Genomic DNA, 72,089 nt, shown 5'->3' with positions numbered 1-72,089 from the left:
TAAGTGAATGCATTATGTAAGTTGTAACATGCTATGCAAATACATGAGAAATAGTTAATCCAGTTCTGAACATAAAATAACACACTGTGTAAGAAGGAGAAGCTTGTTATTTATGATTTCATAGAGTTAGGGGCACGAGCAGAAGTGAAAATGAAGCAGATTTGGCTTAATAGATGAAAGAACATAATAATGACTGATAATGTATCAACAGCATCATCGGTTGCCTCAAAAAAGTAGTAAGCTTCCTCTCTTAGGAAGAATTCAGGGAGAAACTGGATAAAACCTGGATGGGGAGGTTGTGAAATAATTTACTGAATGGCCTATAAAAACGTTTCCTGGTGAAAGAGTCTACCAGTCTGGTGAGGTTTTGTTACAGCCCCAATATGCATTTCCAGATCACTCAGTTAAGGACAACTGTACATTTGATGCTACCTGTAATGCCAATTGGAGGCACTAGCACTTACTAAGCACCAAACATATTCCAGTGAGCCTAGACCATTTATATACATACTTTTCATGTTAACCATGTATTGCAAAGTGAGAAACCGAAGTTCTTTTTAAGACCTCTCTCTCCTACCCACGATATAATATAGCTGGTAACAGAACAAGAAGTAGAAATTTGTTATCCAAAATACTGCTTCTCATTTCTTGTGCCTACACAACACTTTCTAATCTTGCCCCCAAGGCAGTGCTAACAAATGCAAGATTATGTGGACCAATACTGTAAAGAGGAAAGTGAGTCAACATAAGCAACAGCAAGCAGAGTAGTTATAAAAAAAAAAAAAAATTCTATGCCACCCAGCAAATTATTACCCTGTGAAATTCGCAGTTTTAATAAACTTGCCTGGCTCTTTAAATAGAAAAAGAGCTCAATTCCGTTTCTGACAAACTGTATCAGTGACTCTACTTGGAGAAATAAGAGTAATCAAATCTCACGCTTCAGAAAATAAGCTCAACACTGTAGGGATCGCGAAGATATATGCTTTCCCTTCGTAACGCTATGGCGCTTGACAATTGGCTCAGAGAAAAGAAGACGGCAACTGGGGCTTCTTTGCTTGTTTCAATGCCTCAGCATCATTTAGGCTAATGGCCTTGAAGGGTGAGGGCCCAAAAGGGGAAGGACAAATGCCAGCTTCCTTAATATGAAATCCAGCAGAGGGTTTATTCTCCTTGTTGGTTGGGGCTCTCATGTTTCTGGAATGTGTGAGAACAGATGCATTCTCTGCATTCTCTAGATAACAAATGGATTACCACTGGGGGCAAAGAATGTGATTTCTTTTTATGCACACAAACACATAATACTTGTTTATTTTACTAATCCAGTTTTCTCTTTCTGTCAACTCATTTCTAGTTTGCTAGAATCCCCCTAGTGAGTAGGCACAAGTAAATAGGACTGTTAGAGGTGAGAAAGAGAATTTTTAAATGTGCTGACATAGATCGACAAGGTTGTTTATGCTGGTGTATTTTTTTCTTTTTTTGCGGTACGCGGGCCTCTCACTGTTGTGGCCTCTCCCGTTGCGGAGCACAGGCTCCGGACGCGCAGGCTCCGCGGCATGTGGGATCTTCCCGGACTGGGGCACGAACCCGTGTCCCCTGCATCGGCAGGCGGACTCCCAACCACTGCGCCACCAGGGAAGCCCTATGCTGGTGCAGTTTTGAAAGAAAGCAAGACTTGATACGTAGACATCCATCCATAAATACATAAGCAAGATTAAGGAGACCGGAAAGGAATGACTGAAAGGCTTAAAAAGGTCTTTCTAATAGTTGCCACATGGCTACATATCCCTAGAACCAGCAAGACTCACATGGGCACAGTTGGGACTGTTTCTGAAAACTACAAGATGTACTATATTTAGCAAACTTCCTGTTTAAGGCTATTTCCTATTCCAAATGTTATAGATGGAGGCTGACCTCTTCACTAGTAAAAAGCATTTATAAAACATCTCGGGCTTCCCTGGTGGCGCGGTGGTTGGGAGTCCTCCTGCCGATGCAGGGGACACGGGTTCGTGCCCCGGTCCGGGAAGAGCCCACATGCCGCGGAGCGGCTGGGCCCATGAGCCGTGGCCGCTGAGCCTGCGTGTCCGGAGCCTGTGCTCCACAGCGGGAGAGGCCGCAGCGGTGAGAGGCCCGCGTACCGCAAAAAAAAAAAAAAAAAAAAAATCTCTATCCTATGATTTATTGAAGACGATGAAAAATTCTTACACCAAGTGGAGGAAATACTCCAGGAAGGTGGGTAAGGATAAAGAGTTTCTAAGGAGGGAAGGAAGAGTTAAAAAAAAAGTCATTAAGAAGTTGACAAGAGCTCCCCTGGTGGCGCAGTGGTTGAGAGTCCGCCTGCCGATGCAGGGGACACGGGTTCGTGCCCCGGTCCGGGAAGATCCCACGTGCCGCGGAGCAGCTGGGCCCGTGAGCCATGGCCGCTGAGCCTGCGCGTCCGGAGCCTGTGCTCCGCAACGGGAGAGGCCGCAACAGTGAGAGGCCCGCGTACCACAAAAAAAAAAAAAAAAAAAGAAGTTGACAGATCAAAGAGGATAATGGAAGAGTGGATAAATCAAAAAGAATAGGCAGCATTTCCAAGGTATATAATACATATGAAGATTTTCTCCTAGCCAGTCAGGGCATTCTACAAAATAGCAATAAGCAATAATAAAATCCATGAGCAATAACAGACATATGCACACTGCTACAATTCCAGGAAGAAATGATGGTGTATCTGTGTCTGGTGACTTTCTGTGAGGCATATGGTGACAGCCATATGCAGAGATGACATGGCTAATTGGCTCTTATGCTGTCTTTCTGGAGTGTGAATCCCAGACATGACAGAAAGCCTGCCCAGAGTCATCAACCTCACTCCCCTCCACTTCTAAGGGTCCACGTGAGGATAAAGGATAGAGTCACAAAAAGGTACATTTATGCTTTCAACACATATTAATTGAGTGGCACTATGCTAGTGAAGACAACAGCAAGCACAGCATGGTTTTATTCTCCTGGGGTCCTCAAGCCTGTGTAAGACAAGCATTTATCAAATAGCCACCAAGTGTTATTACTGCTGTGCGAGAGAAGTAAAGGGCGCTGTAAGGTGAGTCTTCCGTGATGAAAGAAGAGCAGGTGCCAAGCCCTGAAGGCAAGGGTGGAATAAAAATGGTCAACTGAAAGTGGTGCAGCTCTAATAATTTTGACAATCTGGATTTCAAAATCACTCCAAAATTTCAAGGAAAATAAGAAACAAAAGCACGAACTCTATCTTCAATAAAATGAGGAAACCTTTGTAAATCCAAATCACGATATTTGATAAAAACAGATTAAATTATTGTGATAGACTCATCAGAAAAAAAGGGAAGTCAAACTTCAGTTTTCCTAGAGGAAGAATCAAATGTGCTGTCAGATGATTTACCCTGTAGAACCTTCCCAAATATACAGTAAATCTATGAATGTGAGGTGAACTACAGTGATTGAAAATAGGACTCATAAAGGAATACCTGTGTAAGAATCATTTAAACCCTCAGGTTACCTCCCAGACACTAAGTAGACAAGTGACTTCTCTCCCAGTGTATATCTCAAAGGAGACATAAACCAGAGATTCTCAACTCCCAAGACATATACTAAAGGCAAGAGAAAGAAAAAAAAATAGAAGATTATTTATTCAGGATAACAAACATTTTACTAATAGGAATTTCAAAATGAGAGAGCAAAAGAGACTGAGGTGATGACAGTATTACTGAGAAAGGAAATTTTCCCTAGCCTGAAGGAAAGAAGTTTCCTGATTGAATAGACTCACTGAAAGCTCTGTACAATGAACAAAAAATAACCCACAGCGAGTCACTCTTACTGAAATCTTGATATACCTGGGATATATCTTGATATACCTGGGATATACAAAAGCTTCCAGAATGAAATGCAGGACATAGTTCTGGATATTGTCAAACGTTTACCTCAAATTAGATTTCAAAGTGTAGAAATAATCCTGTAACAAGTGTCTCTAAAAAGGAAACATCGCTCAACATGGTAGAAAGCTCTAAAATTTTTATTATGTAATTCATCGTGAGGAGAGAAGGAAAATAAAATTTAGAAAAGCAATGTGAATGAACAATCATGTTACAGATGAGTTTGAGTTATAAAAGGAAATAAGCCATACAAAAAGAGAAATACCATAATTAGAAAAAAATAAATGCAAGGAATATTATAAGATATTAAGAATATCAGAAAATGGCCACATATTAAATAAGATGTTAAAAAGTGCTAAGAAAAATTAAGAGTGTAGAGTAATCCATGATTTACTGGAATAAGCAGAAAGTATATTCACATACTATGCTGATTTTGGAAACACTTTGCTATCTTCAAATGGATAAGGTAAGACAAATCAGAGAAGCCTAGTTTTAAAAGGAGAAATCAATTCCACACGTCAGTTAATTTCCTCATTTGTAAAATGAGGATATTTCATGTGGTTGTTGTGAGAATTAAATGAATTAATACATGTAAAATATTTCAAAAAAATCTGACATGTAGTAAGCATTCAGTGAGTTTAGTAATCATTTGATTTTAATTTTTATTATTATCTCATATATTTTCTCTGTGAATTCCAAAATCTACTCACACCAAACATGGATTCACCACAAGATACTCAGTGGTTCAGTAGTGACCTAGCAGGAAAGGGGAAAATGAGTAAGATGGGGGTTAGGGGAAAGTTAGTTTTCAGAGAATGGAAGATTGGATGACAGTATTTCAATTTACTATATCCAGTGGAATCTGGCAAATTCAGGTTCAACTTATACCATGACTATATGTAGGGGAATATTGGTAGTGATGATGCATAGGGCCAAGCAAGGATGACTGACATGTTCTTTTTTTATTTGGAGTTGGATATTGGGCATATAGTTGCTGGGAAGCAGGATGGACCCACAGCATGGATTAGGTTGCAGCAGCCGGGTAAGATTTGCCCATCCAGCAGAAACAGGGAAAGAGGACACAAGGCAGAAGTCCAGGCACTTGGACTGGATTCACTGTGAAGTCTTTACGTTAATTTTCAAACCCACCCACCTGTGAAGTTAGGGTTATAGCATGCTGCTAAGGTTCAGAATATACTCAGGAACTGGTAGAGATGAGCTGTGGGAGACTTCCCCAGGTTGAGGAAGACAGAAGAAAGAAAGTGGTGCTCAAAACTCAGAATTGATCCTACCGAGTTATCTCATGAGCCAACTTTCCCAAAATATGTATTCACCTCTCATTCAGTCAAAGTAATGCACTTAACATTATGTGGACTTCAAAAAGAAATTTAAACAATCAATGAAAATATTGCAAATGTGGAAATATAGTTTTTTTGAAAAGTAAAAGAGAAAATTCAAGAGCCTGTTAAAATTATTAGAATTATTTAAAAGGTAGGTTTAAAAAAACTACCAATAATAACACACTAAAAATAGATAATAAAATATTTAATTCCTTATAACCATGAAAGTTATGAGATGCTCAAGAATAAATTTAACAAGAAAATTATAGAGTGCAAAGGAAGAAAACTTAATGAAGGATGTAAAATGACATCTCTACAAATGGAAAAATATTTTATTTTCTTAAATTAAAAGAAATAATATAAAAATGTTTTTATCCTCCAAATTAATATGCAAATTTGTTATAATTTCAAATAAAATCCCAACTGGATTTTTAAAATTGTAAAATTATTTTAAGCTTAGGAAAGCATAATAATTATCTGATAATAAACAAGGCAACTATTTTGGGAAAGGGGCATTGACTTACCCTAACACTTACTATTATAGAATAACTAGAACAACTAAAAAATTTCTGGAAGTATCATAGGAACAGACAAATATATAAGCAAATATAGAGTCCAGAAATAAAGCCCAGGATATCTGGGAGTTTAACATATGAAAATTTTATGACTTCAATTCAAAAGCAATTCAAAAAAAATGCTGGCACAAGTTGATAACCATGAAGCAGGATATATCTTTGGACATTTTCTTCACACCATAAACAAAAAGAAATTTTAGCCTTACAAAAGTTTTTCATATAAAAGTGTAAAATAATAAAGTCTTGAAGAAGAGTAAGGAGAATAAATGTATAATCCAGTGGTTGGTCAGCACTTCTTAATCAAGGTTGGAAACTCAGAAACTAAAGTAAATAAATAAAATAAAAGCAACTTGATTCCCTTAATTGTAAATAATTGAAGCATAAGGTAAAGTATACCAAAAACCTAGTCAAAGATAAATTATAATTTGATGAAAATATTTACCAGACATTTGAAAAATTTAACATATTCAATAAAGGTAATCAATCCAATAAAAAATAGCCAAATATTCAAATACGAAATTCACAGATTAAGTCCAAATAGCCAATAAATATATGAAAAGGTTTTTATCTCACTAGTACTTAGGGGGAAGTAAATTTTAAATTCATAATGAGATTATTGAAAATTTGATTGTATAGTATTAAAAGAATGAAACAACTATGGCTGGTGGTTACCTAGAGACAATATTCTGCTCACACTTGCTGGTGGAAATAAATTGTTGCAAATATAAGAGAAGCAATTTGTCAATAGCTATTTAAATGAACAGTATGCATACTATTCGATACAGCAACTTTGCTCCTGAGAGTCAGTCTCATGGAAATCAAAGGACTAGTATGCAAGGATATGAAAATCTTTGTTGGACCATTTATTATTATGTGTATGAAAACATAACAAAATGGAAGTCTGTCTTTAACAGTGTGTTTAAATAAACAACGTTATAATCATAACATAGAACCTTAAGCAGCCTTTTTCATATATTAACATAGTAACACAGGGATTACCATGATATGATTTTCACTGAAGGACATGTAATATGATCACATTTGGGTAAAATCAACAGTCATTTGAAAATTCTATATGACTATTCTTGTTGCTATTCTGTGCTATTAGCATAAGACCTAGGGTCTCAGTAATGGCATCCTCATTCTTATCTTTGGCTTTTGAGTACCTTGTCTTTCCTACATTTTTACAACTTATGATGGATGCTCTACTGACAGCTACATAACTCAGCTTTGATTTTGATATCTGCCCATTAAAAAATTATCTCAAATGAGAATACAAGAAAAATCATTAAGAATATGATAATATCCTAAAAGAGTATCATGACCATAAGGGCGTGTAGCTGATTAAAATAATTGTCTAAGCTCAAGAAAATGATATGTAAGGAAATTCTTGAAAGGTATATGCAATAGCGGATCATGGTAGATAATATTTGAGAACTGGGGGTGAAAGAATTTTTGGAGATTAGAAAATATCCTCATTTTTAAAAACAAACATACACAACTACATAAAGAATTATGTCTAGAAAATATAAACAAGTAAACGTATCCATCCCTAGGAAGTTTTAAATGGATTGTTTTTAAATGACTGAAAATGTTTACTGTATTGAATTATTAGAAGATAGCAATGGACCATTGAGAATAAATGATATAAAACTAAACTCATTTCCTAACATTAGTAAGTCAAAGGAATCCTGAAGATGGAGTGTGTTCATTTTCTCCAAGAGTTTTACAAAGCCTATCATGATATTCTTGTGGTCAAGGTGGAAAAATGTTGCAGAACGGTAATCCTGTTACATAGATATCAAATCTTTGAAATAATCATTTCAAAAGGGTTAATTAATGGATCCATGAAAACTTAAGTGATGTTTCTGTGTTTTCTCACAGGACACAGTTCTTGTTCCTACCTGTCCCTAACATTAATTATCATTGTATATAAAAACATGGAATATATGTTTATCAGTATTATAAATAACATAAAACCTGGAATGATACATAGTACATTAGTTGGGTATGAATGGAAAAGATTTCTATTGCCAAATTATGGAGGTCATAATGGGTACATATAAAGCTCCAGGTATGGTTTGATAGAATTAACTTCATATGTCTAAGAGAGAAGAAACCTAACCTAAACACAGTTACTAAGAGAAAAAATAAACTAAGTACTAAACAGTTACTAAGAGAAAAACTAATGAGACCATTAATTGATAATTTGAATAAATTAACCTTCAAAGTCTGAGGCTAAACGGCATGTAAAACATACCATGGTTAAATGTGACTTTATTGGCATGTCATCCAATAAAAACAGTGCTGGCTATAAAGGAAATTTCAAGTTGTACAACTTGTCCAAGACTTCCATTCTTGAACAACTCGTTTGCTCATAATATCCATACCCAAATCTGTTTTTTTTTTATCACGTTTAGTGGCTCTGCATTTCTGGTTTAATAATACTGCATGCCCTTGTTTCCCATGTCTACCCAGATCCTGAATATCTGTGACCAGACACCAAGCCTGGAAAACTCTATGTAGGATGCTTGAAAACACAAATGGAAGCAAAATATTTACTCACTGGAGTCAGTGAAGGCAGCAGTAATCTCACTGATATTATACTTGTAATATTATTTTTCTGTTCTGAGAACCATACTATAGTAAATAGGAAATAGAAATAAGTAAACAGAAGGATAAAATATCTGGAAACCGTATCATTTAAGGAATGATAGAACCAGAGTGAAATTTTATGAGAAAACCACCTTAAAAAGTAGTGAATGTCCTATGATCAAAGAATTCAAATGACATTTGGGTAACCATCGCACAAAATACAGGATAAAATGTTACTGTTCTGTGTGGAAGGTTAGACTTCGTTCCAGTCTAATATTTTTTTCTATTTTCTCTTTGTTACAACAATAGAGGACATAAATTAACTTTTACCTATTATTTTCATAGTGTTCTTAACAGTGTATTGAATGGGGTAATGACAATCTATCAAAAATGTCTTTCTGAGCCTAAGCCAGGTTGCTGTATGTCTGGCTGAGTTCTCCTATTACAGAGACTTGTGTTGTAAAATAAATGTTGTCAGCAATCCATTGTGCTTCCTAAAAATGTATTAGTATATCACCCACCATACTGCCTAACACATCACAAGTAACAGAAACCCAATTCAAACTTGCTTAAGAGGGAAAGAAAGAGTGAGGGAGAATTATGCTCATTTTACCATTTTTCATTAAAAGTGGTATAATAGTGACATTTAATTTTGTTATTCTTTCTATATTAGCTGCAATTTTTACATACAGAAAGAATCGTTATCAACTTATGGTTATCCTGAGGTATATTTATACTGAAAAGGTGGGATAAATGCTTGATCCTTGCTCTTTATTTACAAATTTTGTACTTTTTTTCATAGATCTTGTACATATTTTGTTAGATTTATATCTAAGTATTTCATGTTTTGGGGTGCTAATGTAAACGATACTGTGTTTTTAATTTCAAATTCCACTTGTTTATTACTAGCATAGAGGTAAGTGATTGACTTTTACATATTAACCTTGCATCCTGCAACTTTGCTATAATTGCTTATTAGGTCCAGGAAGGTTGTGTGTGTGTCTTTCAGATTTTCTCATAGATGATCTTGTCTTCTGCCAACAAACACAATTTTACTTCTTCCTTCACATTCTGTATATCCTTTTTTTTCCCTTTTGGTGTCTTATTGCATTAGCTAGGACTTCCAGTATGATAATGAAAAGCAGTGGTGAGAGGGGACATCTTTGCCTTGTTCCCCATCTTAACAGAAGAACTGCCAGTTTCAATTCTTTAAGTACGATGTTAATTGTAGATTTTTTTGTCAATGTTCATTATCAAATTGAGGAAGTTCCCCTCTATTCCTAGTTTACTGAGAGTTTCTGTCATGGATGGTATTCTATTTTGTCAAGTGTATTTTCTGTATCTATTAATATTATCGTGTGATTTTTCTTCTGTAGTCTATTGACATGATACATTAATTGATTTTCAAATGTTGAGCCAGCCTTGCATATCTGGGATAAATCCCACTTCTCTGTAGAATATAATTATTTTTATACATTGTTGGATTCTATCTGCTAATATTTTCTTGAGGATTCCTGTGTATATGTTCAAGATACATATGAATCTGTAGTTTTCATTTCTTATAACATTTTTGTGTGGTTTGGGATTAGGATAATGATAGACAGCCTCGGAGAATGAGTTAGGAAGTAATCCTTCTACTTCTGTTTTCTGAAAGAGATTGTAGAGAATCGATATACTTTCTTTCTTAAATGTTTGGTAAAATTCACCAGTGAACCTTGTTTTATTCTTTGTTTGTTTAAAGAAAGTTTTTACTATTGATTTAATGTCTTTAATAGATATATGCCTATCTGGGTTGTCTATTTATTCTCATTTGAGTTTTGGCAGATTATGTCTTTCAAGGAACTGGTCCAGTTCATCTAGGTTATCAAATCTGTATAGAGTATTCCCTTTTTATCCTTTTAAAGTCCATGGGATGTAAAGTGGAAGTTAAACTCACAAAAGTGTAGAGACATCCCCAAAGACTGGGACTTCCCTGGAGATGTTATCTCTCAGGCTTGACTACACTGAGACTCCAGCAATTCATTGATTGTAGTTCAGGTTTTCCCAGCCCAGTAGTGGTTCCCACAGAGATGGGTTTCTGCTCCAATAAGGTGTGATTATCTGTATCTGCCTGTCTGTCTGTCCACCTTTGGCATCAGAGGTTTGCCCTATGACCTCACTTCTCTGATGGATCTAAAAATCTTGTGGATTTTTTAGTTTGTTCAACTTGTTGTTAGGATGGAGTGACAACTTCTATGTTTCTTGAATGACCAGAAATCATAAGTGCCAATTATCTTTTAAAATCTTATTTATAAAATAATGAGTTGTTTTAATCCTACTTATATACTTTATATATTTGTATAACATTTCTTTGCATAGATTCAAATTTCCATCTGTTGTCATTTTTATTTTTCCTGAAAGATTTCCTTTTACATTTCTTGTAGTGCTGGTCTGGTGTGATTAATTCTTTTATCTTTTATATGTCTTTAAATATCTTTATTTTGCTTTCATTTTTGAAAGGTATTTTCACTGTGTTTAGAATTCTAGGTTGACAGGTTGTTTTAAAGATGTTCCTCCACTGTCTTTTACCTTGCATTAAAAATCCAACAAATGATCACAATCCATCAAACAGTGGTATAAATTCGGATTGATTACATCCTCAGAAGATAATGATTTGTTCATTTCTTAGGCTTCCACCCTGGAGGAAGGGTACTGATATTTAAAACAGAAACCACATGTGCAAAGTGGACCGTACTATGTCTAATAAGAGAGATATGTTTAAGAAACCCAACCATGAAGTATGTCACAGAATAGCTAAACTCAAATAGTTGTAGTATTAACTCATTCAGCCATAGCTCCAAGACTAAGATCATAGATAAACTGATCTCATGGTAACTTCACATAATCTGAATGTACCAGCAACCTGCTTAGTTTACAATTTATCAACAATTCCTTAGGCCCCCAAGCCCTTTATGTATCCTTCCATAAATTCTCCCATTCTAAGATATCTCATACCTCTGGAGTGCATTTCTTTTCATGTAGCAAGCTCAATAAACCTAGCTTTATTTATTCATTTAAATATATGTAATACTAAAATTCTTAGTCCCTAGTTGTGGTAGACTCAATAATGGGCCCCAACAAGATCTACTCCCTGTGAGCACATTACCGTGCATAGCGAAAGGGACTTTGCAGATGTGACTAAATTAAGGATTTTGAGATGGAAAAATTATCCAGGCAAGCCCATAATAATCACAAGGATCCTTATAAGAAAGAGGCAAGAGAGTCTTCCACGGAGAGGAGGCAAGTGATACTGGAAGCGGAGGAACAGAAAGGTACTTTGGGAATTGCTGTGCTGTTTGTTGGCTTTGAACATGGAGCATGTGGCCATGAGCCCAAGAATGTAGGTGGCCTCTAGAACTAGAAAAGGCAAGGAAAGACATTCTTCCCTAGAACCTCCAGAAGGAAGCAGCCTTGTGAACTTACTTTAGAATTCTGACCTCCAGAACTATAATAAATTTGTGTGGTTTTTAAGCCTCTAAATTTGTGGTGATTTGATGCAACAGCAATAAGAAACTAATACGCTAAAGACATTAAGATGATTTCTTACCTGTGTGTGTATTTGCACATGTGCACATACTTTCAGAATCAACGTGCCAATGTTATAATATTAATAACAACATGATTACACAATCAGTTTAAGGATTATTTTGCAGTTTGTTTGATCTTAGGATATAAATCTCATGGTGGATATACAATTCCTTATTTTAAAATTTTATTTAAAGTTTCTCTGTATATTTAAGCCACTAATGTTCTACAGAGTTAGATTTACTTGCTTCATTTTGTTACAATTTTTTTTTTTTTTTTTTTTTTGCGGTATGCATGCCTCTCACTGTTGTGGCCTCTCCCGTTGCGGAGCACAGGCTCCAGACGCGCAGGCTCAGCGGCCATGGCTCACGGGCCCAGCCGCTCCGCGGCATATGGGATCTTCCTGGACCAGGGCACGAACCCGTGTCCCCTACATCGGCAAGCGGATCCTCAACCACTGCGCCACCAGGGAAGCCCTGTTACAATTTTTTAGGTGTTGCTCTCTTTGTCTAATTTTGCTTTGATATTCTTTCCTAATTATGTAAAATATTTCCAGATTTTCAAAGTCAAATTTAAAAAATAAGATACCTTTAGGGAAGTCTATATTCAATTCCTGTCCTTTCCACTTTGGAATATTCCTTCCCCAACAAGGATTCTCACTTATGTTACTGGCCTTGACAAGAGGACATTTCTTTTCTGCTTTCCTATCTCACAGCATGATCTTTCTTCGCAATTAAAAAAAAAAAAAAATCATTTCCTCTTTTTCAAGGGAATTGCTCCAGGAGTAGTATTCTTTATTCTCCCTCTTATCTTCCCTCATAAAATAAATATTTTACTATTAGCATGTCCATTAACGTCTCCTTTTATCCCTATCCGTCTTTTTTAGTCATCCACAGAGCATTTACGCCTATTGGTATAGTAAATGTAAATGCATGAAAACTGATTACACGGTTTGACATGTCATTCAGCCTAACAGATAATCTGTAGAATGGGAGATATGCTGGCCTCAACGGAGTTCAGAGTGAAGAAATAGGATCTCATCTATTTCACAAAGAAGGCTATTTCTTGTTTTTACTTTATAAGATTAATTATTTTTACCCCTCCCAGTGTCAACAAACTCTCGATTTTTTAATACCTCCCATCCTGCCCAGGCCCCTACTTTTTAACAGTAAAAGAGGGAGTGGAGTGTCCTTTGCAATGATTATTTGGATTCTACTCTAATTTCTCTCTTTTAAAAAATTTATTTTCTTTTCTCTTTCTTATACATAGGTGTTTGTTCACAATTAAGCAAAATAAATAATTTATTATCTATATGAAAGTCTGAACACAAATACATTTTCTTTTCTCATTTTGTATATTCTACAATATAATTTACCATGCTACCCAGGCTTAGAACTGTGAATCAACGGCAGCTTCACCTACCATATAAATGTGTACTATGGGCTATTATTTATTTTACACATACATGTATTTAATCTCTACATAATAGATATTTTTTCCAGTTTTACAGATGATACAACTGAGAATCAGAGAAATTAGAAAATTAAACAGTTTGAACAAATTTGCTGAGATATCAAGTAGTAGAGTCAGAATTCAGACAAATGTCTCTTAGGCTCTTAAGGCAATAATTGTGCTACTTCACTAGGCTTTTTCAGTTCAAATTTGTAATCATAAAATTCAGTTTATTTTTCTGTAACAATACCTTCATTAAAAAAGAATAAACCTTTCAATTCATTTTATGTTTAGAGACAGTTCAATGGTTAACAGTACATGCTCTGGAAGCAAACTGTTGGGTTCAAATTTCAGCTCTGCTAAACGTGTTCAACTTTGACCAAATTATTTATAATTCACGCAGGATATCCTTGCATATATTATGATTTTAAGGTTGAATGTTTTTATTCAAGCAATTATCTCTTTATCTTACATTCTTACTGTTTTTCCCATGAATTATGTCAAAACTCTATTGCTATCCCTGCCTCTGGTCTCAACCTGACACCCTCGGACAAAATAATCTTCTACAAGACACAAATACAATATCAGTGTTTGAATTTTTATTTGAATGATTTCTGACCCCTATTAATAGAGACTCTGGGGATTATATCTGATCTTTAATTCTTCACCCAGGGCCAGGACAGAGGGATGAGTAACAGTCAAAGTTTAGTGAAAAAAAGTTGATAACAACTCATCTCCTGCACTTCTGCACTCAACTTCTGCAAGGCAGCCCACCACCCCTTCCCAACAGAAGACTTATCATCTTGGGAACATTCCTATATATTTTTTGTTTTCTTACAGAAAATAAAGGAAAAAACTCTCTTCACAGCATGTGGCTTTTAATTATCACTTTTATTTATTCTTTAAACTATAGCTATACTATATTAGTATAGCTATACTAAGTATACAGTATATACTAAACTATAGCTATACTTTTTTTTTTTTTTTTTTGCGGTACGCGGGCCTCTCACTGCTGTGGCCTCTCCCGTTGCGGAGTACAGGCTCCGGACGCACAGGCTCAGCGGCCATGGCTCACGGGCCCAGCCGCTCCGCGGCACGTGGGATTCTCCCGGACCGGGGCACGAACCCGAGTCCCCTGCATCGGCAGGCGGACTCCCAACCACTGCGCCACCAGGGAAGCCCCTATACTAATATTTTTAACACTTCTGGTATTTAAAGTAAACTGCTCCCAGAAGCAGGAAACTTATTGTAAGTAGATAATTTTCCTGGCTATCTAACTTCTGAAAAAAATTTTAATGAAAAAATATTGTATCTTTTCACAGAACTACTAAGGAAGATTTATTTCTTCAAGAAAAAATTAAAATCCCTTTAACCTCTCTTCCAAGACCCTCTGTAATCTTTCCCCATATGAATGGTCAATACAATCTTCCAGTGCTCTCTCTTCTCAACTCTTTATTGCAACCTAAGCACTTCCACTCACTTTACCTTACAAGATCTTTGCTTTATTGCTACATTTGTGCCTAAACCTGTGATTCAACTATTCTCATATATTACCTTGTACTTCTTACATGTCTATATTTTATTACCCTAAATGTTTTGTAAACTCCTTTAGGAGACTTCCTGAGAGAAATGTGTGGAGACTGCTTCATATATGCATACTGCTTTGAATATAGTATATACTCAATTAATAGTTGTTAATGATTGATTGAATTCATAAATACACCAATGAATATGTTGAACATATTGTATCTTCTCATTATCTACTGATCATTTATATGTAAAATATAAGACTTTTGAATCCTCTCAACTTTTATGTGTTCTTTTGAACTCTCTCAAATTTTATGTATCCAACTGTCATGGAAGGATGATTGCACGTCAGAAATACAAAGGCCCCTCTATTCATACAGCACTGATACAAAGCCCAGTGTGCAGCAAACTACTAAATTTTCTGAAACATTTCTAGTCTATTGCTTTTCCATTTGTTCTAAACTGATAGAAGAATCTCTTCATAATATGTCGCTGAAATTCTCTTTTCAGCTTATTTCTTGTGACTACATGGTGCCTACTTTTCTCCTCCTTCCTCCTAATTTTTTCCAAACCTCTAACCAAAAACAGACATACTCCCCATTTACAGGACTACAAGAAGCCTGTGCCCTACATACAAAAAAAATCACTCGCACTCTGCATTATAGCCAACATCCCATTGCCTATATCCTCAAAATGCTCATGGCTGTTCCAATGCGTAAGGACAGGAGGAGAAGTGTGAGAGCTGGAGACTCAGCATCATAACAAATTTCCATTACACACAGTCTTCAGTATATATTACAAAAATGGTAGCCCATATGATCAAAACCCAGAGTCCTGAAAGGGACTCGCGCAAGTGAGGGACCCAAAGCTTCAACTCCATTTGCTTTAATATAATTTGCCTCTGGTCCTAGAGGTCAAGTGAGAGGTCCTGAGTGGAGATACAGATGTGGCGGTTCTGACATACAAAGCATACACATTACCATGAGTTGAGACAAGATGCTAAAGGTGTGGGTGTGAATCTCGGTAGAGGATTGAAGAGGAGCAAGTACTAAGCCCAGGGGGTGGGGAGAAGTCTCCAAAATTAAGATGTAAGAGAGATGAGGAAAAATGGGCCAAGAGGAGTCAGGAGAAAGTAATGAGAATGTGTGAAAAACAACCTGACAGTCAAGTAGAGAAGGTTCTTTAAGGAGAAGGAACATGTGTGTCAAAGGCTGGTCACAAATCAAGCAAGAGGGGAACTGATTCTTGTCCATTGGATTTAGCAAAGCAGAAGTCGCTAGTGTTGAGTGCAGTTTCAGTGAAGTGGTTGGGGACTACAGCTCGCTTGGAGCTTGTTGAAGACACAATGTGGGGAGACGAATCAGAGAGAGCGAGAGGAAAGGTAGGCATGGAGTGGCTTCAAGAAAAGGTTTCGTTTCTAAAAGGAGGAGTGGAGAAATAGCAGCATGTTTTTATGCTTCCAAGAATGACCTAGTAAACGGGGAAATGGTGATGTAGAAGAAGAGAGAGGACAGCTACTAGAATAATGTCTTCTTTGATTTGAGAAGGGATATGATCTAGTGCCCACAGAGAGGACAGACTTTGCATATGACCATGGATAGTTCATTTACGAAAGTAGACAGTATGTCAAAGCACGTGGATGTACATTCTGGTAGATGACTTGATATGGTGACAGTGGCCTTGGCATTATCTTTGTTTCAGAGTCCACAAACGAGCAAGCTGATCCGCTGACAGAGAAGGTGAGTTAGCAGGTGTTGGAAATTTGAGGAGAGAAGGTGGTGACAGCTGTCTAGGAGACTGGGAATATCAGTAGACTAGGGAAACAGGGATTCTTGTGTCTGTGCTCCATAGAAGTTTGCACTAACCCTTATTTTAGCAATTTTTATAGTGCTTTGCAAGTGTGTTGTTTGTCTTCCTCATCAGAGTGTGAATTTCTCCAGGGCAAGAATAATCATTGTTAGTTTTCTGTCTGCTACAGCATTTCTCAGCCTTTTTGGCCCAGAAAAAAAAAAAAAAAGGATGCACTTACTCATGTGCTTTGTTAAATACTTCATAATCCATCAATGTGTGTTGAGCCTCATAAAAGCCATAAATCTACACTTGAGGGGGTACCCCCATTTATTATTACCCCCATTTATACTCCGTATGTGCACAAAAGTGTTGGTTAATCATCGAATACAAATCAGAGAGGTGATATTGGCTCGTAAGTTGACAGAGATAGTTAGTGACAGATGGAAGCTCTTAATTAGGCTTTATTAGTAGACAAAAATTGCTCTTTCAACTAACCTGAACTACATATAAAGACATTTATTATACCAGAACTCCATTATAAGAAATATAGCAATTATTTTGTAATAACTTTAAATGGAGTATAATGTATAAAAAAGTTGACTCACAAGTTGTACACCTGAAACTAATATAATATTATAAATCAACTACACTTCAAAAAACAAACAAACAAAAACAACAAAAGAGCTCCATTGTAATACTAGCTTCTGTGGACTCCAATATAAGGAGTATCTACCTTGAATTCTAACAGAAAAGTATAGAATGTCTTTCTTCTAACCACTGTTTTATCTATAAGAGAGACTGTTAAATGCTTAAAATTGAAATGTAATGTTAGATAGAAAGCAGTAAAACATGCTGCTATCTTATAAAATCACCCCTGGAAGTTGGTTGCACTTACTAATTTCCTTCTCTTTTAAACACTGATGGCAAAATATATTGATATATAACATTTCTGCTAAAACCCAACAATAGTACTCAATTTTTACATTTTTATAAAGATAAGGCAGAAAAAGTCACAATTTCAACTCTCGAATCTATAAGGCAGTATAAAATTAGAAAGAAAAAGCCTTTTGATTACATTTTTGTAATAGGAAAATTTTCAGTACCACTAGTGATTGTATGAGAAGAAGATAGGGAGTGGCTGGGAGCACAAAATCAGGAGGTGGACTTCTGAGTTTGAATCCTGGCTCTGCCACTAAGCAGCAGTCTAAGTCCTCAGGGTAAAAGAATAATAATATCTATGTCAGAGGATTAGTAAATTAATTAATTAATTAATTTAAGTGAATAAATATATGTCAAATGTTTGAAATAGTGCCAGGCACAATATAGGTGTTAAATAATGCAAACTATCATATAATTATCAAAGACTTAAAGATTATACCAATAATTCAAAGTAAAAATTCTCATTTCTTCAAATCATCAAAATGCACATACTCTGGGGAAAACACCCTTTTGAAAACATCTGCAAATAACCATCCTCTCAGTTAGCTACACAGTTATTCTACTTGGAACTCCCTTCACTATCATCCTGTCTTGTGTTGAAATCTCCCTTATGCCGAATTCCCTGTTTTGTGCATACCACATCTTCCTCATGCCTGGTTCACACCTTAATAAGGATGGAACATTTCTCACCAGCTTTCTAAGAAAGCACACATAGGAAGTAAATGTTTTAAATTCTTGCACTCTTTCAAACACCTTTATTCTCTGTTTACTCTTGAGTGGAAATTTGGCTAGGTGTAGGACTGGGTTGGAAATTATTTTCAGAATTCTGTTAGCATTGCTCCGTAATCTTTTAGCTTCCAGCTTTCCTGTAATTATGGAAACATGACCCTGGCATGTAACTTGATTTTTTATAGACCATCCGTTATCTACCTCTGGAAAATCTGAGAGCCTCCAATGTTCCAACGTCTCCAATGATCTGAGATTTCAAAATGGGTTTTATTCATTGGCACTGAGTTGTCCGTTTTAACCTAAGAATCCATGCGATTGGTTTCTGGGCATTTTCTTTTAACATTTCTTTGATATTTTCCTCCTCTCTCTTTTTTCCATTTATTCTAGAACTCTTACTAGTAGCATGTAAGCCTGCCAGATCCTCTAATTGTCTTATATTTTTTTAACTTATTGTCCATTTCTTTGCCTTTTATTCCAATTCTTCAATTCAAAAATGTACTGAATTTTTAATTTCTATGTTGTTTTTAATTCTAAGGGCTTTAAAAATTTTTCCAATTATTCATTTTGACATATAATTCTTATATACATGTAAAATCAATTTTTGTCTTGTTTCTCTGAAAATATTGATTATAGATTTATTGATATTTTATTCTCTCTGTGTTCCCTGAGGTATATTTTTCTGGTTTTATTTTTTCTTCTTATGAGGGAGGTTAAATCCTATATTTCATATTAGAGGATTTCCTCAAATATCTGCTTGTCCTTGCTGTCCATTCATATTAAAGACTAAAGCTCTGTTAAAATTAAATATAAAATGGAGAATAGACTTGAAAATTCTCTGAGCAGATAAAACCATTTAAGCTACATAAGCTTGTTTTATAAACATCAGCAAAACTTAACTTTTTTCTTGTGAATGCTTCTGATAATCATAAAGGAAACTTGAACCATTTTCATAAAACTGGTATAAGATATTCACTTTTAACCAATCCCCGGCCATCTGGGAACCCTCATTGTAATAGTCAATCATTGTAAAGGTTAAACAACTTCCTCATTTTCATGTTATAAGCCATCCTGTAACATCATGCCCCTGAGCTTCATGTCAGTTTGGAGTTTGAAAACTCTTACTAAATACTATTTTATTAGTCTAGTGGTTTTAATTTTGTTATTTCTGGATTTTTGACTAAAAATGACTGGACATTCTATAAGTAGTGATGGGAATCATTAGATGCTGGGCTTCACCATGGGAAATTAGGTGAGCACCAAATTATCGCATTCACGTACCCAGTAAATATCGGTATCTGGAAGCTAAAATGTTTCTCCAGGGAGAAATCTTCCACCTTTTCTATTGGGATATAGAAATCTGGCTATAAGCATTCCGGAAGACACCCAGAGGAGGGATCTGGAGGTCTCCAATCACTGAGTAGGTTTACTATGCCTGTAATTAGTCTAATATTTCATTCTCTTTAGCTTGGTACCAGAGAAAATGAATCTCATTTCTTGGTAAAGTGGAGGAGGAAAGAGCCTGGTTAAGTTAGGATGGGTAGCAGAGCAGGCTCACATTTTCTCACTTAATTCCTATCAATTAATCACGATCCACCAGAGCCACTTCTTCAGGGAAGACTTTGATTTACTTCCTCAGCTCCACAGTGTAGGTTAAGTCTCTCTCTTACGGGCTCTCAGAATACTGGGGATCTTTACAGTAAAGCACACTTCACTGTTAACTATAGATTTAAGTGTGATATATGAACATATAGACACAGATTAGATGGTTTTCAATCCAGAATTCCTTTAGTTCAAACTTGAAACAAGGTCAGTGGATCGGTACCGACATAAACAAGAATATTTTCACTTTCAGTTTTTCCCCACAGAATCTCTAAGTGTATTGCAAGTCTATTTTCTCAAGACGGGGGCAGGTTTCATAATACTGTTGGTGATAACTGCTCTAAGACCAACGGTGGTGTGAGGAAGCAGTGGGAGTACAGCTGTCCCCACCCCTGAAAACGCTGCGCCAGTGGAGAAGCACTACGGTCAGGATTTGCATCATATGTCATCCCTGCCCTGGAATTCAATGAAGCAGGTGACAGCAAGTAAGAACAAGAGCTCCATAATTTTAGAGGTGAACACAGGCAGTCCTGCCCTTACCTCCTAGTGATTTAAAAATAAATAAATGAATACACTTTATTTTTATAACAATTTCACTTTTACAGCAAAATGGAGCAGATGGTACAGAGGTTCCCCGGCACCTCTGCCCCTACATACTCACTGCCTCCCTCACCAGCTTCCTACACCAGAGTCTCACATTTGTTACAATGACACATCGTAATTACCCAAAGTCGAAGGTTTATGTAGGGTTCACTCTTGGTGTTCTACACCTTATGGTTTTGAAAAATGTGTAATAGCATGTACCCACCATTATAGTGCCATGCAGTACAGTTACACTGCCTTTAAAATCCTTTGTGCTCTACCTGTGCATCCCACCTAACCCCCTACCCCTTGGTACCCACTCATCTTTTTACTGTCACTTTAGTTTGGCCTTTTCCAGAATGTCATATGGTTGGAATCATACAGTATGTAGCCTTGTAATATTGGCTTCTTTCACTTAGTACTCTGTATTTAAAGTTTCTCCATGTCTTTTCATGGCTTGATGGTTCATTTACTTTCAATACTGAATAATATTCCATTGTCTGGATGTACCACAATTTATTCATCCATCCACGTACTGAAGGATACCTTTGCTGCTTCTAATTTTTATTTTTACAAATAAGGCTTCTACAAATATCCATGTGCAGGTTTTTGTGTGAACATAAGTTTTCCACTCCTCTGAGCAAATACCAGGGAATACAATTGCTGGATCATAGAGTATATGTTTAGCTTTGTAAGAAACTGCCAAACTGTTTTCCAAGGTAACTGTACCATTTTGCATCCCCACCAATGAATGAGAGTTCCTGTTGTTCCACGTCCTCACTGGTATTGGTATCATTTTGGATTTTGGCCACTCTGATAGTTGTGTAGTGGTATTTCATCGTTTTAATGTGCAATTCCCTAAAGATATATAATGTTGAACATATTTTTATATGCTTATTTGACACCCATATATCTTCTCTGGTGAAGTGTCTGCTTAGATCTTTTGCTCATTTTCTAATCAAAATTTTGTTTTCTGATAATTGATTTAAGGGTAATTTGTATATTTTGGAAAGCAGTCCTTTATCAGGTATGTGTTTAGCAAATATCTTCTCTCAGCTTGTGGCTTGTCTTCTCATTCTCTGTACAGTATCTTTTGCAGAGCAGAAGTTTTTAGCTTTAATGTAGTCCAGCTTACCAATTATTTCCTTCATGGATCATGGCCTTTGTTATCGCATCCAAAAAGCCTCACCTACATGCACCCCAATGTTCATAACAGCACTATTTATAATAGCCAAGACATGGAAGCAACCTAAATGTCCATCAACAGATGAATGGATAAAGAAGATGTGGTACATATATACAATGGAATATTACTCAGCCATAAAAAGGAATGAAATAATGCCATTTGCAGCAATATGAATGGACCTAGAGATCATCATACTACGTGAAGTTAAGTCAGAGAAAGACAATCACCATATGATATCACTTATATGTGGAGCCTAAAAGAATGATACAAATGAACTTATTTACAAAACAGAAACAGACTCAGACACAGAAAACAAACTTACGGTTACCAAAGGGGAAAGGGGAAGGGAGGGAAAATTAGGAGCTTGGGACTAGCAGATACAAACTACAATATATAAAATAGATACGCAACAAGGTCATACTTTATAGCATAGGGAACTATATTCAATAACTTGTAATAAACTATAATGGAAAAGAAAAACATTAAAAAATAAAAAATAAAAGCCATCCTTGTGCCCAATGTCATCTAGATTTTCTCCTAAATTGTCTTCTAGTAATTTTATAATTTTGTACTTTCCATTTAGTACTATGAACTATTTGAGTTAACATTAATAAAGAGTGTAAATTTTGTACCTAGATTCATTTGTGTGTGTGTGTGCATGCGTACACATGGACGTCCAGTATTATTCTAGCATCATTTGTTGAAAAGACCATTTTTTCTCCATTGTGTTGCCTTTGCTCCTTTGTGAAAATCAGTTGACTATATTTATGCAGGTCTATTTCTGGGCTTTTTATTCTATTTCATTGATCTGTCTATTCTTTGCCCATACTACACTGTCTTGATGAGCGAGGCTTTATAGTAATGTCTTATTGCATTAGCTAGGACTTCCAGAATGATGCTGAAAATCTACAGGAGGAACATCCTTGCCTTGATCCTGATCTTAGTGGGAAAGCTTCTAGTGTCTCACCATTAGGTATGATGTTAGATGTAGGTTTTTTGCAGATGTTTGTTACCAAGTTGAGGAAGTTCCCATCTATTCTTAGTTTGCTGAGAGTTTTTATCAGGGATGGGTGTTGTATTTTGTCAAATGCCTTTTCTGTATCTATTGATATGATTATGCGGTTTTTCTTTTTTACCTTGCTGGTGCAATGGATTATGATCAATTGATTTCCAAATGTTGAACCAACCTTGAATATCTGGGATAAATTCTACTTTTCCATGGTATACAATTATTTCTATACCTTGTTAGATTCTATTTGCTAATATTTTGAGAGTTATTGCATATATTCATGGGAGATATAAGTCTGCAGTTTTCATTTTCTACAATGTCTTTGTCTGGTTTTGGTATTAGGGTAATGCTGGCCTCATGAATGCATCAGGAAGTATTCCTTTTGCTTCTATCTTCTGGAAGAGATTGTAGAGAACTGGTATAATTCCTTCCTTAAATGTTTGGTAGAATTTACCAGTGAACCCATCTGACCTGGTGCTTTCTCTTGTGGAATGTTATTATCTATTGATTTAGTATCCAAACCATAATAAGACCTCAGCAAAACACTGGATAAATCTGTTTAATCATTGTGAACCAACTTGTGAAATCTGTTGCTGGGGTAACTTGACCTAGAGCATGTTGATCAAATAGCTAATTATCCTAAACAAGTTAGTGTATATAAATTAGTTAAAATACATTTGCAGCATTCACAAGTGCTAAGATTTAGCAAGTGACCAGGCTGCCGTCTGTGACTCTGTGTGTAAAGTTCTAGCCTTGGGAGTCATGCCACAGCAGCTTTGTTGAAAGTATTATTTGTTATGAAGATTACAGAACCAGAGATTCTTGCTGTGTCATCCTGTTTTTTCCTAGAAAAATATAAAACAACAAAAAAGTAGCTTTGACTACAAAGCAAGAAATATATAATAATAATGTTTACATTAGTAAGTTCAGGTCTTATTTTAAGTTTATTATAGGAAATATCTGAATAAGAGTTTTTGCTTGGAATAGTGTTAGATATCCTGTCTATTAACAGAAAAGTTCTGGTAGGTAAATGGAGGAAGACAATAGCGATGGAAGAATGGCAATTTTCATCATGTCACAAGATAACCTGGAAAATGGAGGTGGTTAGCTACAGAGAGGATGACTCTACAAGTAATGGAGTTAAAACTGTAAAAGAAAGACAAAAACAAAACATTTCTTTCAGAAAAGGTGAAATTCGAGGAGCCAACCTAAATAGGAGTCCAAATGTCTGAAGCTGTCCATGTATATAAAATGTTTGTAAAGAAGTATAATATTACTTATTCTCTATTGGAAAAAAAATATATTTAAAGATGGTTTTACAGGGCTTCCCTGGTGGCGCAGTGGTTGAGAGTCTGCCTGCCAATGCAGGGGACGCGGGTTCATGCCCGGTCCAGGATGATCCCACATGCTGCGAAGCGGCTGGGCCAGTGAGCCATGGCTGCTGAGCCTGCGTGTCCAGAGCTTGTGTTCCGCAACCGGAGAGGCCGCAGCAGTGAGAGGCCCGCGTACCGCAAAAAAAAAAAAGAAAGAAAAAAAAAAAAGATGGTTTTACAAAAGCCGGAATGCCATTCTCATATTTTGACCCAGAAAATTATTTCCAATAAAAAAAAATATTAGGCATGGAAATTTATATATAAGGATGTTCATCAGAGTGTTATTTAAATGAGTAAAATGGTGAAAAAACTTTAAGTAACCAACAATGTAAGATTGGACTATACATTCTAAACGATTTAATCCCATAATACAGCACAAGCATTAAATATCATGCTGGAGAATAATACTAGTGACAACCAAAAATATTCATGATGTTAAATGGAAAGCCTTGAAAATACGCACGGTGTGACCCACCTCCTAGAGAAATGGAAATAAAAATAAACAAATGGGACCTAATGAAACTTAAAATCTTTTGCACAGCAAAAGAAACCATGAACAAGACCAAAAGACAACCTTCAGAATGGGAGAAAATATTTGCAAATGAAGCAACTGACAAAGAATTAATCTCCAAAATTTACAAGCAGCTCATGCAGGTCAATAACAAAAAAACAAACAACCCAATCCAAAAATGGGCAGAAGACCTAAATAGACATTTCTCCAAAGAAGATATACAGACTGCCAACAAACACATCAAAGGATGCTCAACATCATTAATCATTAGAGAAATGCAAATCAAAACTACAATGAGATATCATCTCCCACCAGTCAGAATGGCCATCATCAAAAAATCTAGAAACAATAAATGCTGGAGAGGGTGTGGAGAAAAGGGAACACTCTTGCACTGCTGGTGGGAATGTGAATTGGTACAGCCACTATGGAGAACAGTATGGAGGTTCCTTAAAAAACTACAAATAGAACTACCATATGACCCAGCAATCCCACTACTGGGCATATACCCTGAGAAAACCATAATTCAAAAAGAGTCATGTACCAGAATGTTCATTGCAGCTCTATTTACAATAGCCAGGTCATGGAAGCAACCTAAGTGTCCATCAACAGATGAATGGATAAAGAAGATGTGGCACATATATACAATGGAATATTACTCAGCCATAAAAAGAAATGAAATTCAGTTATTTGTAGTGAGGTGGATGGACCTAGAGTCTGTCATACAGAGTGAAGTAAGCCAGAAAGAGAAAAACAAATACCGTATGCTAACACATATATATGGAATCTAAGGAAAAAAAAAAAAAGGTCATGAAGAACTTAGGGGCAAGAAGGGAATAAAGACACACCTACTAGAGAACAGACTTGAGGATATGGGAGGGGGAAGGGTAAGCTGTGACAAAGTGAGAGAGTGGCATGGACATATATACACTACCTTTTGTAAATAAGGTAAAACAGATAGCTAGTGGGAAGCAGCCACATAGCACAGGGAGATCAGCTCGGTGCTTTGTGACCACTTAGAGGGGTGGGATAGGGAGGGTGGGAGGCAGGGAGACGCAAGAGGGAAGAGATATGGGAACATATGTATATGTATAACTGATTCACTTTGTTATAAAGCAGAAACTAACACGCCATTGTAAAGCAATTATACTCCAATAAAGATGTTTAAAAAAATATGCACGGTGTGATCACATATAAATGCAATCACACACACTCAAAGGCAGGAAGTATATACACAAGTATACTAGTGATTTTCATTTTAGTAATATAGCATTCTATAATTTTAATTTTTCACAATGAGCTGATACTTTTGTAACAAGAAAAAAAGTAATGTGACATAAATACGCTGTTCAGCGGTGTTTGGAAAAGAATTTAAACCCTTCATCTGCCACACAACGAATCAGTTGCACAAGCTGGAATAACGTTGACAGAAATGATAAACCTGAGTAGAGGCCTCAAAGGCAGATAGTAGAGCGGTGTTATCCACCTAACTTACTTAGGCCGGATCAATTTTATCACAAAATTCCAAGGGAGATTCAATTTCAGATCAAAGTTATATTGCTTCTACCCCAGAGATTTCTGCTTATCAGTTGCAGAATAATTAGGGATTTGAATCCAAAACTCCAGGTTCACAGAGAAAGGAAAAGAGAATATGTAAGCAAACACAGGAGAATAGATCTTCTTATCATCACCCTATGCAACCAGAATACCAAAATTTTAAGAATAAAGTTATAAAAACAAAGCTACGGCTGATTATTTTACCACGTAACTTTTCACAAGTTACCAAAATAGTGAAGATCATCTATCATTCAACTTAATTGTAATTTTACATTTAGAAACGTAAAATGAACAAGGGCAACATACTTCATTGTATTCTTATCCTGGGAACATATGCTTCTAATGCAGTCAATTGATAAGAGAAAAGAAGTTATTTAGAAAAGATAAAATATTTTCCAGAAACTTTCTAAATATGATTTTTCCCCACACATCAATGTATTCATTCATTTATTCACAAACTTTAACCACCAATGATGTTCCAGGTGCTATATGAAGTGCAAAGGGTGATAACAGTACTTAGCTTATAGGATTTCCATGAATATCACATGAGATCCCATATGTAAATTTCTTACTACAGGGTGGGACCAATAGTAAGAGCTCAATAAACGTTAGCTATTATATTCTACTACTACTAAACCTCACCTTCTAAAATTAGTATTCTTGTAAAGGATGGAAAGTACTATAGGTTGTCGTTTTTCCCCAAGCCACTTGCTGTATTGTACTATAAGTGAGCTTTTCTTAAAACAATCCTGGATATCTCCATATGATTCACAAGTTGATGGTGTAATGATTATATGAACAAAGTAGCCCTCCAAATAGGTTGCCTAAATGATGTTAAGATGTTAAACTATTAAATTACAAACTAAAATGCCCCAAGCCAATCAATAATTAACATCATTTCACTGCCTTTAAACATTAAATTATGAAATTTCACCTACTTAATATGTTGACAGTCCCAAAGATATAGATTTGATAAGGAAAATAGAGGGAACAGAGTGTTTTTCTAAGTCGCAAAACTCAAATGTGATTAATGAACCACTCCAATCATTTGGTGCCTCAGCAAGGTGTGCATTTTCAAAAGACATTACCAAGTCCTAGACTGTGTTTCTATGAGTCTGCACACTGAGAGGCAAACCTTCTAGCATTTCAATGTAGTGATGTGAGAACACGGGACAATTTTCTAAGCTTCTACAAGCATAATAATCATGGAAGTTTAGTGCTAGATAATACCCTCTTCACAACACACTGCTTTGCCCATCCACATTTTATTTCAGATGTTTCAGATGGTCTCATTTTAAATGATTCATGAAAAGGTGATTGAGGGCCTTTCCTTGGTTTCCTCAGCCTAGTAAGCATACCTAATAGAAAATGTTTCTGAAATTGCCTTGCTCATCTATGCTAATATATTTAACAGATAATCTTTAAATAAGTACTTTGAAATGACTTTAATATTACCTATATCATTTATTGAATGCCTATAAAACAATTAAAGTTATTAGGAAAATATACATAAAAGCATGATTAGGGTATTAGTTGTAACTTTTTTGGTATGTTTTAAATTTTTCACAATATTATTTTATAGAAATAAAGTGGGTAATAGCTAAAGCAAGTATAGCTAAATGTTGGTAGTTTTTTTAAGCTAGATGAAAGGTGTATTTTTCTATTCTTTATCTATCCTCTACTCATATTTTAAAAAATATTTTCAAAATTGTTTTACTGGAGTATTTCAAAGCAAAATGCATATACCATGTCAAACTCAGTCAGAAACATTCTGTATGTTTCTCAAAAACACAGATAATTTTCTTAAATAATCTAATATCATTATCACACTTAACAAATTTAAAATGTGCCTTAATATTATCTAATAACTAACCTACTTTCAAGTTACTTCAATTGCCCTTAAATAGTCAACTCATTCAAACTAGGATTGAGACAAGTTATACTCACTACATTCGATTCTTATGCTCATTTTTGTATTTTAAGTGTCTATCAATCTACAACAGCTTTTCTTTTTTGCATATCTGTTGTTATTTTTGTATGCAATATTCCTCTTTTAGAAACCACATTAGATGTCCAATGAATATCCCACATAACCGTGTTGGAGACTGTTTCCTTGATATGTCATTTAACTAGTCCCTTTAGTCCCTGAATTTCCTGTCAGTCTGATTTAATTCATTTTCTTTTTGTTTTGTTGACATAATAATACTGTGTAGGATCTGCAGCTCATTTGATATTAATTCTATCAGTAGGCACATACTGTCTGGCTTTCTCACTACATGTTAGTGATGTCTAGTGATGCTAAAATTGTTTCACGAGTTCAGGAGGTGAAGACTCCATTAATAATGGAGGGATGAATCTACTGCAGACCTACACCTGCTTGGCCAGCTCTGCCACTGCCATTGTGTCCATTTTAGCCTGTGACTACAGTAGGTCTCCTTCCTACTCCCATACATTTATTTTTAAACTTTCTGAATCACTTTGTTTTTGATGTGTCTCTTGGAGGGCACAATTTTGCATTTCAATATATTTGCAAATATGATTTTTTTCCTTTTGTTAGGTGGGTTATTCTTATTTACATTTTTTAAAAAAAATGATGGCTTGGTCTTTAACTTTGTTATATTGTTTCATTACATATATATATATAATCTTTATATAAAATTTTATATTACTGTTGACCATTAAACAATGCAGGGCTTAGGGATGCCCACCCTGTCTACCCCTTGTAGTAGACAATCTCAATATAATTTCACAGTCAACCGTCCATATCCACAGTTCTGCATTCACAGATTCAATCAACTGCAAACAGTGCAGTGCTGTTGTATTTATTGAAAAAATAATAATGTATAAGTGGACCCAGGCAGTTCAAACGCGTGTTATTCAAGAGTTAATTGTAGTTGATTTTTTTTTTAGAGAGCTATTTTTATCATGGATAGTTTGCATTTTTTCCAAGTTGTATTTTGATACTCATATCCTTATATAAATTCCTTAACCAACCCTTCCTTAGATGCTATATATTACCATCTTACCATAAACAGCAGTCTTTCTACCCTCCCTCTTTCCCTCCACTCTCCAATTTTAGTCACTAGTGTTATCTCAGTTTATTTTTAAAGAAAAGATAACACATTCTGCCTTCTCTTTCTCATTCTTATAGTTTAAGTCCCCCATAAATATACTCAGTGCTCACCCCAAACTTTATCATTTTATGGTTACCAGAAATTTGTTCTCTACTAGGTTTCTCAGGGGAGGATCATTTGAACAACACTTCTCAAGTTTTTCAAAATTCAAAAGTATCTGTATATGGCCTTCATTCTGGAAGAACAGTTTGTCAGTATATAAAATACTTGGCTAACATTCCCTTTCCTTGTATATCTTAAAAATATCATCGTATGGTCTTAAGTTCACATTTTAGTGTAATAAAATATTACAGTTAAATCTGATGCTATTCTGACTTATTTTCTCTTTTAAGTGATGCTTTTCCCAGATTCCCAAATAATTATTTTTCATTATATTTAGAGTGTAATAGTTATTTTAGGAATTATCTCAGCTTTGAATATTCTGAATAGAATTTCCAAGGTAGAGAGTGTACCTTTGTAACATGCAATTCAAACTTTCTTCTTTTAAGAAAGCTTCCAGAATTATAGTTTTAACTATTTACTATGTTTCATTGCTTTCCATTTCCTCTTCACAGACTCCTCTAGGTATACATTGTGTCTCTCTGCATATTTTTTATGTCTATTACATTTTCTTCAAACCATCCTTGATTCTATTCTTTTGTTGTTGCTTATTTTATTTTCATTCCCTCCCTATGATTTCTTCGATGTATATCTACTTCAGATTACTATTTAGAGTTAGTTTTTGAAGTTTGTTCTATTTTCTTTTTTAAAAAAATTTTCCCGGGCTTCCCTGGTGGCGCAGTGGTTGAGAGTCCACCTGCCAATGCAGGGGACATGGGTTCCTGCCCCGGTCCGGGAGGATCCCACATGCCGTGGAGCGGCTGGGCCCGCGAACCATGGCCGCTGAGCCTGCGCGTCCGGAGCCTGTGCTCCGCAACGGGAGAGGCCACAACAGTGAGAGGCCCGCGTACCGGGGGGAAAAAAAAAAAATTTCTCTTAAGTCCCCTATTTCTTGATTAGTATTCTTCTGTGTGTCTAGCCCAATCATTTCTGAGCTTTAGTATTTATGACTTCTGAAATTCATATAGCTAATTTTAAAATATTGGGTTAAAATTATCACCTTCCTCATGAACAATTTTTCCTGGGTGCTTTATTTAACTAATGAAATATTGTTCATTTTATTTTCATCGTTTTTGTCCAATGTCTTAGTTTAGAATTTAATGATGAGTCCCTTTCCCATTGTTTAAATAAGCTAGGCTTTCCTAAGCTATTATGAAGGTATTTCCGTAGGGAAGGAGATGGGTCAGGGTGGTTGTCTTGTTTGACAGCTGAAGTCTCCCTTCTCTGTTAGAACCATGAATAATTTAAAAATATGATCTCTTTGTGTAGCCACTTTTCAGACACTCAGAGATAAGCCTGTCTCAGGAAGGCTCTCATCAAATCCATAGCTTTGTAGGCAGTATCCCGCATTACTGAATTTTGTGGGGTTTGAACCCTATTGTGAACTTAACAAAGTGACTTGGATATTTAACTTATTCCTATAGTTAATTCTTGTTTTACCTGTTGGCCCTTGTAACTCTACAACTTCTAGAGCTGGATTAAAATCTAGATGCTACTCCTTCCAAAACCTTGTCTTTTAGGTTTTATTAATGACCCTATTATAGGGAGCATTATTAAGATCTCAGAGTCCACCCATGTACAAACACTAAATACTCTCCTACTTTTGCAGCATCAAAGGCAAATTAAATACAAACCACTTTCTAAAAAGATAGAAGGGGCTTCACTAGTGGCGCAGTGATTGAGAGTCCACCTGCCGATGCAGGGGATACGGGTTCGTGCCCTGGTCCGGGAAGATCCCACATGCCGCGGAGCGGCTGAGCCCGTGAGCCATGGCCGCTGAGCCTGCGCGTCCGGAGCCTGTGCTCCGCAATGGGAGAGACCACGGCAGTGAGAGGCCCGCGTACCAAATAAAAGATAGAAGGAAACAGCAGTGGAATTGATTAATGTGATGATCATTAATGTGGAACTGTGTCTGCCCCAATTTTTGAATGCGTCCTCACATATGGCAAAGTTTAATAAATGCTCATATTTTTAGCTACAAGTCAGCATATCTTACTGACCTTGCTTTTTCCCCACCAATACTAACAAATACAGGACCTAATTTTTGTGTTTTGCAAGTTAACAGCACTTTTCTATGAGTTTAGTAGCAAGATGCTGGAGAATCTGCTTGACTTAAAAAAATAAACTGACAAATCTAGAGTTGTGTGACTAATAAGGATAAGGTGTTCATTCATTCATTTCTCCAGTTGCTTCACATTTGGTGTTCTTGTTATTCCACTTCAACAAGATTCTTCCTCACCTAATTTTATTACAGCTCATATGGGGATGCTAGGATTTACAAGCCGGCCTGATGAGATGCAGAAGCTGCCACTTCATTGAGAAATAAAAAGTAGAATTTCCTATCCTTTCTAATTTGTTGAGCTCTGATGAACTTAGTCTGGTCTGTTCATCATATATATAATGAAAGTGCTAGTAAAAAATAGAAAACATCGCTCTAAAGAGCAAGTGTTTTGGAGGGGCAACATCAAAATTTGAATTCTAACTCTAGAAATAATAAGCTGCATGGCCTTGAAACTTAATTTCTCTAATTCTATTTACTTTTCTGGAAAAGTCAGTAAAATGATGTGTATCTTGCAAAGTACTTCTATCAAATAAGATTAACAGTATAGTTCCCAATCCATAGTATTACTGAATAAATGTTTCATTTCAACTTCTCTCATCTTCACCTTCCTAGTGTTAGTAATGTTACTGTGTGGCCTGAGATGGTTCTCATCTACTTCTGCTTCAAATTCCAATGACTCCTCCACTTTATGGTATGTGAGGAGCGACACAGAAATGGAGACTGAGCGGGGGTGACAGTTGATTTACTGGTCATAGCAGTTTACTGATCAACTACTTGCTCTATGTATCCTTCAGGAACTGTGTTTGGCTTCTGGTAACAGAGACTTGAATACCATGTCTTAAATCAGGGTATTACTCTAGAAAAATCCAGATTTAGACAGATCAAAGCTATCAGAAGTCATCAAAAGCCATGAGGGACCTAGACTTCTTTTTTTTCTCCTCTGCTATCCTTACTGCATTGCTTCCTTCCTCAAAGTTACACAGACTCTTCCTTCTAGAGCTCCATCTATCATGGCTAGTGTTTCAGGCAGAAAAAAATGGGAAGGGTGAAGAGATAAACGGACTTCCCTGATGCCCCAACCAATAACTTTTCTTCATATCTCCTTGAAATCCCTAACTGCAAGAGAGGCTGGAAAAATAATTTTTGAGTCCAGTGTATTAGCACCCCTTTATTAAATTAACATTCTGTCAATAAAAAAAGAAAAATAAGTAATAAATAAAGAACTAGCAGTCTCTGTAGCATTGTTTCAGATCAAGTAATTTTACCCTCACTCGCAGAAGGCAGAATAAAAACAGAATATGGGAAAGTAGCACTAAGGGAGCATGTCCTTCAGTGGTAGCATATAATATAGCATCTAGGGAGATATAAGACGGAGGAAATGGGTGGAATCAGGGAGAACCAAACCTGAAGTAAACCTTTAAGTAACAATGCTAAAACTTTCAGGAAACAAACAAAACCTCTCACACTTAAGATCTTCTTGTTTTGTTAAATTGAGCAAAGTCTCTAAATTACCAGCAAGGAGGTAAGATTTTTTTCTTAAAAGTACTTTATAGCACTGTTTTACATCAGCACCTCCACAGACCTCCTTTGCAATATCCCAACTACTGGTGAGTCTCTAACCAAGCAGTAGGTCCAAAGCGCAAAGTCAAATAGAAGACAAGATGCTATTAGGAGAACACTGTGGGTATACAAAAAGCATTGAGGAAAGCAGGGTAGAATGGTAGAGATTTGAGTTAGTTCTATTAAACAGAAAGTACAAACCTCTTTTAGGAACATTTATTTCAGAAAAAGATAGGGAAGGTACATGAAAATTCAGTGTTATGTGGATAGAAAAATATACTTACTTTAAAAATCAACGGATGGTTTAATAGGCAAGTATAACAAAAATTTTATTAGACAGATAAGTTATGAACATTTTAAAGAGTTCAGAAACTTTTTTTTTAATCTTTAAGAAAGCTCACGGTCATGTTTTCACAAATTCAAGTATTGCAGGCCAAATACCAGGTGGTAAAATTCCATCTGACTCAATACATGCTCAGGTGTTAACTCCAAGGTAGTTTATGACCAGATTTAAAGAGCAGGAAAGAGACTGTTCTACATTTTTAATCATTATCAAAAATTACATATGGCATTTGAGTTTCAAAGAAATAACAGGGTATCATCTAATACCATTTCTTAGAAAATGAAAGATTATGTATTTGCCAAGTACAGTCCAAATGTCTCTTTTATCACCACATATTTTGTCAACTGTGACCCTGGCAAGCTTCACTCTATTTTTTAAGGACACTTAAAAAATGTGCTTCAATCATTTGCAGTTAATTATAACACTAACATGATAAATAATGGCTTCAAACTTGATGCCAAATTATAGATGGGAATGGGAAATGTGGTAGCCCGTGTTGAAATACTGAGTGTTAACAAGTACAGCCGTCCTGAGGATAACATCTTGATAAGGAAGGACAACTATAAGGGTGTGAGCTTGCACAGAGAGAATAAATTGCCAGTCATTTTCTAAATACAGAAGTTTTCTTGGAGACATACTGTTTAAACCATTGGAAAAGGAAATTGAAGCACATCGCTCAGAAGTTAAAGGTTTGACATACCATACCTTTTAGACTCTTTCTTGACTCAGAGCCTTTGCCTAAGATGTTCCTTCCCTTGAAACATTACTTCTCACCTCTGCTTGCTACCTCCTCTTTATCATAAAGGTAATAAGTGGGATGTCCATTCTTTGCACAAGCACAGCACTTACTATGGCCTTTATCCCATTATAATCATATTATCTATTTATTTATATTTATTTATATGTCTTCCCCAATATCCCATATCCTTAAGAGTAGTAGTACGACATTAGTTGTTATTCTATCTCGGCTCCTATTCTAATGCCTGGTAGCCCTGAAGAAATACTTGCTTAATGGATGAATGAAAATAATGAATATCAGAAGCAGTTAAACATGTGTTAAAGTTTATACAGCTGAATTCAAGTTCTCCCAAATCCCACATCTTCATAATCCTTTTCTGAGAAGGGCTGTACCAAACTGAAATGTTATTTGGGAATCACTGCTCCTTGTCACAAAAGATGCATCTGAGAGAAATTTGGTTCTGAAAATCACAAGTTTCCCACATTTCTCCTGTCTCACCAAAGATCAAAATGTTTTCTTTCAGTCACCATTTTATTTTCCTTCAGGGGAGAATCCTGCCCAATTTTCCACATATGTCACCAGTTTAGGATTTTGATGTATCTAATAGCATACAGGATTTGCAAATAGAAGCTCTAGTGTGCTGGTCTTCCATCTATTTTTTGAAGCAAAATCATGGGTGGTATGGGGCAGATTTTGTTCAGCCTTTGAGAATGTGGCCATCTGCGTCAGAACTTTTAAAGGATATTATTAAGGGTGATATATAAAAGCACCCTTATAAGAACAGATTACATAGAGTGCTAAAGGTGGAAGAAAGGAAGAGAACAAACTCTTGTGTTGATTCTGAGCTGTGTCCTAGGCATTGTGTTGGATACTTTATTACAATGTAGTAGTTAAGAATATAGTCTCTGGAATCAGACTGCCAAGGTTCAAATTTATCTTCGATACTTACTAGATAGGTGACTTTGGAAAAATTCCTTAATCACCATTGTATTTACAGATCTGAGCCTTACTGTCCATCTTCATCTGTAAAATGGACAGAGATATAGCTCATACATTGTACGATTTGGGAAAGTAGTAATGATACATGTGTTATTTAAGGAAAGTCTCAGAATAATGTCTGGCACAGAGAAGGTGCTATATGTGTGTTTGTTTAAATAATTATCATTATTATTCGAACTCAGATCATTTTGTTTTCTAAAATTTCTACAGTGGGAAGTTTGGATTTCCTGTCTAACTGCCTAAGTGAAATGGCAAATACATATTTTACTTTTAAGAAATCAGGAAACTCCAAAAGTCTCATGATTGATTTGAAGAAAGAAACCAAAAAGCCAGGCTATTTGTGTAAGCACTCATTACTGACGGAAAGCATGTGGGCACGTTCTGTCTCTCAGGTAATAGTCATGTGTATAAACTGAACAGCATCAACAATTTTTTGAGTGAGATTTCTTATCCAAATTGAGTTTTGAAAAATATTGGGTAGAAAATGAAGAAGACGATTGAGAAGTTGGAGTATAATCAATCAATAGTCAAGTAAGAGGACACACTCCAGAGGCGCCTTTTGTGAAAACTGTAATCAAGGAAACATTCTTCTGTCATCTAAACGTATCCACCCAAGTGCAGAGTACATTTGACAGTGATGAAAATAAGGATTACTCTCTGGAATAAATCTATTTAAGCAGCTACAAAGAATATCAAGACAAGGAAGGCAGTTTCTGATACAATCAAAACAAAGTTACTATTGAAGATTGGAAAGAGCAATTGAAAAGGCTGCTACATTCCTGATATTTTGAACTAAACAAGTTTTATGTCTATACATCCTGATCCCTTTTTTACAGGCAGTACATCGAAACAGTCCACTTTGTCACTGTGCATAATTTTACAAGACATGCTGTAGAGTGAGGGAAAATACTCAAATACTTATTTAGTGTTTCCTGGTCCATGGTCACAATTTTCAAAATTAGATCAGTGATTCCTTGTTCTGGTGGTTTTAAAATGATCTTCCAGCCACTGAAATAAAGCCTGTGATATCAAATAAGAAAATAAATAAAATCTTTACAGACTTTATATTATATTAATTAGTAGATTAGGTTTTCCAAGGGAGGTCTTTGCTGATGTAAATAGTCAGATTCCAGCCAAATGGGATACAGCTTCTGTTGACCAGTACGTGTCAATAATCTTTGGATCCTTTTGAAAATTCAATTTAAAAATTCAGTTTACTTTTGTGAAAAAAAAAAAAAAGTGAGCTGAGAGTCAGACTTCATAAAACTAATTGGATTCAATTTCAAGATATAAAATAGCACCAGAACCAAAAATATTCATCTTAGAAGTTAAAGACTTTGGAAAATTGTATGCAGTTTAACACTCCCCAGCAGATTGGTCCTGGGCTTAGTTCTAATGGTAAATAACATAAATGGTTTAGTTTTTCCTCTAGTTTCTACCAACATTACAGACAGAATGAAATAATGCATCATAAAGTACATGGTATAGTGCCTGGCACTTAAAAGGTACCTAGTGGCAGGACAGGAATAAAGACGCAGATCTACTAGAGAATGGATTTGAGGACACGGGGAGGGGGAAGGGTAAGCCGGGACAAAGTGAGAGAGTGGCATGGACACATATACACTCCCAAATGTAAAACAGATAGCTAGTGGGAAGCAGCCGCATAGCACAGGGAGATCAGCTCGGTGCTTTGTGACCACCTAGAGGGGTGGGAGAGGGAGGGTGGGAGGGAGGGAGATACAAGCGGGAAGAGATATGGGGATATATGTATATGTATAACTGATTCACTTTGTTATAAAGCAGAAACTAACACACCACTGTAAAGCAATTATACTCCAATAAAGATGTTTAAAAAAAGGAACTAATGATTTGCTGTTTCTGAATGTGTCATATCTACATGATCATGTCCTCTGATAAGATATATACTTAGATCCCTATATTCATGATCTAATTCATACTTATACATCTCTTTGAGCAAAAATATGACAATTATTTAGGTCTTTAATTTACAGAGGAGAACATCTGATTATACACTGATGCCAGCAGAATTCTTTTTCCTGGTGTTTATAGATGAGGGTGAAAGGTTTATTGTGACACAATTATTTACTCCTTCTCTGATCTACTGAAGGCTAAGAGGCGTGTTTCCTTTCTTTTGACTTAAGCATGTTCCAATAGAATCTTTAATTCAATAAAAACTCAATATATTATTATGGTTGTACATTTTTTGAATTTACAATGAAAATAAATTTGCCTGAAATTAATGTTAAAATCACCTTGCTCGGGCTTCCGTGGTGGCGCAGTGGTTAAGAATCTGCCTGCCAATTTAGGGGACATGGGTTCGAGCCTTGGTCTGGGAAGATCCCACATGCCGTGGAGCAACTAAGCCCTTGAGCCACAACTACTGAGCCTGCGCGTCTGGAGCCTGTGCTCCACAACGGGAGAGGCCCCGACAGTGAGAGGCCCGCGCACCGCGATGAAGAGTGGCCCTCGCCGCAACTGGAGAAAAGCCCTCGCACAGCAACGAAGACTGAACACAGCCAAAAATAAATAAGTAAATTAAAAAAAAAATCACCTTGCTCTATCATCGACGACAACTCAGGACGGCAGATATAGAATATCTGCCATTTCTGGGGAGAACCTTGTTCTGAGTTCAGCTGGTTTTTATTTAGTGAGAAATTTGAAACCATTCTTACACAAATTTTTGCATCACTAGATACCAAAATAATAGCAGATAGGATAAGTATCAAAAGTATAAGTAGCAAAAAATGAGGTGATAGTTATACAAAAGTTTTTTTCATTAAAAGATAAAAAGATTCTTCCCATTTAGCAAAATCACAAAGAAATACATTCTCCAAAATTTCTTACAAAAATATTAACCTTAGAAATTCTCTGGAACAAAATTTTTTCCTCTTTGCTATTGATACAGCAAATGCTATGAGTATATAGTTTTAACTTTTGTGACACAAAATAGTCAAAACTTTTTTTGTAAATCACAGAACTATTTCTTATTCAACAGATAGCATCATACTCAATGTCAAGAAGCTAAAAGCTTTTCCTCTAAGATCAGGAACGTAGAGAGTAATCTTCTTGACATTGATTTTTTTTTTGGATTTGACAACAAAAGCAAATGCAGCAAAAGCAAAGATCAACAAGTGGGACTATACCAAACTAAACTACATCTGCTCTGCACAGCAAAGGAAACAGTTAACAAAATGAAAGGGCAACCTACTGAATGTGAGAAAACATTTGCAAACCATCTATCTGATAAGGGGTTACTATCCAAAATATTTAAAGAACTCATACAACTCGACAGTAAAAAAGAAAAAAAAAAAATCCAACCGATCCAATTAAAAAAAAAGGCAGAGGATCTAAATAGACATCTTTCCAAAGAAGCCATTCAAACTGCCAACAGGTGTTTGTGCTCAACATCATGAATCATCAGGGAAATACAAATCGAAGTTACAATGAGATATCACCTAACATCTGTAGAATGGCTGTCATCAAAAAGACAAGAGATAACAAGCGTTGCCAAGCATGTGGAGTAAAGGAACTCTTGTGCACTGTTAATGGGAATATAAATCGGCACAGCCACTATGGAAAACAGTATGGCAGTTCCCCAAGAAATTAAAAATACCATATGATCTAGCAATTCCAATTTAGCAATTCCAATTCTTGGTAAATATCCAAAAGACATGAAATCACTATCTCAAAAAAGATAGTTCCATCCCTGTGTTCACTGCAATATTCCTTACAATAGCCAAGACATGGAAAGAACCTAAGTGCCCACTGATGGAAGAATGGATAAAGAAAATGTGATATATATATATATATAAAGGAATAGTAATGCATGATCTCACTTATGTATGAAACCTGAAAAACTGAACTCATAGAAATAGAGAACACATTGGTGGTTGCCAAAGGTGGGGACCGGGAAGAGGAGAAAATGTGTGAAGGGGGTCAAAAGGTAGAGCCTTCCAGTTATAAGATGAATAAGTTCTGGGTATGAAATGTACAGCATATTGACTACAGTTAACAATAAAGTATTGCATATTTGAAAGCTGCTAAGTGAATGGATATTAAAACGTTCTCATCGGGCTTCCCTGGTGGCGCAGTGGTTGAGAGTCCGCCTGCCGATGCAGAGGACATGGGTTCGTGCCCCGGTCTCAGAAGATATCACATGCCGCGGAGCGGCTGGGCCCGTGAGCCATGGCCGCTGGGCCTGCGCGTCCGGAGCCTGTGCTCCACAACGGGAGACACCACAACAGTGAGAGGCCCGCGTACAGCAAAAATAAATAAATAAATAAATAAAAAAGTTCTCATCAAAACAAAAGAAAAATGTAAACAAATGATATGAAGGATACACTCTGGTATGCACTGAGGAATGTTTTTAATATAATTAAAATAAAAAAGAACAATTAACTCCCTCCATATGTTATTATGATCACAGTCAGTGAACCCAGAGATTTAATTCAAAAGACATCACATAAATTCTCAAGTCTGTCTGGATTATGGGGAGCATGGCATGAGGATGCAAAGATGAAGGAGCATCTCATTTCACCATTAAACTCTATGTTTAGGATTGATCAAATACAGAGATTATGAAATTTCTCAGAGCATCAAAAATGTGTTTACTGCAAAAATCATACATTTCATTCTCACTCAGCACTAAATATTTTCTTGGAAATAACTATAATTCACTACAAAGTCTGAGTTAATAATTTCCCTAGGAGCTATTTTGAAGTTTTGCTTTTTTACTAGAATAGTCTTCCTAACATGATAGCATTGGCACAGATACTTCTTTTTTTACTCCCCCCATTACCACACCTCCACCTCATTCCTTGGCTATAAATCCTCACTTCTTCTTATATTCCAAATTGAGCTCAGTTCTATAATGAGGTCTCTTTTCCCTTACAGTAATAGTTCCTGAATCAAATCTACTTTGACCACTTTATCTATCATCCAACTCTGGTTTTTCTTTGACATTCCCCTTGTAGTCATCTTGTGTTCTAGTCACACTGAATTATTTTCCACTTCTCAGAACATCTGCTGCTTTTTCATACCTCCCTGCTTCTACACCTGCCTAGGAATGTCCTTCTTTCACATGTCTGCCTCGTTGACGCCTAATTATTCTTCAAGATCAAGCTTACATCATTTATTAGCCAAGTCCCTTCTTTCCACTCCTAAAAGCACCACCACAGCTCAGGCCCTTGAAATTTCTTGGCTGGGTGGCTTCCAGCAATCTACATTCTCCAGGTCTCCAGCATTGATGCCCTTCAAATCCATCTTCCACTCACCAATTTATTTAAAACACAAATTTCAGCATCTTGTCCTTTGAATACTTTAACTAAAAACATTATTGAGAAATAATTGACCTATAACATTGTATTAGTTTAAGCTGTAAAATATAACGGTTCCATATATGTACATATTGCAAAATGATTACTGCAATAAGTTTACTTAACATCTATCACCACACAGTTACAAGTTTTTTCTTGTGATGAGAACTTTTAAAATCTACTTCCTTAGCAACTTTCAAATATACAATATAGTATCATTAACAATAGGCATCATTCTGTACTTTACATCCCCAGGACTTATTTTATAAACTGGAAGGCTGTACCTTTTGACCACCTTTACCCATTTAGCCTCTCCCCTCCATTTTAATTCTTATTTTTAAAATTTATTTTTTATTGAGGTAACATAGCTTTATAATATTACAGGTCTCATGTACACAACATTATATTTCTACTTCTGTATACACTACAGCATACTCACCACTAAAAATTTAGTTTCTATCCATCACCATGCAGTTGATCCCCTTTATGCATTTTGCCCTCACCCAGCCACTTTTTCTCCATAATCACTATTCTGTTCAATGTATCTACATGTTCGTTTTTCTTTGGTTTGTTCATTTATTTTGGTTTTTGTTTGTTTGTTATATTCCACAAATATATAAGTGAAATCATATAGTATTTTTCTTTCTCTGACTTATTTCACTTAGCATAATACCCTCAAGTTCCATCCATGTTATCAAAATGGAAAGACTGCATCTTTTCATGGCTGAGTAGTATTCCATAGTAGTATATACATACCATATCTTCTTTAGCCATTCACCCTTTCATGGGCATGTAGGTTATTTCCATATATTGGCTATCATAAATAATGTCCTGATGAATATAAGGGTGCTTGTATCTTTTTGAATTAGTGTTTTTGCATTCTTTGGATAAATTCTCATAAGTGGGATAATTGGACTACATGGTAGCTCATTCTTAATATTCTGAGGAATCTCCATACTGTCCTCCATATTGGCTGCATCAATTTACATTCCTACTAACAGTGTATGAAGTTCCTTTTTCTCTACATCCACACCAACACTTGTTGTTTCTTGCCTTCTTGATAATAGCCATTCTAACAGGTATGAATCTTATTGTGGTTTTGATTTGCACTTCCCTAATAATTAGTAATAAACGTTTTTTCATGTGCCAGTTGGCCATCTGTATGTCTTCTTTGGAAGAACATCTACTCAGTTCCTCTGCCCATTATTTAATTGGTTTGTTTTTTGTTGTTGAGTCGTATGAGTTCTTCATATTTTGGATATTAACTCCTTATCAGATACATAATTTGCAAATATCCTCTCCTATTTGGTAGGTTTTCTTTTTGTTTTGTTGATGGTTTCCTTTGCTAGCACAGAAAACTTATTTTTCTTTTTATGTGTATAGTTATATTGAAAATTGAAATCATTATACTAAAAGCTGTCTAGAAAACTTTTTCTCCTCAGGTGTAAAATATTTTATACTGTAAATCTTACCACCTGTCTTAACTGCAAGCAAAATCAGTTATTATCAGTGAAATAAAAATGAATACCTTACATTCATTTTAAAGTACACTGTACCTTGTAGTCACTCGTTGAAGGGAAAATACACTCTTGTAATTCATATAAACAAGGTCACAAAGTACATAGTCCTTTGTGTCTTGTTTCTTTTGGTCAACATAGTATTTTTTAGCCCCATTCACATTGGTTGTATATATCAGTAGTTCATTTCTTTTACTTCTGAGGAATATTGAATTATATAAATATATAACAATCTGTTAATCCATTTTCTTGTTGATGGTCACTCAGATCATTTCCAATATTAGGCTATTATGAAAAATCTGCTACAAACATATATAGACAAATATGTAGACATAGGTATAGGTTTTTTTAGACATTCTTTATTAGTTTGAGAATGTTTCCCTCTATTAACTGTTTGCACAGACTGTTTATCATGAATGAATGTTGAACTGTTTTCAAATGGTTTTCTACACCTATTGATATGGGTTTATCATTTTTTCCCAGTAATGTGATGAATTGTACTGATTAATATTCAAATTTTAAACCAAACTTGCATTGCTAAATTAATCCTCCCTTGGCATTAAGCATTATCATTTTCAAAAACATTGCTGTACTTTATTTCCTGATATTTTGTTAAGTATTTTCTTATTGATGTTCATAAGGGATATGAATCTTTAATTTTCCTTGTAATATCTTTGTGAGGTTGTGGTATCAGGGTTATCCAGGTTTCATAAAATGAAAGTTTTTCTTCTCTTTTTTCTGAAAGAGCTTCTGGAAGGTCTGTATTATTACTTACTTGAGTGTTTAAAAAGAAAATTCACCAGTAAAATAATCTGTACCTAGGATATTTTTATAAAAATATTTTATAATGAATTTAACCATTTAACATATATTGAGGCATTTAGTTTTTCCATTTCTGCTGCATTTTTTGTAATTTCAATGACTGTAAATTTCATCCAAGTTATTTATTACCATAAAGTTATTTATAACATTATCTTATTATATTTATAATGCCTCTAGAATTTATAATGATATCCCCTCTTACCATTTCTGTTATTATTAATTCGTGTTTTCTTTTACCTTTCATCTCTATCTAAAAATGTATGCCACTTTCACCTTTAAAAGATATTTTGAATCTGCCTGCATCTCTTGATCACCCTGTCACTGTTTTCACATGGCCCTCTTCCATATGTGTCTGTGTCTTTTCCTCTTATGACATCAGCCATTGGATCTAGGGCCCACCCTAATCCAGTATGACCTCATTTTTTTTTTTTAACATCTTTCTTGGAGTATAATTGCTTTAAAATGGTGTGTTAGTTTCTACTTTATAACAAAGTGAACCAGATATACATATACATATATCCCCATATCCCCTCCCTCTTGTGTCCCCTCCCATCCTCCCTATCCCACCCCTCTAGGTTGACCTCATATTAATTACATGTGCAAAGACACTATTTTCAAATAGGGTCACATTCTGAGGTTCCAGGTGGGCATGAATTTGGGAAAGGTACTATTCAACTCACTACACATATATTTTATGCTTTTGGAATATAATAATTACTATATTCACAGAAATCCTACTATATTTTATAATTGATATATTCTTTTTTTTGCAAATTGTACAATATCAGTTAATAAGTTACAATTTTCCCATCTAACACTTTTATATCACTTATGTGTTGTTTATCGTTGGCAGTACTGTTTCTCTTGTGCTGTTTTATGGTCGAATTTCACCAAATGACTAAAAGGACTTAAAACTGTTTTAGTGAAGATATTACAAAGTTATCAATGTATATGTCTGAACTCAGAGTAACATTATAGATGCAAATAGTCAAAAAGAGTCAGCTTGTTACGGAATGTGATTCTATTGGTGTTAGATCAAATAAACCTGAAAGAGTGCTGAGAAAATAATAAGTGGTGTTGGAAAAACTGGACAGCTACATGTAAAAGAATGAAATTAGAACACTCCCTAATACCATACACAAAAATAAACTCAAAATGGATTAAAGACCTAAATGTAAGGCCAGACACTCTAAAAGTCTTAGAGAAAAATGTAGGCAGAACACTCTATGACATAAATCACAGCAAGATCCTTTTTGACCCACCTCCTAGAGAAATGGAAATAAAAACAAAAATAAACAAATGGGACCTAATGAAACTTAAAAGCTTTTGCACAGCAAAGGAAACCATAAAAAAGATGAAAAGACAACCTTCAGAATGGGAGAAAATATTTGCAAACAAAGCGGCTGACAAAGGATTAATCTCCAAAATTTACAAGCAGCTCATGCAGCTCAATATCAAAAAAACAAAGAACCCAATCCAAAAATTGGCAGAAGACCTAAATAGACATTTCTCCAAAGAAGATATACAGATTTTCAACAAACACGTGAAAGAATGCTCAACATCACTAATCATTAAAGAAATGAAAATCTAAACTACAATGAGGTATCACCTCACACCAGTCAGAATGGCCATCATCAAAAAATCTACAAACAATAAATGTTGGAGAGGGTGTGGAGAAAAGGGAACCCTCTTGCACTGCTGGTGGGAATGTAAACTGATACAGCCATTATGGAGAACAGTATGGAGGTTCCTTAAATAATTAAAAATAGAACTCCCATATGACCCAGCAATCCCACTACTGGGCATATACCCTGAGAAAACCATAATTCAAAAAGAGTCATGTATCACAATGTTCATTGCAATAGCCAGGAAATGGAAGCAACCTAAGTGTCCATCAGCAAATGAATGGATAAAGAAGATGTGGCACATATATACAATGGAATACTAGTCAGCCATAAAAAGAAACGAAATTGAGTTATTTGTAGTGAGGTGGATGGACCTAGAGTCTGTCATACAGAGTGAAGCAAGTCAGAAAGAGAAAAACAAATACCGTATGGTAACACATATATATGGAATCTAAAAAAAAAAAAAAAAAATGGTTCTGAAGAAACTACGGGCAGGACAGGAATAAAGACACAGACGTAGAGAATGGACTTGAGGACACGGGGAGTGGGCAGGGTAAGCTGGGACGAAGTGAGAGAGTGGCATGACTTATATATACTACCAAATGTAAAATAGATAGCTAGTGGGAAGCAGCTGCGTAGCACAGGGAGATTAGCTCGGTGCTTTGTGACCACCTAGAGGGATGGGATAGGGAGGGTGGGAGGAAGACATAAGAGGGAGGAGATATAGGGATGTGTATATATGTATAGCTGATTCACTTTGTTGTAAAGCAGAAACTAACACACCATTGTGGAGCAATTATACTCCAATAAAGATCTTAAAAAAAAAAAAAAAGACTTGGCCAGAGAAATAAATAAACCTGAAAAGATGTTTATTTTTCAACAAAATCTAAAACAAAATTGCCAATTGGAAGATGAATTTTTGAAAACTGGATTTCATTGGCCTACTGATACATTTCCCCCTAATCCTTCATCAGTAAAGATAGAATTTTAAAAGTTTCACTTTCTAAAATAAATATATATGAAGTTCATAAAACTAGATATAATGCTAATGACATATGTTCAAAATACAGAAAAAGTTCTTGGCAAAATCCTTCTATGAAAAAAGCACGATAGAACTTTGCTCAACATCAGCTTTGTACAATGGGAAAGAAATCACCACCCCATGGATAACTAATATGTTGTTTGCTTCCCAGGATCGGTGATGGGTAAAGGTAGAACCATTTCTTGGCATTGATTCAGTGTGTGTATATATGTGTGTGTGTGTGTGTGTGTGTATATATATATATATATACACACACACACACACACACACACACATATATACACACATATATATATATAAACAGATACTATATATAGTATCTGTTTGTTACTGAAAAGGTTTTCTGCAGGACAAGAAGTGTTTTTAATAACTTTTTTCACATAATGCAAACTGAAAACAGTAGATGAGTGCCACGTGGAATGGAATTAATAAATGTATTTTAAAATGTTGTAATCCTTACATGGCTTCATTCAGAGAAAATAGTAGCTGGTCAACAATATGACTGAGGATTTTATTTAAATACGGAATAATACAGTAAATACTAGGAGTATAATCAAACTGTGGTCACCAAGGATACATTGTTGCTTTGTGCTATGCAGAGAAATGGCAGCAAGCACAGATTTTACTTCCTCTGAGTGTAGAACACAGCTGTCAAGGGAAAGATACTTGCATGAGCTTTCGAAATAAGGAACAGATTTTAAAATATTTATGTATACCTCAATAATGTCAAGAAAGATAATTTATAAAATTTTAAGTCACTTTGCTAAGTGATGTGTCAGTATCTCAAATAGTGTGAAAAAAAATTATGATTTTTAAAATTGAGATTAGGGAAAGAGTATTTTTTAAGACCCAATTTTAGTGCAAATTGCTGAGACATTGAATTTTCTCCCCTAGACTCGAAATTTTCACTTGTCAGAGAAATTAATTAATGGCATATTACTCTTGAGAATATTCGACACCACATGCAAGTGATACACTAGAACAATAGAAAACTTTCCACAGCTAAATGAATCGAGGCCTCACTGACTTCTCTCACCCAAGTTAAATATGAAAACTTGTAGTTTTTACTTTTGAAATTCTTATCCCCTTAGTTTACAGTGGTTTTCAGTGTAAAATCTCGTCTTGGTTTCTTGTCAATCCGAATATCTAGAACTATCTGTCAGACATATGAAACACTCATCATCATTCTTATCAGCTAGTGATTATGTGTCATAAGTTTCTAACTTGTATAACAACCAGTAGAAATAAGTATGACTGGATAGGAAACCTGAGCTATAGTTCAGGCTAGATACCATTAAGCTTAGTACAGATAACTTTAGTGTAAGGGTCTAAATAATATCTCATCACTCTGATATTCATCATTAATCTTACTATCATTTAACTTTAAATATATTTCTAACATTTAAGATTATGCGGATTTTTATTTACAAAAAGAAGTTTGAGAAATTCTAATTTAAAGGGAAAAATATAGGCAGAAAATAATAAAATGTAATAGAATGTGCAGAAGTGTTATAAATTAGAATGTGCAAAGAGTTGTATATCTAATTGTCAGGGTCCCCCAAGCTAATGAGATAATTTAAATTACAGAAAAACAGAATAAACATTTTAATCATAAAATTGTTTATATCAATCATTAAGTGAGTAAATAAAAGCAGCAGGGATCCATCAGCTGGAAAATTCATTTGCTTCATTAAAACCTACTTTTCCAGAGTGACCATGGGAAATCTTCGATGTTTTTCCATACTCAGAGCTGATTTTTCTCTGTTAAGCCTATAGCCAGTATGATGTCTTGCAAACAGTTAAAACAATTTTGTCAGCTCTCTTCAATCAAATCACACTTGTTCCGTCTCTCTACTATTGGTTTTGTTACTCAGATATCTTGGAGTGGTATCACTTCAAGCCCTTGTTTCTTGGCATCCAGCAATTGCTAGTCTTGCTGAAACTCCTTCAGAAGCAAAACTATACTCAATCATCAGAGGGAGAAGCCTTCACTTTAAACACTATGTCACATCTAGTTTCTGTTTTCCTAGCACTTTGTATGTGCTAGGAAAAGAATGAGACATTCTTTTGTTTCCATGATATTTTCCATTGACGTTGCTCCTGTATATAAAAATCTGATTTTTTTCCTTTAATCCACAGTAGAATATTACTATTTTTACAAAATTATATTGAACATAGTTGAGTTTCATTGATTACATTCTGGTGCTTTAGCACATGCATTCAGATCTCAAACATATTGTGGGGGATTTTTAGCTCCATATTTTCTTAAATTTAGGGAGAACAAGAAAATAAAACTTAGTTAAGCTAAAGTTATAATTGTTATAGATTATGATAAATTAGTAAGTCTTTTAGGAAGGTCCAGGAGGGATATAAATTCTAAATGGTCTCAAAGAAGAAAAGTGAGAGTGGGAGGAATAAGTTTATTCCAGGTTGATGAAGAAGAATACAAGAGATTATTGAACAATATGGAAAAGCAATTATGCAGGGATGAGGATTGGTCTGTTGAGACAGGGGAGAAATATGCCATTCAACTGCAAAAGAGGTATGACCTATACCTCTTTGATTTAATCTTATCAGGCTGAGTTCTCTAATCAAGGTTTATCCTGATATTGCAAATTGAATTAGATACTTGGAAACTATGTGTTATGGCTCTAGCATATGAACTTACATTATGAGAAGAAATGATCCAAAATGAGCATTACCACAATAATGAAGATTTCACTTTTTTTTTTCTATATTCATGAGAGATATTGGTTTGCATTTATCCTTTCTTGTAATGTCTTTATCTGGTTTTCATATCAGGGTTATGCTGGCTTCTTGGAATGCCTTAGGAAGTGTTCCCTCTCTTATTTTCTGGAAGGATTTGTATAGAATTAGTATTATTTCCTCCTTAGAAAATTGATAGAATACACCAGTTAAACCATCTAGTAATGGTGTTTCTTTTTGGAAGGTTATTAATTATTGATAAAATTTCTTTAATAGATATAGGCCTGTTTAGATTATCTGTTTTTCCCTGTGTGAGTTTGGGTATGTTGTGTTCTTCAAGGAATTGGTCAATTTCATCTATTATTTTTATTACAGTATATTTTTATTATATGTATATTTATGCTTTTATGTTTTTCTTCTTTTGCTCAGTGTTATATGCCCAAGTGTCTGGAATGTATTTATTTATTTATTTAGCTTAAACCAATGAATTAATTCACATACAAGTATGAAACAGCACCTAACTCAAATAGGCCTATCATGTGGGGCTTTAGAGTATTTTGTTGTTGTTTATTTTCACCTATGAAAGGTCAGTGACTGGCCACTAATAAGTCATTGAATGATAAAGTTAATGTTCTGTCAATATTGATAACACGATTTTTGCCTCATCAATCTTATGAGATTTGCATTCACAATCCAATCATTATTATTTAAACATGCAATAATCACTGACTTTAAACCAGTAAGAAGAAATACCCATGAATATTTGCAAAGTGATATCTACTTTGTGCAACTTGGTGTCGGAGGTAGAATAGTGAAGGAAATAGTATTTTTCTAATAGCATCATGTACACAATTTCTTCCAGAAAAACACATTTCCATGTACCTGCTGATATTATTATCTCAGATGCTGCAAATAAATCTAGTATTTACAAATCTAACTATCATTTGACCAAAAGATATTTATTTTTTACAGATCAGTGTGAACTTATTCATGAAGAGAAATGAAATGTATTAGACTGACAGTAGAACACAAATGAGTGACCGTGTATTATAATACAGTCGTGGAATCTAGGCTTATTTACCACCACTATTCTGTTTTTATAGTGCAATATGTGCAGATCATTTTCTCTTTAATGTCATCAGATGTAGAGCCATATATTCATTTGCTGTCATCAAGTTTTTAAAATCGTGCATATATATATATGCATTAGTCTGAATTAACAGATGTATCATCACCTCCAAATATATGAGACAGTTGACTAATGCCAATAACATCAGTTACTAACCAGAAATTATGTGCTCTTCTATTTTCTAAAATGTTTTTCAAAGTAATTTACTTTCTTTTTACTCAAAGTCTAAAATGATACAAACTTTCTCAATAATACTTCCTCTTTTTGACTTCATCTCTGCTGTCAATATCACCACACTTTGTGTACTTACATTTAATATCTGAAGTCAGAATTGGACATTTGTATCTTGACTACTCTCATTTTTTAATTTAATTTTTATATTTTGTGTACAATTTTTCAAAGGTTACACTCCATTTACAGTTATTACAAAATATTGGCTATATTCCCTGTACAGTATAACATATCCTTGAGCATGTCTTACACCCAAGAGTTTGTACCTCCCATTCCCCCACCCCTATATTGCCCCACCTCCCCTCTCACCACTGGTAACCACAAGTTTGCTCTCTATTTCTGCGTCTGCTTCTTTTGTGTTATATTCATTAGTTTGTTGTATTTTTAAGATTCCACATGTAAGTGATACCATACAATATTTGTCTTTCTCTGACATTTCAGGGAACATAATGCCCTCCAAGTCCATCCATGTTGTTGCAAATGGCAAAATTTCATTCTTTTTTATGGCTGAGTGGCATTCCATTGTATATACATATACCACAGTTTCTTTATCCATTCATCTGTTGATGGATACCTAAGCTGCTTCCATATCTTGGCAATTGTAAATAATGCTGCTATAAACACTGGGGTGCATGTATTTTTCAATCAATGACCATACCAACTATAGTACTTAATTAAATTATGTTTTAATTATATGAATTTTAAGCTTCATATATTGTCCTATAGTTACATGGATTTTAGATCTAAAACAAACAACATACTATATGCTTTTAAATCTAAAACCAATTTTACTATGGCATTCCACCATTGGATTCCACCAACTGGCAGGTTCAAATGATTTGTTTAAACACATCATAACTGGCATCTGAATAAATCGATGACAGTCTTTATCAAAGCATATTTATTGATTATGGAATTTCAAAGCCTGTTTCAGTACATTCAAGTCTAATCTAAGAAGGTTTAGTTTTTATTTTTAATCTAATGCTGCTGCTTGTTTGTTGCTTCATAACCTCCTGGGGAGCTTTCCTGGGTGTAATCTGAAACCAACCTGTAACAGGAGGGCACGTGAGAGACCAAAGAAAGAGGCAGGCTATTCCAGTTTGATAGGTGGGGCAGGGTTGGTTTTTGTTTGTTTGTTTTTCTGTATAGTTGATTTGCAATATTGTGTCAGTTTCAGGTGCACAGCAAAGTGATTCAGCTATATGTATATATATATTTCAGATTATTAAGTTTATTAAGAGAACTTAGGAGTCTTATCTTGGTGGCCACAACATGAGCAGATTTCTGCACTGGCTAACCAGATTGTTAAAAATTTATATAGAGGATTTAATTGGGTTCAATCACATACCCAGTTCAGACAGTCTCAATGCCATATTACTTTCTCAAGGCTGTATACTTGGATCAACTTCTGGAAACTTGGACGGCAAGTGAAATGCACATTTCAAGGACAGGGGAGGAGGTAGAAAGCCTCCAACTGCCTCAGTCCAGCTTGATGGTAAAATGGCAGTCATGTCTTTTTGATGTCTTCCTCCAACATTGTTGGAATAACTACTTTTATACTCAGGAAGTCTGCCGCCATCTTTCTTCCAAATTCTTCCCTAGATCAGACTCATCTCTCGAGTCTTTCAAACTTCTCATTTCATCAGAGGATGAGAAGAATGTATAAGCTGATTAAATGCAAAAAGAGTCCAAAGAACCCTTTACCCTTGATGTTTAAATACTTGAGCTCAAATTCCTATGACGCAAATGTGGTATGAGTTTTAACTAGTAATAAGTTGCAAAGTTAGGATGAAAAGAGAGAGGTATCTAAGGATATTCCTAAACTGACACCTCTAGCATGTCACTGAGTATCTTTGTAAATTTATTTTAAAGAAAGTATACTTCGGTCCCTTCTCTTTCTGAATATTGAAATTTAATATCCTTATCATTTTATAGTTTTCTATTTTCATTTTTTATGTGCTTATATTTGTTTCTCTTACAGACTGCCCTATTTTTACAAAGAAGATTGATTTTATATAAACCTTATTCTTGACTTTTTCTGATGTTATTTTTTTTTAATTTAATTTAATTTTTATTGAAGCATAGTTGGTTTACAATACTGTATTAGTTTCAGGGGTACAGCAAAGTGATTCAGTTAAATATATACGTATATATTTTTCAGATTATTTTCCATTATAGGTTATTACAAGATATTGAATATATCAGTAGTTCCCTGTGCTATACAGTAAATCCTTGTTGCATATCTATTTTATGTATAGCAGTTTGCATCTGTTAGTCCCATACTCCTAATTTATCCCTCCCCCCTTCCCTTTCCTCTTTGGTAATCATAACTTTATTTTCTATGTCTGTGAGTCTGTTTCTGTTTTGTGTGTAGGTTCATTTGCATTTTTTTTAGATTCTACATATAAGGGATATCAAATAATATTTGTCTTTCTCTGTCTGATTCTCTAGTTCCATCCATGTTGCTGCAAATGACAATATTTTACTCTTTTTATGGCTGAGTAATATTCCATTGTATATATATACCACATCTTCTTTATCCATTCAACTGTTGATGGACACTTGAGTTGTTTCCATGTCTTGCCTATTGTAAATAATGCTGCTGTGAACATTGGGGTGCATGTATCTTTTCTAATTAGAATTTTCGTCTTTTCCAGGTATTTACCCAGGGGTGGGATTGCTGGATCATATGGTCTATTTCCAGCTTTTTAAGGAACCTCTATACTGTTTTCCATAGTGGCTACACCAATTTACATTCCCACCAACAGTGTTGCAGGGTGCCCTTTTCTGTTTTTATTTTTATATGAACTTGAAAAATTTATTTAACCTCATTTATCTCAAACTTAACATGGTGACCATAATTCCCATTCTATATACCTCATGGGACTTCTTTTGCACATCATACCAGATAAAATGTAAGAAAGCCCTTTATAAAATATGTAAGGTGCTATATAAAATAAAAGCAATATCAGCTTCTTTCTAGATACATTCTTTTCTAACACAAACCTAAGAACAGGAGCAGGTAAGATGGTATTTAAAATTATTTTACAATGAACTAATGATATAATATCAGTGCCAAGATGACAGAATATATCTGGAAATCTATATAAATGAAAAATTCTTCCATTTTATAAAGTTTTCAACTAATTTTATCTCAAATTGACTTCAACAGTTTTGCAAAAATTATAGATGGCATCTCTTAATAAAAACAGAATTTTCTAATTCAAATGATCCTCAGATGCTGTAATCAAGCACCTTCATTTTACATATGAGCAACCAGAGATCCAAAAGCATTAACTAACTTGCCCACATTCAACGTCATTACTAGAACCCACTTTTCCTAGCTTACATATTAGTGCTTTTTTCACTGTACCACTGGTCATTTGATTGAAAGCCTGAGAAGGCTGCTTTGAAAGTCAGAGGGCAATAAATCTAGCTCATCTCTACACATTTGAAAGTCAACTTTTAATTTATTGCCAAATGCATGAGCTAAATTTTTCCCAGTGTAATGTATAGATTAGTATGAATCTGCTATCCTAGGATACCTGAACAATTAGATTGGATTAAATTTGAGCAGACTTGAAATTATTCTAAAAATAATAACATTAGCTCCATACATCTTTGTGCTATTTCTTGTTATGTAATGCATTTCATTCTAGCAACAGTTAATGTAGAAAGAGATATTGAAAAATTGTGGGCTAGTAAAAGTTTTACAGATAATTGAGTTTTAAAAATTTATCCATAACATTGACTTGAAGCTACAGAGCTCTTCTGAGAAGTTTTATGTGGGATTTTTAAAAATCTTCCTGATTATGTTTAAATTTTTTAGCACAGAAGATTGCACTGTTCTCCCCTATTTCAGGAAACTCCCCTCTCCAAACACACTCCTACAGATTTATTAATCTGATGCCTCATTTTCAGACATAATGAAAATTAAAACACAAACGCACACACACACACACACACACACACACACACTACAAAGCTCATGCTACCATTATTGTCCTTAGGCTTTTGGGGATAACAACCAAAGCTCAGAGGTAGATAATTGCAGACACTTCTCCCCATGACAGCAAACCAAAATCCAGACCAGAATTTTCATCAGTAAAGAATGCTGACCTGGAAAGTATATGGAGGGGGACATAGAACATTTAAAATATCAAGGGCCCACTCATCCTTTATTCTAGCAGTGGCTGAACTAATAAAAGTCAAGGGTTATTGAAAATATATCTTTCCATCACTAGTATTTTTCTGTAGCAGTTATCACCACTGGGCCTAAGGGCTTTGACAAAGGAGCTTTTTAACATGAAAGCAGAAAGAAACAAGCCCTAGAGCTAAGCTGGTTGGAGGCCCAAATGGTGCTTTTTAAAAATAAGCTTGGAGAGCATTAAGCATCTCTGAGCAAGCACCTCCTTCCCCTCAGGATCATAGATACTACTTTTAGATAAGAAGGCTCTGCAAACAGCCATTCTGTACCCCTCAGGATTCCCCAGTTCCTAGTGAGGATGGCTCCCAGAGGAAATGGAGGGGGAGAAATAAATAGACTCAGAAGAGGAAATGAAAAATGTAATAATCATTAGAGTAAAGCTGGGGTAGTTAATGAAAACTGGAGATTAAATTTCCCATTTGAAACCTGGCTATTTTCAATGTATTTCTCAAACATTCTATTTGCAACTATGAAAGAAGAGCAATCAAGTTATCAATATTTCCATTTGTTTTTACATTTCATCATGATGTTTTAAAGTGGTAGACTGCAAATCAGCAGGATCAAGGTTAGTATAAAGAACTACAGGCCTGACCTTTAGTATAAAGAACTACAGGCCTGAACAATAATGAGCAAGGTCAGAAGACAGCATGTGTTCTCATGAGGTGGTGGCATCCTCACACAGTGATGGCTCCTGCTTTTTAATTTTTAATTAATAGATCAGGGTTTCTTGAGAAAAATTCTTATGCTTGCAGTTATCTTGTGAACAGGTAACTGATTCATGGTCCACTTCAGCACCCTCATAGGATGCTAAAAGTCACAATAATTTATTTTCTTTCTATTTTTATTATCTTTATCTATTCAATATTGTTCTGAACGATTTTTATTCAATGCCTATCATGTGCCAGGTCTGTATTCAGATGTCCTGAATTCTGGGACTCACAATAATTGCATGCAACCTTTAGGAGAGCAGGTTTATTTATCACATAAATCTTTGCCTCTAATAGAATCAACTTTAGTTTTTCATGCAATTACCTTTTCTAAAAGCAAATACTATCTATTCCATAACCTGTGTAAACACCGCACATGTTAATTAGTATAGGCAGTGTGTAGTGATGAATTAAAACATCTCAACAGGAGGGACATATGGAATTCCCTTTCCGAGAGAACCCATTGGTTAGTTGCTAGGTGGGAATTTCTATGATTGCCTCCTTACGTATTATAGTCACATCAACCTCCCACTGATATTAATGCAAGTCTTAGAATTAGAGGTAAAGATGCTTCTAATTACAGAGACAAATCGCTCACTATTTAAATAACACCACAGGCTACTATTAAGCATTTAACAGAACAAAATAACTATGTAAAATCAGAGTAACAAACATCAAACTAAGGTACAAACAATTTCATCCACATATTTCTGTGGAAGAATAGCACACAGAAAAGCCTTGAGCTCTCATTTCCATGTATTATAGATACTATACACTTAGTATATTTTTTTGAAGGCAGAACTAACACATATTGATTATATATTATTTGCTAGGCCTTGTGGTAGATAAATACATTATCTCATTTAATCCCAGCAATTACCCAACGAAGCTGATATTCTCATCTTTATTTGTGGATGAAGGTAATGAAACCTAGAAAATATGTGTAACTTGCCCAAGGTCACAAAGATAGTAAGGCTCAAAGCAGGTTTGAAATCTAGGACTGTCTCAGCGCAAAGCTTCATGATCTTTTCTTCATGTCATGCCAGTTAGAGTATTTCTTAATCTCAGATTAACACGGTATGTGATATAATCGTTAAATCTAATAATTTCCAGTGTTTATAAATATGAACTCTTGTTTGTATAAGACAAACAAGTTTGTATAAGTTAAATTAATTACATATTTAACTTAAGTATAAGTTAAATTATTTTATATGCAAGAAACACTGTTTATCTCTGAATATTTTCAGTTACTTTTTTTTAATAAGTATTTTCTACAAGCAATTATCAGGTTTTAAATGACTCATATTCATTTTATTGCAATCATTATATCTTTAAGTGTTAATTATTTGCTTAAGTAATTTCCAAATGAAACTTTAGAATTTCTAAGAAACAAAAAATTGTGACATGGGACTATTTATTAGCATGTGAGTTGTCTTTAGTAAATACTGTTCATATGGTAATGCATTTGTCTTACATATGGGAATTATTATTAGCTGCACCTTCATTTGTGCAAGTGAGAAAGCAAAAATTCATTTTGAACAATAGATGAATTCCAAAATGATTAACTTTATAAATTATTAGTTTAATAAATCATATATTATTCATTTAAAATGTATATTTCAAGTAGTTCCTGGATTTTCTTTGTTTACAAGCTTAACTATTGCATTTAAATATCTGTTTATTTTAAAGATTTCTAAACTTTTTGTGTCCAAAAAGTTTTCCCTACACAGGCATTGTAATTTGGCCTCCAAAAATATAAAGTCATTAAAAAAACATTTTATTATATGAAAGGATGAAAAAGAAAGATAATGTGAGTGAATCTGGGGAAAATTAGGTATTTCCATATAGTACTGGTGAGCAACTTGAGTAAAGGGATTGAGTTATTATTTACCAAAAGTCTTAAAAGTGGGAAGGCCTCATCTATCAATTTTATTTCTACAAGTCATTATTCAAAAAAGCATGCATAGATGCAAGGACATGAATACTTAACTGGAAAATTGTGAATAATACTGAAAAAGTCTGGACACTTCCTAAACATCCTTCAGTAGGCACTGGGAAAAGATTTTTGTGTATCAAAGGATACTATCAAGACAATCCATATAAGGGGAGAAAATATTTGCAAATCATATATCTGATAAAGGTTTAATATCTGGAATATATAAAGAGCTCTTAGAACTCAACAACAAAAAGACAAAAAAAACAATTCAAAATGAGCAAAGAACTTGAATGGACATTTCTCAAAAAAATGTAAATGGCCAATCAGTACATGAAAAGATCTTAACATCCTTAGTTACTAGGGAAACGCAAATCAAAACCATAATAAGATACTACTTTACAGCTGCTAAGAAGGCTATAATTTAAGGTGGAAAAAAAGGAAAATAACAAGTATTGAAGAGGATGTGGAGAAAATTGTAACCCTTGCGCATTGCTGATGGAAATATGGAATGGTGCAGTCACTGTGAAAATAGTTTCTGAAAAAGTTAAACATAGAATTACTATGTGACCCAGCAATTCCACTCCTATGTATATACCCAAAAGATTTGAACTCAAACAGATACTTGTAGGCCAATGTTCATAGCAGCATTTTCCATAACAACCAAAAGATAGAAACACTCCAAGGGTTTATCAACAGATGACTAGATAAACAAAACATGGGGCATATATATGCAGTGGAATACTATTCAGCCATAAAACGGAATGAAGCTTTGATACATGCTACAACAGAGATGAAACTTGAAAATATTATGCTAAATGAAGTAAGATAAACACAAAATAAGAAATACTGTATGATTTCACCTGTATGTATTATCTAGAACAGGCAAAGTGACAGAGACAGAAAGAAGATTAAAGGTTACCAGGGGCTGTGGTTAACGGAGAATGGGAAGTTACTGCTTAAGGGGTACATAGTTTCTGTTTGGAGTGATGAGAATGTTCTAGGAATGGATGATGATGATGGTTACACAACATTTTGAATGTGATTATTGCCACTGAACTGTATACATTAAAGCAGTTAAAATGACAACTTGTGCTATATATATTTTACCACAAAAAAAGAAGACTGTGTGTTCAATATTCTGAATTCATCAATTATTTTTACACAAACATTAAATATTGAAGTAGATTTAAATTTATTTTTTACAAAAGATCACAATGTATTTGTGAGGGAACAAAATCCTCAAAAATCAGTACACATAGTATGATTACATCTCAATAAATAAATGTGGATGGTGTATTTCCATGTATTTGAATGAATGTTGTGGGGTGTGTGTGTGCGTGTGTGTGTGTGTGTGTGTGTGTGTGAGCTAGAGAGAGGGGGAGAGGGAGGGAGAAATAGTAACACTGCATACATAGTGGTTAAAATAAAGCTGAGATTTCAGATAATTGTTTCTTCTTTTCTAAACTCTGACGCTGTTCTCTTATTTTTATATACAGAAAAATTTAAGAAGTAAGTTATTTCCATTTTCAAAAAAAGAGAAAACAGCAACATCAAAAGGTGGAAGAGATTAAAAAAAAGAGAGAGAAGGGAAGAGGACAGAAGTAGTGGAAAAAGGAGGAGGAAAAATGCTGAGGCCAGCTTATTGCTTTTGACTTAAGTTAGAGTTCAATTCTTTATGAAAGAAAAAGGTCTTAGCACTCTAAGACACAGAGAAAAAAAAAAAGGAAAGACCAACTCCTGTGCTTGCATCTGTTTCCCTTCTATTAAATGCTTTCCATCCAATCTTTCCTCCAGGACCCTTGCAGTGAGGATTTCTGTCCGTTGAAGTTATAGGGCTAGTCATGACATAAGTAAAATTGTGAAATTTTCAAGAAAATAATTCAATTTTAGTAGACCTATACTTATATTCTTCCATTTCATACATGTTGCATACATATGTGTACCAGTGACTTGTTGGAAAAAATAACAATTATTTACTGTGATGTGTGTTGATCACCAAGCACGCACTGATATATTCCACTTTCTATCTGGGCACATGGCAGGATGGCACTTCCTTGGCTGTGGGAAGTTAATGTGACCATGTGATTTGCATTAGTAAATGAGATATAAATAGAAGAGTCATGTATCACTTCCAACTGGAATCCTTAGAGTCAGCACATCATTTGCCATGTTTGCCTGTCATGCTCTGACAATAGTGGAGACACTGAGGTGCAGCCTCCCTCAACCTGACTACCTGACAGATGAAAACAGGTCAAAGCCCCTACCTGATTCATGACCGACAGGTGGCATGAGTGAGAAATCGATCTTTACTGTTCTAACTCACTGAGATGCAAGGGTTGTTTGTTACTGCAGCATAACCCCACTTATTCAAAAAATAGATTGGCAAAGAGCATTTCCAAGATCTCACATTCAAAAGAAGAAATTCATTGAGCAAATATTTCTTGAATACTTGCTTCATGCCAGTCATGGGTCCCAGCTAGGTGATAAACTCAAGGAACAATACCCAGTTTTGTGGAGTTTACATTTGAATGTGGAAAACAGACAACAAACATAATACATGTAAAAACATATGCTATTCCAGAAGATGGTATTACTATGGAGAAAAGCATTAGAGCAGGATAAGAGGGATCAAGAATGACAGGAGGGGCTTCCCTGGTGGCGCAGTGGTTGAGAGTCTGCCTGCCGATGCAGGGGACACGGGTTCATGCCCCGGTCCGGGAAGATCCCACATGCCGCAGAGCGGCTGGGCCCGTGAGCCATGGCCCCTGAGCCTGCGCGTCCGGAGCCTGTGCTCCACAACGGGAGAGGCCACAATAGTGAGAGGCTCACGTACCGCAAAAAAAAAAAAAAAGAATGACAGGAAATCAGGTGAGTTTAACTTCTAGAGAGGGTGTTTTACGTAGACCTCAGTGAGAAATGACATTTGCGGGAAAACTTGGAGGTGAGCACACTAACTTCAAGTGACTCAAGCTGAAGTTGGGCAGTGAACTGGTTTCCATGCCTACTCAGAATGAAAAAAAATCATTGAGAATGTTACTGGAAAATAATCTCAGTAGATGCTGGGTTGCTATGTGAATTCTTTGTGTATACATAATCCCATTTTCTTTTTAATGTTAAACTGTTAATTCTAGATTCTTAGCTGAACTAAAATAAAATCCATATGCTTATGTGTAAAAACTGTGACAATACATTTTCATTTCATTCATCATTGCTTCCTCTGGGCCATGAATTGGAGAAGGTTGTAGAAATCATAGAGGGTTCAAAGGACTCACTTTAAAGATTTGAAAACAGCATTCACAGTGAAATGCTGAGGGGATTGAAAATCGTTTGTCATACTCTAAGAATGTGTGCGTGTATTTGTATATAATGCATATGTATAGACCATCCACATATAGACATACTTGTTCATGAATCTACATATCACTGAATATTTTAATGCCATTTGCCATATAATTTCTTGGCCATATACAAGAGAGAGTCATGTTGCAGTTGGCTATGTCTATGGTTAGCTGAAGTTTCCACCTACTATTTCTGGACTTAAACTACAGCACGGTCAGTTCTCTGATGAAAAACTAATTGCATTAGCTTGGCTGACCCTATAGATATTCTAGAGGAATGGCTCAAGAGCTATGTGAACCATTATTCCTCTAGATTCCTCTAGCTAGATTCTTCTAGCTCTGTATTAAGTTAAAACCACACACTGACCTATGAAAACCTTGGATAAATGCCTTCCTAGAAATATGACCTAAGAATCTACCCTTGGCATAAGTAGCTTTGTATACCGAAAGAGTGGTGAAATAACTGTGCAATTTTGCAATCACAAACATTTCCAACTCTTCAGTAATGCAAATCCTAGTTCATGGATTTGAGTTGCTAAACTTCTTCCTTCATCAGTAAAGGGTCAGAAAATATGAAGTGAAAGGGTAAAAACAGAAGTACAACACTTGGACCATCCTTTTCCTCATTCATATAAATTCAGGTAGTCACTATTCAAGGCAGGTGTTAAGGCCAGCCCCAAATTAGATTTATATACATATGAATCTGGTGAGAGATCAACTAGGGGTATTCAGTAAAATTCTGTTTACTTTATATTGAATGCCTGCTCTCAGGGACTAAACACTGGGAGTCACAATACCTAACACTTGGGTTAATCGTGCCACAGTACTGGAAATTCAAGCAAAATAATATTTTGACTGTAAACTGTGGACACCATTGTACCTCTCTGAGTAACTCTGTTAAACATTTTTTTTCCTTTCAAATCCATTCCTGCGGATAAATCAGAAAGGGTAGTGTGAAGGGGAAAAGAACCATTGAACTGAGGTTTTGTCCTTGGCTTTTCATTGCTCAACTGGGAGAAAACAGCTACCAGAGACGGCTGCAACCTTACTCTGCCATAACGTTCAGAATGTCAGCCATAGATTACCCGTGACAAGTATTTAATTCTTTGTCTCACCAGGGACAATGTGCAACCTTCTGCTGGAAGTGAGGTGTTTCATTTCATTTTAAAGCTGCCAACAATAGTTGTCTTTTTGGCCTTGCAGTAAGCTTTCTTTCGATTTAGTATTCCCACCTTCTTCCTCTAAAAGGTAAAAAATAATTCCCTTTCTACTGATTTCCATGCTAACTCCTTTCAAAAGTCTCTGACATACATGATTCTTCCCTCCGTAACAGTGCCTTTTCTTGTTTTCCCACAGAAGGCCACATAGAGCATTTCTGCCTTTGTTTTTGCCAGCTGAACAGAATAAAACATTAGGATGCAATGATTAAAGAGGCAGATCAAATGTGTTTTCGTTATTGGGCTTCTGCTGAGAAGGAAATATAGATTAGAGCGAATGTAGGTAAGCAATTTTTATAGGTGATATACTGAAAACACAAATTACATCCTAGTAATAGCTGATATGTACGTTAATTAGAAGATTCATTCTACCACTAAGAAGAGTATATTTGCAGACTCAAATGTTGCCTCATGCCATTTTCCAGATCATTGACAACTCAGTATGCCTCTGTACCTGGGCCATGACATAGTCACACAACAGTACAGATTAAACTTCCAATTCCTCCAAATGGTATCCATCTTGATTGAATTTGAAACACATCATAATGTTTATTAAAAATCAGAAATATCTAAAGTATTCTCAGTTTTATTTCATTTTTACATGATGTATACTCTCTTATTCAAATGGATTAAAGCATTATTTTTAAAATGTGGGAATATATAAATATTTGATATCTATATATTTTATTATGTTATGAATTTGGCCTATTGAGACATTAGAAAAAAATGTTATTCCATTTCTCTCCTAAACAGGTTCTTACTGTTGCAGACACAGTGAATAATGAAAAAGTTAAAAATTGTTATTTTTAAACAGAAAAGAAGGTATATATGAAGGAACTGGATAAATTAAAAAAAATAATTTGGTCTTAAAAACTGTAAAATCTGTGTAGACAATAAAAAGTAGACTAGAGAAAGATTTTTTGATGCTATAGATGTAAGCTATCTACACACGGGAAAAATAACAATGCATATAAAATAATTAATAGTTTTCAGGTCATTATAGCAATTCACATTTAGATATTTTCCAACATGGATGAATGAGGTCAAGTTTATTCAAATCTGTTTAAACATTCTAAGTTACTGCCTTCAGTTCAGTAAGAGGCTTTACCTCAGATATAAACTCTCCTTTGTATATGAATGTATGTATATATAACTTATTTTGGTTTCCTCTTACAACATGATTTTTTAAATTATGATAGATTTTAGAAAATAAGTATGGGAAACTGAGGTTTTTTTAACTTTAATTCTTGTGCTTACAGATTTAGAAGTATTGTTTCTTTAATGTCATGTGCACTTTATTTCTCCATGTATTCTGTTTATTCCTTACATAATGAATTGCCTGTGGGCATATGGAAAGCTTCAATAAACTGCATATAATGAGCTCATTTGAAATTTGCCATAAGTCCGGTGACAGTCATTTTCAAATTTGCCTTCTCTGTAAAAAATTTTGCACGAAGTGTGAAGAGACATTATTTTCTGTTAGGCTCTGACTGTATTCCTGACCCAACCATGCCAGCAAGATATATGCTGGAAAATATTATGACATTTTAATAATGTTTTCAAGTGGAACATATCCCTATGGGACATATTTTATGTGTGCTGTAGGTATTGCGAAGAAAAGCATTCAGGGGGCACGTTACTCAAGTGAAGCTGTCGCCAGGTAATAGAGTACTACAGTACTTGGGTGAAATGACACAGATAGACTTATTTCATTTTCCAGTGGAACATTTTAAACTGGCTTGCTCTTAAGAGTCAGTAAATTGTCTAAGCAGGGGAAACAAGTGGCAAGGCTGATAAAATCATAAATAGCTTTTCCATTATTGCTGAAACTCTAATTTTCTTGCTTATTGCTTGAGTTGATAAAACAAATAAAAGAAGGACTCTCAGAAAGAGATTTCTTTAATATGCAAAATGAATTTCAATGTACTCTCCTGCTGGTATTTTTATGGAAAACCTGACTACATGGTACACATGGAATGTAGAAATCTGCATTTAGATAGAAATATTATAAAATGCATGGCATGGTACAAAGTCAGTCTTTAATGGAGATGACAAAGTGCTGAGTTATACGGTTGAGTGGAAAGACAGCATGCATATAGGTTTTCACGTCTTTGGTAACCAAGTGCCAGGTTTGCCCAGGAGAGTACTACATTATTTTGAATTTTTGACAAATATTGATGAGGAAAAAAAATATACCAGATGGGTAAGCCCTTCTCCAAGTGAAAATTCTTGTGCTGTCTATAAGATATGCTTGCAATGTAAAATTTTTCTTAATTTTTCCTCAAATATTTCTGGGGAATAGTGAAGACTGATTTTGTAGAAAGGTATTTCATTATACTTAGGTGAATTTGACTAGGAAGAACTGAGTGATGTTTCATGGTTATGTTAAAACAACTGAAGTCAAACATTCGTGATTCTCTTACCACAACTGATTTTGGGGGGTGACCTCAGGAATTTCACAGTCCCTCAGTGGCTCAGCTATTCTATCTGTAAATGTAAAGTTAAGGTTGCCTCTTGGAAACTATTCCACAGGGCTCGAGAAAGGACTAATGAGTTGACATTTTGTAGACATTTGCAAACGTCAAATAAGCATTTCTTTGTGCTGTTAGTAGAATTCAGTCTTATTATCAAGCACATGTAAGAGTAGCTATTATAAGAATGAGAAATGAACTAGTGGTATAGAGATTATAAATTGTTGAAATAAATATGATTAAAATCATAATAAGCAGAAGAGATCATAATGATTTGAACTATTTTATATAAAACCATTTTTGTAATATTACTATATTTGAATACCTCTAATGAGTTCGTAACAGATAGAAAAAAATCAATGACACAAACATGGAAGGATGAAAACTGTGCACCTGTGCTCTTTTCAAAAACCTCATACACATAAAGAAAAGGATAAAAGACTGTATAATTCCACAGGAACAAAGATAACAGGATGAGCTGACAGTGACAAAATTTCAGAAGCCGGAAAGCACATGTAAAAGTGATAGCTGATTAAGCAAACTGAAGAAAGCTGAAACTTAGGTCTGGAGACGCTGAAGCAGGGAGTTAAGCTGACTGCCACCAGAAAACCCCAGAAGGCTCAAAAATTACTTCACTGAAGTGTCCAGGTGGCGCTAGAAGTAGGACTGGCTGGAAAGCTGTGTACTAAGCATTTAGATGCTCAGAGCCCCTTCCTCACAAGACAGAGTTGTGGTGGGTGGCTACTGAAGAGATGGGAGCTGAGGAACTGAAACACAAAGCTTGCTGGACGTGGGAGAGTTTTACTGAAAACTCAGCGAGAAAGCACAGGCCTACAAGTGGTAAAATCTTCAAAGAACTACACTTTTCATAGTAAAAATCCAATAACTCTGAAATTGAAACATTAAGAACCGTATTATAAGCTTGTTATTTGGAAATATGGAGAGGATTACCAGAAAAAAAGAATTAAAAATCAAAATGGCTAAAAGAGGTAAGAGCCTATGGTATATAGGACTTGCAGGGAAGGAGAAACTGGTCTATTTCTTAGTAAGCTCGTAGAATTATTTGGCTTTTAAAACTATCTCCAACATAAAAAGTAAAAATTAAATTAAAATGAAGAGTTGATGGCAAGCTTGTAAAAAGAATACACACACTAAGCCAAGTACGGATAAAAAGAACAGCATGTTGATATGTTCATCAATGAGCTTTTTTTTTTTTAATCACAGAATCTAAATGACCTGGCAAAACATTTTAGTAATCAAAGTGTAAATGAATCTCTTAGTAGTTAGAAAGTGTATTTTTCTTGTTCACCGTTCTTTTCTGTCACTTTTCCCTTGAGCATTTATTCACTTATCTTTTAAATGCCTCTTTTAGCCCATTTTTATAATGGGATATACTCTGAGTGATTTGACTTAACTCTGAGTTTGCTCCTTAACTCAGCTTCAAAACAAAAGAGATCATGACAAGAAAGGCAATTTTAGGGCAAGCACAACACATGATTAGGTTCACAGTTCCCATATAAATAAAAACATTGCTTTAACAACACAGTTTCCTGAAGTTAAACACTGAAAAAAAAAGGTAACAAAAGATTTACAGAATTAAATTTAAGGGATAGAGCTTGATGGCACTGACTTTTCAGTAAAGCTTAAAATAAATAAATAAGATAATAAGATACCTTAAAAACATTTGCTTTCCAAATTTCAATCTCTTTGGAAATATAGCTCTTGGATCAATCATTTTGACCAAAGAGGGCAGTATTACAGAATTATTGCAAAGTGTTTTAGCGACCATCATAGGAATGCTTTTCACAAGCGGCCGAATGCGGGGTTTTTTAATCATTTTTTTGATATAATCTAAGTCATATTTAATTAACTCTTAAGAGCCTTTGACTACTGTTCCAAATATGTCTTTCTGCAAAAATCACCAGAAGTACTTCAGAACATATCCATATTCACTTTTACAGAGTTTGGCCACTGAAAGTAATGGAGACGTTGTTAAGTGGCACATTCTGGGCTTGCCATGGATCCCTGACTCTCCAGAGGTTAATGGGTGACTATATATGCTACTTGAATTATCAGATATAATATCCTACCATACATGCCATCAACTGGGAAGGCACATCTAGGCACTAGAGGCTAATGGCCATTACTTTACTCTGCTTTCAACTTTAAATATTATTTTCAAGTATCATTTGCTTTACTGACGTTGACTGTTATAGACTTGAATAACAGCATTTTTTCCTGCTGCTTTCATTCTCTACGCAGGAAAACCAAATGGAGTCTTTTTCTCTTTTATTGAAATGCTCTCGTAAAAACAACAGCAATTAAGTTGTGTATGTCTAAAACATTCAGATTTTGTAAAAGGAAATTTGAAAGAATTGCTCATATTAAAAACAATATAAAAAACTATCTTCATTAGCTGGTTTTATTCTTTAGATATGAATCTAATGTGTTAAAAATATACAATGTACTGCAAGGATTTCACAGTTATTTAAAACAAAAATAGGATAAAGATTATGAAGGCTTATGAAGCATACTATGAAATTAAATGATGAAGCATCCTAACGAATCTTTGACTCTGCCCATCTTCCATAGGCATGTTTCACAGAGTAAGCATGGCATCATCCCTATATCTCCCCAGACAAAAGGAAAGGATAAAAATGACAGATCGACCGGGTTTAATATTATAGGCATTTGCAACTGAGCAGCCTGGCATCCTGTTTAAACTACTCAGTCTTCAACTCTCAGAGTTCATTATATCATCCTGCTCTTCAACTAAACCACTGATCATGTTAATGCCAAACACTATCTCAATCTATTATGAAAATTTTGTTCCCTCTAATTGTCATTGGGTCTTACGTGATTAAGCAAAGCAGAATGCTCAGCCATTCCTCCACTGTTCATATTTAATAACATAAACACGCTCTGGAGTTTCCTACATCACCTTAAATATGAAAAAATATTAGAATAATGAGACTTCTTGTTGAGGGAATGAGTAGGTCTTAAAACGTTTGATTTCTTCTACAACATAACTTCTTTCATAACTTGCCACAGGATTTCTTTTAAATGTTTAGGTTCATTAGTATGAGGATGAGTCTTTAGATGTAATCTAATAATAAGATGATTTTTTAAACCAAAGCTCTTTAACCTATTTCATTAAATTTCCTTTCCTGTTAATGCAGAAGTTCAGTAATAATTAGGACTGTGATGGATTAATGATTGATAATTTTTCAAGTTAATATTGGCAAGCTGCAGTCAGAGATGTTCACTACTGCTATTCATCCCTGCTCTCTGGCATATTGAACATAAGCAAACTTGCTTCCCTTCCCTCTGTTTAAGAGGCTGGAAGGTATTGACTTGGACCTGCAGCCTGCTCATTTCTGTGATTGATGTATTTCCACTTAAATAGTGTGGATTCTTTTTGCAGTTTGTGTTGCTGTTGAGAATAGATTTAAAGAAGATCTGACATATCATTAATCCTTCAGCTCCTATTTTAGATTATGAACATAGCAAAAATCACTATAATGGAGGGAAATAACATTTGTTTAACCAGTACAACTCTACACTCAAGACAAATTCTAAATAGGTTAAGATTTTTTTTTAATAGATGTCTATTATTTTACTCCAAAAATAAAAGTCAGCTAACATGTTTCAGGCACCTATGAGTAATCCATGGAAATTAAGGATTTTAAAGATAAACATTAACCAAATTAAAAAAAATCTCCACTTTATCACAGTTGGGATTTTGTCTTGTAAGCAAGAGGAAACCATAAATATTTTGTTTTTATTTGTTTTAAGCATGGCAGGTATACTACTAAATCTATTTTTTAAATTATGATCCTGCTTGTTCCATGTATGATGGATTGGAATATGAGACGCTAAAGGCAGAAAGACCAGCTAGAAGGCCATTACCATGTTCCAGGTGAGAGGTGGAGAGTGGTGCTGAAAAATGGTGAGGTGTTGAACTACACTGGCAGCTGTGGAGAAGCAGAGATGGATTTGGATGAAAGGGAGTTTGGAGTCATAGAAACAGTACTTAGGAACCAAATAATTATTTGCCCGTGAATTTATGTGGATGGATCAGGGACGAGGGTTGGCAGGAAAAGCTTGAGAAGGGAAAGGAAGGTGTTAAGGGTGACTGATCAAACTACTTGGAGCCGGTAAGGGAATGATGATACCCAACAGCAGTCACACCAAATGCAAACAATGTCTACCTGTTCTTTTAAGAAAAGAGACGTGGGTTTTCTTGTTTGTGTGTTTTCTGCATGGAAACACAAGTGCATAAAATAAATCAACAATTGTGGAGTACAACTTTGTGCCAGGAACTGGGCAGAACTGATAATACAAAGTTGTTTACGGCCTGTTTTCTTCCCTAAAAAAAAAGAAGGTACTACAATCAAGGACATAGATACCTTAAAAAGATCATCTTAAAATAATTGCTCATATACATATATATACACACACATATATATATACACATACATACATATACATCTATATACATACATATATACACACACATATATATACATACATATATATATTCACTAAGTTTTTAGTTGCAAATAGAAAAAGAAGGCAACTTAACCTAAATGTGCATCAGAATAATTGGAAGGTGTAAAGTAAAAGTGTCTATACCTTTATTTTTTTAAATCTCTCTACCCCTCACCACTGTCATTAATATTTGGCTTATATATTTCCAGAACTTTCCCTGCCTAAGTTGATTCTTAAAAAGGAGGATAAATTTTGCGCCTAGGCAGTAATGATACACCCAGAAACTTTCCTAATTCAATTAATCACAACTCCTCCTAAATTTTAAAGTAGTCATTTTGTTTGGGACCTGTTTGCACAGGCTATGTTGCCAACCTCTATTAGTGAGTAGAAACCTAACTTTTATTTCGTAAAATTACTGGACCAGAATACTTTCCATGCTCCCTAACCATGTCTTAGGCACCAGCAATATATTTTATTTTATTACAAGTATATTCTGCCCAACAAAAACCCAGGTATGACCACGTTAGGATATCTATTTGTGGACTTCGATCGTTTAGGTTAATGCATCATTGCACTGTAATAGAAGACAGCACCAGATCCTCCATCTTGAGCAATATAAACTTTATGAATTTTTTGTGCGCAATTTAATCTTTGGGAATGTTTGCCCTCCCCAGAGCACTTTACAGCAGGAAACGCCACCTATTTATAGCTTAACACATTTCAATACGTAATTTGAAACAACTGAAACAGTACAAATGAGTTTTACAAAAAGGTTAATTTTTTTTTTTTTTTTTGCGGTACGCAGGCCTCTCACTGTTGTGGCCTCTCCCGTTGCGGAGCACAGGCTCCGGATGCGCAGGCTCAGCGGCCATGGTTCATGGGCCTAGCCGCTCCGCGGCATGTGGGATCTTCCCGGACCGGGGCACAAACCCGTGTCCTCTGCATCGGCAGGCGGACTCTCAACCACTGCGCCACCAGGGAAGCCCTTTTCTTTCCATTTTTTATCTCCAAATTATTTAAGCCAAAATCATTTTGGTATTTCCAATATTTTCAATAGGGAGAATGCTCTCTAGCCAATGTTCAGTGGATATCTGGATTTAGGTGTTAATAACAAGAGGCATACCTGGACTCCAACCTTGAACCACTGTAATTACTGCCAATAATAGTAAGTGAGTTGTGCCTTAGTAAGCACCCTGCAAAGTATTTGCTGTCTAGGTGGCTATTATAAAAGTGCTTTTATTAGTTGATATCAACCAGTCCTTGAGATAACTCAGCATTAATAGGGACCAATCAAAAGTAGTCTTATAATATTAGATACACATCTGGGTCTTTTAAAATTGTCATTAACTCTAGCTTGTCATCTCATAGATCCATATATATATATGTAGGTATATATGTACGTACATATGTATGTGTATATATATACATATACCTTAAGTTTTTAATTCTATTATACATTTATGTCCTTTCTATCAAAAAAATTTAACTTCCATCTTTTGAGTCTAATATAGACCTAAGAGAACTTGGCATATATAATAATGTGCCAAGTTTAAATGTATTTTCTTAGTGATTTAATAATTATCTGAAAGAGCACAAAATATCCATTGATGTTATTATGGATGTGGGAATAAAAGGTATATCAGCCAGTTTACCTGCAATAAAGGTATAGTAGCTGGACCAAAATTATTCTGGGTGCTTAAATATCCAATATCTTGCTCAAAGAGAGTGGCCAATTTAACTGTTAACTTTTTCACTTAAAATAGTTATTGAGAATCACTTAGGTACCAATCATTGAGTTAGACACTGCAGATATGATTACAGCCCTCTTCTGATTTAAAGCCCATCTCAGGATACAAGCAAGTAAAGATATAGTTGGAATTCAGTGTGATAGGGTTTTGAACAGTGTGTAAGACAGTATGTAAACAGTTGGGACTGACTCAGTTTTGGCGATTCAGGAAGTCTCCCTAGTGGTAGAACATATAACCAGAGTTCCTAAAGAAAGAGACCTGGAGTATGTATGTATCAGAGTCCTATAGAATACAAAAGGAGATTGTAGAAAATTTGCATATTTATCTGTAGTTCAACATGATATACACACAGAATGACTGAGAATGGGAATGAGGAAAATAATAAAAGAGATGAAATAAGAATTAATATCAGCTCCTATTGGACCTAACACTAGAAGATAAGCACATTTAGTGTAATTTAGTAAATATCTGCTCTTCACTAAGTATCTAAGAACACAATGCATTAATTATCCATTTGTTCAATACTAGAGTACGTCTAAGAGACAAATATATTCATGTGCTCCACGTGGACAAAGACATTACGTCATTTATGCTTCAAATTTTCTCTGTTTGGGGTTTCTCAAATTTAAAAGTAATTCCTGTTTGTTTAAAAAATCAGTAAATGTGCATAATGGCAAAGTTAAACATTTCCTCCCTATATGGATACATCTTTCTCATGGATCATACACAAGACTATAGGCACAAATATAGGAGTTATACTTACTTGACTTGATTTTTTTCATTTCATATCTCATAGACATTCATATATCAGCACATATAGATTTATTTTGATCTTTTATTCATGCTGTGCTTTTCAATGAAGAATTTTTTATTCTTTTTCTTGATCTCATAACTCCAATTCCTACTCTTTACCTACATTCTCCTCCCTTCGATTCAAATAACATGTTAATCTGTGTATCTGCACATGAGGTGTATGACTAGTTTAATGGGTTGAATTAAGCAAGCAAATGAATGGATTTTTAATTCTTTATATTATTTCGTTGTAAAGTGGTATAATATTAGTGTTTATATATGTTTTATTTGTCCAGCAACTTTCAAATATAAGATTCAAAATGAATTTATATGTTAATTTTACTTTGTCAACTTTAAAGTATATATATATCATACTGGATATATATACTATATATATATGTATACATATATATAAATGCTTTATAAAGTAAGGTTGACATATAAATATTCATTTTGAGTATTATATTTGAAAATCTATGGACAAATAAAATATATATGAAACACTAATACCATTTTATAAATAAAATTATACAATTAAAATATAATATATAAATATATATTAGAAAAAATAACATGAATAATAGTGTCTCCTCTCAGATCACTAAACTATATTAATACGTATGTGTGTATGCATTTACCTTAGTGTAATTTTTCTTTGGTATATTGATTTTCTTGAGAATAGTATTCTGTGGTAGGATTTTAATATTTACTTCACAGCTCTTATTCCCCTTGATGAAAGTGTTCTGAAGACTTAATCAATGCTGAAAGCAGATATAATACACTTGCAGTCTATTCAAATTAACACTTCCTTCTCTCTTTGACTTTTGGGCTAATTATACTCATGATCCTTCTCTCTATGGACACCCTGAACTCAGCAGTTCTGAGTGAATAGGTTTGTTTCACTTTTCTCTTTTTGATTTTCTGGATAAATTTTCTTTTTCCATTTTTCTGACATTTTTTAAAAACATAGCTATAAAATGTTAATATCACCTTACTTTTAAAGCATTTATTGTTAATGAGGATACTATATAAGAAACTTAAAAATCACAGGGTTTTAATAAAATTCAAATGTACTTCTGTATCAGTGTTGTAGAAACTGACTCATTTTCATCAAGTGCAATATTGTGTTCATTGGCACTATTATTTTCAACTAAGAATTTGCTTATTCTTTTTTTTCCAGTTGGCCTCTTTATCTAATAATTATACTTCCATTCTCCAAATTTAAGAAGTTGTTAAAAAGCCTCAGTGATTAAGAAAAATTTCCACTGCAAAAGAAACATATTATCATTATAAACCTTGTAACACTAATATCTGTAATAAGGTAATAACACCAACAAATATTTGCATATCTTTTTTTTATGGTGTAAAGTGCCAATTCATTATGTCAGCAGATCCAAATAACAATCAGTAATATGGAAAATCAAGGACATTTGCAGATATTAAAACTAGGAGTCACAGACATTAAAGTCCCCAAAATAACTATTTAATAAGAGAGAAAATTTTACAACATAATATCCAAATCCCCAGGAATTTTTCCAGATAATTTCAAAATTCACCAAACCCTTTGCCTATCATAGTTTTCTCTGAGGAAAACTTTTACATCTTCCCTAATGAATCTCTTAACTTCA

At 34.9% G+C, this 72,089-nt stretch overlaps 1 long non-coding RNA gene across 1 annotated transcript; it reads left to right on the top strand.

Annotated features, from left to right (window-relative positions):
* The first annotated feature begins 16,243 nt into the window (after positions 1-16,243).
* Positions 16,244-61,218, top strand: LOC137204995 (uncharacterized). Its single transcript, XR_010933946.1, has 3 exons — positions 16,244-16,318; positions 16,639-16,676; positions 61,099-61,218. It is a non-coding gene; the product is annotated as an uncharacterized lncRNA (long non-coding RNA).
* Positions 61,219-72,089: the final 10,871 nt, after the last annotated feature.

This window comes from Pseudorca crassidens, chromosome 13 (genome assembly GCF_039906515.1).
Source record: "Pseudorca crassidens isolate mPseCra1 chromosome 13, mPseCra1.hap1, whole genome shotgun sequence".
NCBI classification, from domain to species: Eukaryota; Metazoa; Chordata; class Mammalia; order Artiodactyla; family Delphinidae; genus Pseudorca; species Pseudorca crassidens.
The sequence above is the reverse complement of the archived record's forward strand: the minus strand, read 5'-3'. Positions and strand labels throughout refer to the sequence as shown.